Source organism: Cynocephalus volans, chromosome 14, assembly GCF_027409185.1.
Source record: "Cynocephalus volans isolate mCynVol1 chromosome 14, mCynVol1.pri, whole genome shotgun sequence".
NCBI lineage: Eukaryota > Metazoa > Chordata > Mammalia > Dermoptera > Cynocephalidae > Cynocephalus > Cynocephalus volans.
The window spans coordinates 75,745,730-75,817,818 of record NC_084473.1 but is presented as its reverse complement, the minus strand read 5'-3'; the positions used below and the strand labels follow the sequence as shown (position 1 = coordinate 75,817,818).

The 72,089-nt window shown below is 38.5% G+C and overlaps 2 protein-coding genes across 3 annotated transcripts; both read left to right on the top strand.

The window, feature by feature from the left end:
* The first annotated feature begins 42,150 nt into the window (after nucleotides 1–42,150).
* LOC134363153 (regenerating islet-derived protein 3-gamma-like) lies at nucleotides 42,151–44,342 on the top strand. 2 transcript variants are annotated; one of them, XM_063078718.1, is made up of 5 exons: nucleotides 42,151–42,226; nucleotides 42,783–42,901; nucleotides 43,104–43,241; nucleotides 43,867–43,993; nucleotides 44,275–44,342. In XM_063078718.1, the coding sequence occupies exons 1-5, from the start codon at nucleotides 42,151–42,153 to the stop codon at nucleotides 44,340–44,342; spliced, it is 528 nt and encodes a 175-aa protein (XP_062934788.1). The 2 variants fall into 2 exon arrangements, with proteins under 2 accessions (XP_062934788.1, XP_062934789.1); XM_063078719.1 differs by lacking the exon at nucleotides 43,104–43,241.
* An 11,032-nt stretch (nucleotides 44,343–55,374) lies between these two features.
* LOC134362572 (lithostathine-1-alpha-like) lies at nucleotides 55,375–70,513 on the top strand. The gene is given in 6 exon segments (XM_063077792.1): nucleotides 55,375–55,565; nucleotides 68,916–69,033; nucleotides 69,321–69,372; nucleotides 69,375–69,451; nucleotides 70,143–70,242; nucleotides 70,446–70,513. Coding segments are annotated over 6 exon segments (606 nt in total).
* Nucleotides 70,514–72,089: the final 1,576 nt, after the last annotated feature.

Genomic DNA, 72,089 nt, shown 5'->3' with positions numbered 1-72,089 from the left:
TGAAATTATGACTCATACTGATATAAATATAAACGTGTGTTAACGATTATTTTTTACTCATTTAATGAGAGAACTAGGCAGATGCTATTAGCAGTTCACAGCAAAAAGTTAAAGAGAACAAACATATATGGAGTAAAGAAATTAAATTTCACATGGAGGCAAACCTGGTTTTCCCACCAGAGGGAAGGAAGATAGTCAAAACTCTACTGATCAAGACAGACTTTGCATGTCTTTCAACTTATAAAAAGTCATAAAACAGCTTAAAGATAACAAAAGTCTAGAATCCGATAACCCAGAAAGATGTGCCATGTGTAGACAATGCATAGTTTTCCATGAAAATCCAGCCTTTTCTATGTTAGTATCCTTTATGGATTTTTATTGTTAGTTCAAATCTACCTAATTGTATTATCATGCATTCCTTGTATCTCCTTCCTATCCACATGAGTATCACTGCCCAACCCCTTGATGAGGGTTTTCCTACCACATATCTCCATCTAACCATCTGGGCTCTGTCAAAGAAGAAAACAAGATTAATATAAGGTCACTCATTCCTGATGAACCTATATTTCTACTTCTCTGCAGCCGTAAATTAAACTTTAAATAATTTATTGTCACAGCCCAGGTTTCAATGGAAAATCATGACAGCTTACTCATAGACATACTGAGAAGGAAAAATGAAGAGGTCCCTGGACTGGAACCAGATACACCTACTAATACAGGAAAAAAAAAACTAAAAAAAAAAAAAAAAAATGTGTGACTTGACTGACAGCCAAGATTCAGCTGGGAGAGTAAAAGAAGTATCCACTGGGAACAGCGATTACACAAAGCTCAGCCCTAATCACACAGCCAGTTTGCCACAGTCTTGAATTCAAATGCTGTCCTAATTCCAAGTATATCTACTTCCCAACTTATCTCTTACATTTCTTTTCCTTTTTAAAATTTCAAACGTAATATCCTCCATACAAACAGGAATATGCTTAGCTGAAAAATTCATTCTAATGATTAGATCAGCCTGTATCTAGCAAATATATCCTTTCCCATGTAGTGAAATGTACATCATTGCCTGCTAAGAGCCCATTGTTTGAGAATCTTGACACGTTTAAAAAATCCAAACATCATTCTCATCAATCGTAGAGCTGGTCTATTTACCACTTGTAAAAGACAAAATGCACTAGATAATTAAGGAAATGGTTTTAATCAGGCTATTGCAATAGGAAAAGTGTTCATTAATGATGAACATTTAAAATAAAAAGAAAGGGGCCTGGAGATTTATAGATGCAGGTAGACAAGGCAGTCACCCACATCATCTGCAAGTCTACAAAGTCAGAAGAAAGAATGGAGAATGGTCTCATCTTGGGATACATGAGGGCAGAGAAGTCTTTGTGGTTAGCCATTTTCTGGAACACAGAAGTGTGTGGGATTTTTAAACTAAGATGTTTTCTGAGCCCACAAGGCTTAGGTAAAGTTCAGCATCTTTGCCACTTAAATCTTTCTCTCTACCCCAAATCCCAAAGGAAAACCTCCCAAAACATTGCAGTTCTTCAGTGTCCTGTGGAAGACATCATGGCCCAAATGTGTCTTCCTCAGCCCCTTCTGATAGTCTCATTTATCCCCAATACGTCATCAGAAGTGGGTGATGACCAGCAAATTTGACAGATGAGAGCAGGTTTTCTGTCACAGACTGGATGCATTTCCCAAATGGCCATCCCAGGTCTACACGGAGCTGCTTCTTTCTAAGCAGCCCTCAATCACCATAGCTTGTTCTTCATGTTCTAGGCCAGAAACCACTTTCTTCACAAATGTTCATGCTTAGCTTTCTGCCGTATTGTTCCATTCTATTCTAGAAATATGTGGGGATTTTTTTGTGGAGGTGATAACCTAAGTGATGGTAATTTAGGTTGCAATTCAAATGAGGGCCAGCTGTGGTCCCAATTTCTTAGAGACTCTCATATTCCCATTCTGTTTAATGCCAAGGCAAATTTTCTTGCAATTCCCCAAAAGTAGAGTAGATAGGGGTTCATTTCTGGTTCTCCCTTACCTTAAGGGGTATCCCTTTGGGGTGCCATCTTTAAAGAGGTAGTGATCTACTGCTACACTACACCTTAGGTGACACCTGGGCTTTAAAATGCATATTCTGCTTTCGTGAATTCTCTAGTCACACTGAAAGAAGTGTTCAAAACTGATACTCAGTTTTGCCTGTTTTGCAGATGTCCCCAGGATAAAAGTGGCTTTAGTGCTCAGGTTTCAGATTTCACTTACACTTTGTCATAAAAATTTCTTAACATTTTCTTATCTATTTGATGCATTTAGGAAGATGTTTTGAATAGGATATCTGGCATTTTAGTTGTTTTCCATCAAGGAACTGGCCCCAAAAATGTACTATGTCACATTATTAGAAGTGGACCTTCCAAGGGAGGAGATGTGGAACCCACACTGACCTCAGGATACTTTTGGTCGCTAAGAAGAGAAAACACAACTCATAATAGCTTATACAATAACTGACTACATAACTGAAAGATCTAGGGATTAGGATGGACCTCAGGAGTAGTTTGATCGGGGCTGATTTTGCTCTTTTTTTAGTGTGTTGTCTTCATTTTCCAGTTGGCTTTATAAGAAGAATGCTAAAAGTAACTGGTACTACATTATCCTTGCTCACAGTTTTAGGGAAATGCGGGCTTCTTCCAACAAATGCTGAACTTACTGCTGTATTCAATTACTGTAGTTCATTTAGGTCATTTAGGATCCTTCTGAAGCTGGGGACGTATCATAACAAAGTTGCTAAACAAAAAAAAGGAATAAACGAATATTCAGGAGATAATCAAAATGGCAGAGAAAGAAGGGAGAAAAGTAGGGAAGCTTTAGAGGCTTGAAGTGTGAGATAAGAAAGCCTAATGATCAAAAGGCACATAAAGAGGACACTGGGACTGATAAAGATTGACCTCACAATTTTGCTGAAAACTAGCTCTATTTATCTTCATCTGTATATGGAAAAGCCATTGCAATAAAATGTATTGACCATGTAACTCCAAATCACAGAACCCTGCTTCTTAGGATATTTAAAGGTACTTGTAAGGTTCTCTTTTTTTTCCTTCTTAAAACATTACATTAAATAAACTTTTTTCTTTAATTGCCGAATTCACACTCAGTACTGGGTGCTTTTCAGGTCCTAGCACATGTCTAGGCACTTTCTGGGTGAGGGATCCAGTTCTAAAGTGATTGATTCTAGAAATTTTTATAAAATACACAAACGTTTGGTAATTGAATGAACAAAGAAGCAAGAAAGCATTGGTAAAGGAGACTCATCATTCTTATTACCGTCTTAATAATTTAAACATTGCTTTTTAAAGGAAATTTAAAACATTCTACTGGTTTTCACGATCTTGGGATCCTTAAAAGGCAAGAACATGTGCCCTTGAAGTCTAATGAGAGAAAAACAGGAACGGGCTTGGCATTCAAAACCATGTGCAGTGGATATAGTGAGAGACCTCAGACAAATCACTTCATCTCCCTGAGCCAGTTTTCATCTCCAAAATGATCAATGTGTTTTTAATGTCAAAAATGAGATTATGTTTGGCTTTTTAGGGTGTGTGGAATTGTATCAGGGCAACATTTTCACTGGCAAGTATGTTCCATTTCACTGTACCTTTTCTCTATGAATCTCCACCAAGCAATGGGAAAAAAATGGTTTCATAATCAATAAATGTTGCCATGGGAAACGGGAACCTATGCTTCGTGAGCATCCATCTGGGTTTTATCATCAGTTTAGACTTTCCTGTTGAAAAGTGAATTATTGTAATGAGCTCTTATATGTGCAGTCAAGCTGAAGAAATGGGAACAGCATGCTGGTTAACTGGAGAATTCTCTGTACATTAACAATCTTGTTTATGGCTATTCTCTGAGGTTTTCAGGGCCTAAATATTTCATTGTCTCTCAAAGGGGCTGTTCTAGTTATCTATTGCTAAGTAACAAACTTCTGCAATCTTAATAGCATAAAAGAACAACGGTTGTTTATTATTGTTATCTTTCACAGCTCTGGGTTTTGAGCAGGCTTAGTTAGGTGGTTCTTGCTTGGAATCTGAGTCATTTTGAAGCTTTTTCTCTCATGTCCTCAGAATGATGTCAGAGGTAGGGTCTAGGGGGTCTGATCGTTGGCCTCAACACATCCTGTCTGCTTACCAGGTTCTTGACTTTGCCACAGGAAAGAATTTAAGAACAGAGTCACAGTAGAAAATGAGAACAGGTTCAATATAATGATTTTATAGACAGAGTGTGGCATAGTTCCAGAGACTGAGCAGGACCCACACCAAGTTTAACATAAAAGTAAGAAATACATACTTAAAGTTCAGTATGGAGTGCAGGCTGGCTCAGTTTGGTACAAAAAGACAGAAATACATACTTCACAGGCAGAGTGTGGGTTGGCCCCAGGAGAGTGACCAACAGCCCTGCCTTCTGTGGAGATTCAGCTTGCATATATTTTGCTATCTAATGAATATAAAATTAAGGGGGTGGTCTTGCACATTCTCAGTTGGTCTCCTTCTGGAGCATGTTCATTGATCAAATGCTATCACAAGCACTAGGCATATTCAAGAATATTCTGTGCTCTCTGGCACGTCTAGTGGAAGATAATTTAACTATCAGGGTTATATAACCCTTCTGTACTGAGCAGGCCCAGCCAGTTGGTTTGCATATGCCAGCCCTTTGTGGTCTCATCTTCTTGAAATAGGTCTGTCAACAGTAGCTTTCTTCTAGAGGAGGACCCAGGGGAGGGGCCTGAGACCCTTGGGAGTGGCTTGAAACTCAGAGGCATATCCTGAAAACTGAGCCCAGGGAAACCAAACAACTTCTATATCAAAACGATTCAAATATCTGCAGGCTGGAACAGTTGGGATGCCTCAGGAATCTCTCCACATGGTCTCTCCAACATGGCATCTTCAGGGTAACCTACTCCTTACATGGAAGTCTTCACCTGCAAAAGCACATGTCCTGAGATAGCCTTGGAAAGGCCATATGGCCTTCTAAGACCCACCTAGCATTGTAAGTCAGCAATGCCACTTCCTTTGCATCCTATTTTTTAGAAGAATTGAGTCATTGAACACCATATTCAAGAGAAGGTAATAAACTCCACTTCCTGATGGCTGGTGCTATAGTTTGAATGTTTTTGTCCTCTCCAAAATTCATGGGTTGGAAACCTAATCTCCAATGCAACAATATAGGGAGGTGGGGCCTAATGGGAGCCTCTGCCCTCATGAATAGATAATGCTGTTAATCTATTAACCTTGCAGGATCCCTTTCTGCTCTTCCATCATTTGAAAATGCAGCATTCAAGGCACCATCTTAGGAGCAGGATGCCATCCTCACCAGACAACTGAACCTGCCTGTGCCTTGATCTTGGACTTCCCAGCCTCCAGAACCCCAGAACCATGAGAAATAAATTTCTGCCATTAATAAATTACCCAGTCTCATGTATTATGTTGCAGCAACACAAAAAAGACTAAGACAGCTGGAATATCAAATAATTATGTCTTAAAATCCTCAGAAAGACTCATCATCATGAGAAATTCATTCCTTCGACTCTGTCAGGCTTTTTAAGAGTCTCATATCCGAAGCAAAATCATCACCGGAAGAAGGAGAAACTTCATCCAAGATCACTTCCTTATTTAACTAGGAATTAACATACAAATATGTGAATATTAAGCACCAGGCACATTAGAAGGAAAAAGAGTCCCCATGGAGGGGGAGAGGGAAGACTTACTGGAGCATACCAAAGGGAATAACTTGGCTGGTTCAGAAACAGCTGCTGAAAGGCAAAATGAATAGATTGTCATCGTGGCATTCCTGAGTCCCAGCTTCTACTGTGCCACAAGCCCTCAGTGTGACTTTGGTTGACAGGTCACTGGAACCTCTGTGTCCTCATTTGTAAAATGCAATATTGAACTAAATAATTTCCAAGATCCTTTCAGACTCTGACATTTTGCAATCTCATTATTATTCCTTTAAATGTTGAAACATTTACTTAATAGGCAAGAAATTAAAAGTCTTAACCGTTGGCTATAAATATCACCTGTGTCAACCTTTAATGGGTTGAGATTAGTCACTGATGATGAAAGACACCACAGTCAGGATGTCAGGTGAGGTGACAGTTGCTTCTACTTGAGGTGACAATGGGAAGAGACAGCTGGCATATTTTATATAATTCAGATGAGACAGAAAAGGACAAATGACCCCTGTGGGCCTTCAGTGGAAAAAAGTGCTCTAAAAACATCATACTGGTGTCCTTTGATGTTCAAATACTGCCTCCCAGTTTGATCCTAGTGAAGGCAAAAGTATAATTTAAGAGCACTGGTTGGTGCTCTGACTAGCAAAGGGAGGCCCCAAAGCCCTGATGACCAATTGTTCAACAGTGTGTGCCCATTAAGGAATCTTTGGATAAGGTAAGTGTAGAAAAAAAATTGTACTTCATTCAAAAATTATGCACTGTCTCTAGGACACCCTTCTGGGCAGTCTGGTTCCAGAGCCTGTTCATTGTTTTTGAGTTATTTTACGCTTCTTTTAAAATTGCAGGTAATTGATGGATATGTCAACTCTTTCTTGCCTAGCAGAGGCAGAGTTTCAGTGGACTTCCCTCCCCTTGTTGGAAAAGTTTTGCCTCCATTTGCAATTTGATTTCTTTATGTTTTCACTTTTCAATGTTTCCTTTGAATCAGTTCCCTTGTATCATATGCATTAAATAAAATCTTTAACATATGTTTATTTTTACATTTGAACAAGAGTCATGGCTGCGATTTTCTGAAAATTACCTTTTAAGGAAAGGTTAGACCTGGACTTCGTTTAAAATAATGATTGGAGAGATTTAAACTGCTCTCCAATAGAAATGATCAGAGTTTTGGAGACTGGAGGACTGGAAACTTTCAAAGGGGAGAAAACAATCAAGCAACCCCAGAGCTGTGGGAAGAAGTGAGAGAACCCAAACCACACGTCACCTGTGGAGGTGGGGAAGGGAGTAGAGTGCAAGTGGGAAGGAGGGCTGAGAAGGAAGTGGACATGTGTGAAATCGTACAGGGAAGAGGAAATTAAAGAACTTTAAAGACACTCAGGTCTACTGTTACACTGTGTTGATCTGTGTTTGCTTTGCTTCAAGAGGATCCTGGTCTGTCCCTCAAAGTTTTGGGAATAAGAGACTGTACCCAAAGCTTTGCATTCATAACACTTTGGGGGATGAAATAGGGAGATGTTCTATTCCCTGTCAGGACCAATGTGAGGACAGTGGCTGGGCTGTGTGACAGAAGGAATGCAGGTTGCAGTAAAGAAAAAACTCCAGAAAACCCCAAGCCCTGCCACCTCCAAAACTTATAAAAATATTGAGGAGGCTTTATCTAGAACAGGGGATGCAACTTTGAACTACTCTACTATAACATTAAGGAAAATGGTGGCCTCAGAAATATGGAAGATGTGTTGATGTCAAGACAGCTGAAATTTAAGTTACAGGAAAAGGAGCTTATGTTTCCAATATGGTACTTCAGACAAACTTTCCTATAATGATAACTAGAAGGTGTGGGGAAATTATTTTTCAATATATGCTTGAGAGTATTAAATTGCTGAAAGAATTGTGAAGAATGACTGAGCCAAGATCCCAGACATGTTGTAATACAGAGAGGTGGGTGTGGTGTTGGGACCTCTTTAGCCCTGGGGGCACCGGATGATTCCAGAAAAGGAATGAGAGCAGCACATGTGACAGCCTTCCAGAACTGGGGTGTCAAAAACTAGAGTAAAACTCTCATGCTTTAGGTTGGACCCCAAAGTGTTATGTGCCAGGACCCAGAATAAACTGGAAGATAACTAGCACTCATGTCGCAGCCTGGCTTCCAGTCACTGGGAGGCCCAGAAAAGTTCAATATTTGAAACTGGTTTACAGAGATCATATTGTTGGTGGCCCCAGGCATCTGGTAGAAAAAACAAAATTATCTTTGGAGGAAGATAATTATCCTAAACCACAAGTATTTCTATAGCTAATTTTTATGATAAAGTTTCTTAGCAAAATAGCCGAAGAAGGAGACTTCCTTAATCTGATAAATGGTATCTACAAAAATGAAACGAAAACAACAAAAAAAGCTTACAGCACAATTATACTAAATGTTATAAGGTGGTTATCAGTTATGAATTTAATTATTTGCTGCTTAATTTGACAGGGGTTTTTTGGTCTTATGTAACTGAAAGTCTGGAAGCAGGTAGTTGTTGGCCTTGGTTCAGTGGCTTGAAGAAGTCAGGACTGGTGCCTCTGTGATTCTTGTAGGAGGGTAGGATCACATAGTGATTAGGAATGCAGATCTGCTACTAGACAGCCTTGGTTAAAATCCTGACTCCACTATTTCTTAGCCATATGACTTTGGACAAGCCATGTCACTCTTCCTTTTCGTTTGTAAAATAATGGAAATAATACCTACCCCTAGTATAATTGCAATGACTGTAAGGGCCAATATACGAAAAGTACTTAAGATAATACTTTGCACATAGTAAGTGCTATGTAAACATTAGCTATTGCTGTTGGCTGAATTGTGTCTATCCCAAATTAATATGTTGAAGTCTGAACCCCAATGTGATGGTATGTGGAAGTGGGGCCTTTGGGAGATAAGTAGATTTAGAAAAGTCCATGCAAGTAGGGTCCTCATGATGGGATTAATGCCCTTTTAAGAAGAGACCAGAGTATGTTCTCTCTCTTTCTCTGTCTCTGTCTCTGTCTCTGTCTCTATCTCTCTTTGCTATGTAAGGACACAAGGAGGAGGCCTCAGTCTACGAGCCAGAAAAGGGCCCTCATCAGGAACCAAATCAGCCGGCACCTTGATTATGGACTCTCCAGTCTCCAGAACTATGAGAAATACGTATCTGTTGTTTAAACCACACAGCTTATGGTATTTTGTTACTGCAGACCAAGCTGACTAATACGACCAAGATTAATACTGTATTTCTTTTATGTTGGTTATTCTATGGCCACAAAATGGTTGCTGAACTCCAGTAATTGCATCTATATTCCAGTACAAAAAGGGGAAAAGGAAAAGGAAAAAGGACTATACCAGTTGCCAATAACTGGGTTTTTGTTTTTTGTTTTCGAATCAGGAAAGCAAATGCTTTCCTAAGAATCTTAGATAAAAATTTTTCATTCACATTTTTTTGAGCAAAACTCAGGCCAATCCTGAACCAATAACTGGCCAGATGAATAATGATTTATCATTAGCTCATTTTGTGGGGTCAGCAGTAGGGAACTCTGCATTTACCTAAACAAGTCAAGGTTCTATTTGAGGAGAAAAACATGGAGGGGCAGATGACAATGTCTGCCTTATGTGCTGTATGTCTGTCTTTGCCCTGTGGGGGAAATTTGTGCTTCCGTGAAAAACTATGCACTGTCTAGAGCATTCTCTTCCTGGTTATCCGATAACAGTGCAGAATGATTCTTGTCTACTGACATGTAAATGAATTCTGCACATTGGCAGATTCTCTCTCTGAGAACGTGTTTGCTTCCGATTGCATACTCGTTTCAATATTTCTGAAACATAAATTTGTCTATTATTTAGATTCACCTTTGAATTGATTGTAACATCTTGCCAGTTTTTTTGTTAATGAATTAAACAAAAGTCTTCAATATGTTAAGCTTTTTATATCTGTGCGAGTCATGATTTTACTTTTTCTTGAAAATTATATTTTTATAATTTAGAGAAAACTCTAAATCTCTTAAATGCTATAGTTGACTTGTTGACTTGTTTGTTTGCTTTTAATCTTGGTGCCTTGAGTTGAATGTCCCCCCAAAACTTAATCCTCACTATAACTCTTGAGAGTGGAAAATCCCATTATGGTAATTGAAACATGAGGCCTTGAAGAGGTGATAAATTGTAAGACCTTGACACAGTGAATGAATTAAAAATGGTGGTCATGAGTGTGGTTTGGAGGGCTTTAAAAGGAAAGTGAATGAGGAGGTTAGTGTCTGTCTCTGCTCTAACATTTTTGCAATGTGATACCCTGCCATCATTGTCACCACCACCAAGACCTTCACCAGCTGTGTTGCCTGGACTTTGGACTTCCCAGCTTCAGAAACTTTAAGCAAAACATTTTGTTTTCTTTATTAAATGCCAGTTCCATGTATTTGTTATAAGCAACAGAAACAGACTAATACACTTGGCTACCAACACTATCTCTAAAACATATTAGTAGCTCAACTAATAGTTGATAAATGAAAGGATGGAGGGATGGAATGAATGGATGGATAGATGAATGATACCAGTTAACTAAAAAGCAAAAGAGCTCTATTGTAGAATTATTATTCATTAAACTACTATACTTGATGGGGATATCTGTTGAGTATACAATTTCTTTGCTTCTTTAGATTTGTTATCTGCAAGTAATGTCTTACTGTATAACCTCCTCTAAAAGAGCCACTCTTCAAATAATTAATACGAGCTTATTTTCTGAGATTTTTTTGTGACTTTTGTTTATGAAATAGTTTATGAATCAGATTCCCAGAGGGAAGTTAATGTACTATATAGAAAGAATAAGATTTTCTGTTGTTATTTAGATTAACTTTCTTTTTATTAGAAAAGCAATTCATGCTTATTTTAACCAAATATTTAAAAATGTGTATGGGGAAATTTAATAATATCTGTTCCAAGTCAGTAACACTCAGGTTAGCAGGGTTAAAAATTTGGTGCATATCCTTCCATGTTTTTTTCTAGAGAACGGAGCTAGGATTTGGATTAAAAATTCTATGCCCCCATTTTTTAGCTGTGTAGTCTTCATGAGATTGTTTAACATATCTGATCCCAGTCTCCTTGTCTGTGAAATAAAGACAGAACCTACCTGGCAAGGTTAATGCAAGGATTATGTAAGACGATGTATGTAAACCACATGATCCAGTGTCTAGTTCACCATGGATGATCAAGAAAAATTAATCTTTAGCAACATAAAACATGCAATGACACTAAAATTCTTCATGGCCACAAACAGCCTCTTTCCTTTAGATCTTTTTAGATTTATAATTATCATTTTAACTGTAGAGAGATTGAACATGCAGATGGACAATGGACACACCATACATGATGATAGAACTCCAACCCACAACCTCAGCAGCAGTGTTGGAGTGAGCAGGACTGAAGCCATGTTGGGACCTAAAGCTGCCTGGGCTATGGAGGGTGGGGAGGATTTTAAAAAGGATAGTTTTTTCCTTTCCACTCTTTTTTCCCATCCTCTGACTTTCTTATCTTGCTCGCTAAGTAGGAAAACATGGCTGAGAAACTAATTACTTCTTTGCAAAGCTAACAGTTCTTTCTTTGAGACTTGTTGAGTTTTGAGAAATGATCAAGGCCAAATGACTGAAGCTGACCTTGAGCACCAGCCAAGTACATCAGTGCAAATCAAAATCTCACAGGGTCCTGAGATAACAGCTAAAATGAGAGCAGACACCAGATGAGGCCTTGGCAAGACCTTGCACCTGACCCATACAAACAGACTCCTTGTAACTCACATCTCCTGCTCTCCTGTTTTTCACCTCCCACATTCCATTCCCTCAACCACTCCTTTAAAAACCTCTCAGTAAATGTAAGTCTTTGAGATGGGATAGCCTACTATCTCCTTCAGCTGAATGCATCTGCTTTTCTAACACCAACCATTTGACTTGGAGGTTTTTTTAAAATTTCCTTTTCAGGAGGATGGGCAGCCAGACCTGAGTCCAGTAACAGCAGCAAACAGTGAAAGCCAAACCTCAGCCTCTGCAGGACTGTCTCAGAACAGTTGGAACTTGTCAGTGACCGACAGCTTCCCTATATTGTGCCAGTTTCTAATGGAGGATCAACCAGAGAAAGCCAATTATACTCTTCTAACTAATCACATTAGATACTTCTCTTCTTGTTAGCTTCCTCCAGCTTCCCCTTACCAGCAGCCTTCTAAATCTTCCTTTTTGACTATCAAACTTTCCCTCCCAGGCTGACTGCCTTTGAAGATCTGCCAAATGCAAGTGATGGTAGATGACTCTCCTGTGTTGACCCGAAAAGAAACTGAGGCCAAATACAAAGATTTATTGAGCCAATATGATGATTGCAACTGGGGAGACACATGGTCAGGTCGCCCTGAAAAATGTATTCCAAAGAGGGCCAGGGGAGGTTAGCATTTTATAATCACAGGCAGGGAAAGAAATCAAAGGATAGAGATAGAAGGACAGCCCTCTCAATCACTACATCAGTCTTTCTATTGGTTGTACATGATGTATAGATGTTGGGATTGTTATTAAGTTACAGTCTATATGCTGGGTTCTAGGATAAGGTTTACAGGAAGCATTTTAGGTTATTTTATGGCTTTCTGGTGCCATTATGGCTGCTTTTATGTAAAATGGTCTTACGGTAACATTTTTCAGGACAAGGAGATATGATTACTGACTTATTTCAGATCTCCCAAGGTGCTGTAATTTAGATGACCTGGACAGAGAAAATTCTTTTGGTCATCACTTGCTAGAGCAAGCTCTGAATAAATAGTCTCTATCTGTTATAATTTGGATGGCCTTTATTTTCACGCAGTGCATTATCTCTGAATGTGGGAGTACAGGAAAAAGAGATAACAATGTGATTTCCAGCACTTTGTATGTTTCAAGGTATAAGGAATGATCACAAAAAAATTTCCTGGGGGCTGGTATTCACAAGAAAATGAGAAAATCAGACTCAGAGAAGAGGAAGCAAACCTTGCAACAATATAGGAAAGAGTCTGGAAAAGAGGGATGCTGATGGCACCAAGGTAAATTAGACCATTTTACTCCCTAGCTTTACAAATACAAACAAAATCATAAGAGATGCTGAGGAGAGAGAAAGAAGTATGCATCTCTAAACAATAATTCTGTAAAACAAAAAAGAAAATAGCTGATTGCATAAATCCTTGACCCTGAGACAGAACAGGGCTGGGCCTGTGGACCAAACTGACTCCATTTTCCCTGGAGAGGATATTTCATTACTTTTCTACACCTTAGTCATGAGAATCCTAGGGTGTATGATTACACATGGCCTGCCATGATAAAATAAACAGATTAGGGGGGAACAGATATTCAATGAGTTGCAAAACCCCTCCCCAAGGCTTGTTTCCTATAATTGTAAAAATTAAGTTGCAGATTAACCTGAAGATTCCTTTAGGAATTCCTGCACTCAGAAAGCTTCACTACAATGATCCTCCTAGGGTGATAATCATGAGCACCATCACCATGAATGAGCGTGCACCCATGACACAATGAGGAAGAACAGAATGGACCACCTCCACAGGTGCACAATGATGATGCTGGCCTGTGCCTCTTAACCTCTTTCCCTATAAAGGACCTTGATTGGCTCCTTTCAAGGGGCTAGTTTTCCTGTAGTTACCCCCCTTATGCATAAGTCTATCTCCTCTTTTAACAAAGCATTGCTTGCTATTTCTATGACTTTGGGGCCCAAGAGCCTAATTTGTTAACAACCCCAAGCTATCTCTAGAAGTACTTTTCTGGCCTTTGCTGAGAGGGTAGAATTTCAGCTTCCCACAGTGTAACAAATTTGCTTTGCAGAAAGGCGAAATAAGCTGGCACACAAGGTAAAACATTTTTGAAAAAATTCAGCGAAATTTTAACAAAGCTCCTAGTGTTATTCAGTTTTTTTATTCATGGACCCAAGCAGAACGATTAAGTATGAGCCGCTTCCAGGCAATCCTATGAAATAGATACTGTTCAAAGATAATTTTAAGACAAAGGCAAAATTAGAGTCTCATACTGATTGAACACGTTAAAGATTTAATTTGACTCATATGATAGGAGAGAACCAGGTAGAAGTTATAACTGACTTAAAAGAAAAGTCAAAGCAGCACAGAGTTTTATGGCTAAAAGAAATGTTGAGGTGAATTGCAAATGGGACAAAACTGGTTTTTCCATGTGCAGGGTGGGGGTGGGGTAGGGAACAATTCAAATTACTACTTGATAGAAATATATATATATACATATATATATATATATATATATATACACACACACATATATATAAAATGCTATATATATCCATTACCTACGACTTCAATGAACAGGGCTATAATCTGATAACCCAGAGGGTGTGCTATAGACCGTGCAGTTTTCTACTAAGAAAAAAAATTTACAATACATAATTTTAAATAAGTGAAATTTACAAGGTTATTAGAGGCAAAAATCCAATGATCCCTGAAAAGACATAAAATAACATGAGGTTGGCTTCAGTCTATTTCAGGGCTGCTGACCTTGGAGTAATTGTGGGGGAAAAAGGTGAAAATATCTAAGAACTACAAATTCTAACATGTCAGGTAAAAAGGCCTAAGGGGACCGCATTGTGAACTCCAGATCCATAAAACTGAGTGCCACCCCCCTTGGCTCCCCATCTCTGTATCCCTGCCCCAATCTTTTATATTTGAGGCTCTAGAACTTTCCTTCAGTGATATTTATTGTTCACCTTCATATACTGGGCCTTATTTTCTGTGTTGAGGATTCAGAGATAATAAAACTTACTTCTTCCTCAGGTAATATTAGCCACCTCTATATGTCTCATTCAGAGATGTGTGGCAAAAAAATTCGAAGGGAGATTAACTTATCGAGATCCCTGGGTTGGGAAGGTGCTTCAGAGACCTGCTAGTACTATAATGTCCAACTTTCATTCTTCGGATTCTGTGGGTGTAGCAATGTTTGTTTCCCGGATCTGAAGCAAACAGCACAAATCATGAATTCTGCAAGCAAGGTTAATAAAGACAGAACTGAGAAGGGTCAAGTTACTTGTAGAGGGGGGCAGGGGGTGAGATTATAACAGCTTTGTTCTTATTAAAGACTAATCAGCCAAAGACCACCAGAGACAATCTTTTAGTTGGACAAAGTCAGATTTAATGACTCAATGCAGAGATGGAGCACACACCAAAGGAACTGTATGCTGCTGGCCAAGAGGGAGGAGGAATGCATCTTTTATAAGGTTTGGGTTTTTGTTGAAGTATTCTGAGGAGGGTCATGTTTCTGCATTAAGTGCCATTTCTGTGGTATGATTAGAAGCAGCAGCAATTGACTAGGGATTTGGTGCTGCCATGATGTGAAAGAGACTTAGCAATTGCGCATCCCCAGCAATAGTTAGACATAGCAGAGGATCGAGAGGCATCGTTGGTAAGAAAGCAGTAGTGACTCAAAGATGGGGTTATTTTGGCATTAAAGACTTCTCAGAATTGCACTGAGACTGCTTAAAATAGAGCTACCTGAATACCTGAATGCACAGCAATTCGTAGTTTCTTCCCCATGGTGGCAATTCTAAACAGCAGGGCTCGAATCCTAACAAATAGAGCTTTCACAGAGTGTTGGTGGAGGTTGTTGAGTTGTCAAAAGGGAACCATAACCTCCTGAGAAACTATGAAACAAAAAAAGCAGCATTCCATATTTCACTGCAAAACACTATCCTCTCCTATCTCTAAAATGGTTATGGTTTCATAAGTAAATTGAACATTTTTGTCAGATACTTTGAATTTTGTGGAAGGTGAAAAGTGATATAGCCTGTCCTGGTGGTTAACAGCAGACAGCTGAGAAACCACTAACATCACGTCACTATAGCTACAGGTTTGCTCTTGGAAATAGAAATGTATGATAAATGTCTTAAAATGTATTTGCTGACCTCCACTTCTTTTAGGGGGCTGAGTGTGTCCAGCCAGGGAGAAGATCAATAGCCTTGGATAGGCCAGTTGGGTCTGGGTTTTCAGGAATGAGCAAAACCACATTCACCCAAGGTAGCCTGAAATGAGATGATATAAGATGACATTCTCAAGTCTCTTTCAGTCACCTGTCTTCTCAGGAGATGAGGAGCATGATCTAGAGGCATCTTCTTGTAGACCCTTGAATGACTGTGCTGGAGACCTGTGTCTCAGCTCTCTTACACACCTAGCTTGTCCTCCACCAACAACAGTTTTATTCATGGCAGCTCAGAAATGCTTTCAGTCTGTTCATATCTGTGCTTAGAAATATCAGCAGAACAAACACCAACCATGTCGTCGTCCTTTGAAGTTGTTAGCCTTGTGAAGGATGAAAATTTGCACCAAAAATTGCTTTTAGTTTTTCCATCTTATTTACTTAAAAATTTTTCTAATTGAAAAATATTGATGGTACATATTTATGGGGTACAGAGTTATATCTCAATACATGTATACAATGTATAATGATCAAATCAGGGTAAATTTTTTTTGCTTCTTTGTGATGAGAACATCTGAGCTCCTCTCTTCTAGCCATTTGAGAACATACAATAAGTTATTGTTAATTATAGATGCCTAGCACTACTGTATGGCACTAGAACCTATTTTTCTTGTCCAGCTATAATTTCATGTCCATTAACTAACCTCTCACTATCCCTCTGTCCCTCCCCTTCCCAGCCTCTGGGATCCACAATTCTACTCTCTACTTCTAAAAGTTCAACTTACTTTTTTTTTTTTTTTAGCTCCCACATGTGTGAGAACATGTGAAATTTATCTTTCTCTGCTTGACTTATTTCACTTAACATAATGTCTTACAGGCTTATCCATGTTGCTACAAATGACAGGATTTCATTCTTTTTTATGGCTGAGTAGCATTCCAGTGTGTGTGTGTGTGTGTGTGTGTGTGTGTGTGTGTGTGTGTGTGTGTGTGTGTGTATAAAATGTTTTCTTTATCCATTCATCTGCCAATGGACACCCAGTTTGATTCCATATCTTGGCTATGTGAATAGTGCTGCAATAAACATGGGAATGCAGATATCTATTTGGTATGCTAACTTCCTTTCCTTTGGATAAATACCCAGCAGTGGGGTTGCTGGATTATGTGTTAGTTCTATTTTTAGTTTTTGGAGAAACCTCCATACAGTTTTTCATAATGGCTATGCTAATTTACATTCCCACCAACAGTGCATATTTTCCTTTCTTGACATCCTTACCAACAATTTTTTTTTTTTTTTGTCTTTTTGATAATGGCCATTCTAACTGGGGTGAGATGATATCTTATTGTGGTTTTGATTTGCATTTCCCTGATGATTAGTGATGTTGAGCATTTTTTCATGTACCTGTTGGCCATTTCTATGTCTTTTGAGAAATGTCTATTCATCACCAACAATTTTTATTCATGTCTCTGAATATATAACATTCAAGCCCAGCATAAAGAACAGGATATCTGATATAGAAAAATAATACCTAAAAAGTTACTATAATATATATGAAAGTAAATATTAGAAATAAGAAAATATTAATAAGAAAATATTACTCATGTAATTACCATAATAATAAAAGTTACAACAGCATGCACTATGTGTGAGGCATTGTCCTAAGCAATTTGTGTGTATTAACTAATTTAATCCTCAGAACTATTCTGTGAAGTCAGTACTATTATTATCCCCTTTGGCACATGAAATTGAGGCCTAGAATATAATTTCCATTAATGAGTGAAATGCCTTTTAATAGAGAAGAAGATTTTTACTAATAGGACATATCTCATGCTCATTGTACAGTGTCATATTGCTTTTAGAGTAATAAAATATCTTTGCTACCTGAGGCTACATTTACCCAATTACTTCTCTCCACAATGACTAGAGATGTCCTATTCAAAATGAGGGTCGTAAAATGGAAGGTAAAGAGCAATTGTAAAGAGCACTATAAATAAACTGAAACAAACAGACAAAAAACCCCTAAAATTTCCACCTCAAAAATAAAAAATTGAAATGTAGCTAAGAAATAAAACATGATAAGCATGGATAAACCTCACAAAAATAATATTGAAAGGAAAAATCAAGTTGCAAAGTATAGCCACATGGAAGGGGAAGTGAATGGATGGGATCAGATAGGGGTAAATAGAGGATTCAACAATAATGTTAATGTTCTATTTCTTTTTTTTTTAAATTTTATTTTATTTTGTCAATATACAATGTGGTTGATTATTGTGGCCAATTACCAAAGCCTCCCTCCCTCCTCCCTCTCCCCACCCAACAATGTCCTTTCTGTCTGCTTGTCCTATCAACTTCAAAGAATTGTAATTGTTGTGTCTTCTTTTTTTTTATAGCAGAGTAGTATTCCATTGTGTAGATATACCACATTTTCCGTATCTACTCATCTGATGATGGACATTTGGGCTGGCTCCAACTCTTGGCTATTGTAAAGAGTGCTGCGATGAACATTGGGGAACAGGTATACCTTCGACTTGATGGTTTCCATTCCTCTGCATATATTCCCAGCAGTGGGATAGCTGGGTCGTACGGTAGATCTATCTGCAATTGTTTGAGGAACCTCCATACCGTTTTCCATAGAGGCTGCACCATTTTGCAGTCCCACCAACAATGTATGAGAGCTCCTTTTTCTCCACAACCTCGCCAGCATTTATCATTCACAGTCTTTTGGATATTAGCCATCCTAACTGGGGTGAGCTGGTATCTCAGTGTGGTTTTGATTTGTATTTCCTGAATGCTGAGTGATGTTGAGCATTTTCTCATATGTTTGTTGGCCATTTGTATATCTTCCTTTGAGAAATGCCTATTTAGTTTTTTTGCCCATTTTTTAATTGGGTTACTTGTTTTTTTGTTGTAAAGTGGTTTCAGTTACTTGTATATTCTGGATATTAATCCTTTGTCAGATGCATATCTTGCAAATATTTTCTCCCACTCTGTTGGTTGTCTTTTAACTCTGTTAATTGTTTCTTTTGCTGTGCAGAAGCTTTTTAGTTTGATATAATCCCATTTGTTTATTTTTCCTTTAGTTGCCTATGCTTTGGGGGTCATACTCATGAAGTCTGTGTCTAGTCCTACTTCATGAAGTTTTTCTCCTATGTTTCCTTTAAGAAGTTTTATTGTTTCAGGGTGTATATTTAATTCTTTAATCCATTTTGAGTTGATTTTAGTATATGGTGAGAGGTATGGGTCTAGTTTCATTCTCCTGCATGTGGATATTAAGGTATCTCGGCACTATTTGCTGAAGAGTCAGTCTCTTCCCCAGTGTATAGGCTTGGTGCTTTTGTCAAAGATCAGATGGCTGTAGGTGTGTGGGTTGATTTCTGGATTCTCTATTCTATTCCATTGATCAGTGTGTCTGTTTTTATGCCAGTACCATGCTGTTTTGGTTATTATAGCTTTGTAGTATAGTTTAAAGTCAGGTAGTGTTATGCCTCCAGGTTTTTCTTTTTTTTTTCCTTCTCAGAATTGTTTTGGCTATGTGTGTTCTTTTGTTATTCCATATAAATGTCTGGATAGTTTTTTCCATTTCTGAGAAAAATGTCATTAGAATTGGAATGTCAAGGATGCCCACTCTCACCACTCCTATTCAACATAGTGTTGGAAGTACTAGCCAGAGCAATCTGAGAAGAGAAGGAAATAAATTGCATCCAGATTGGAAAAGATGAAGTCAAACTGTCCCTCTTTGCAGATGACATGAACCTATATATCAAACAGCTAAAAGCCTCTACAAAAAAACTCTTGGAGTTGATAAATGATTTCAGCAAAGTTGCAGAATACAAAATCAACACACAAAAATCAGTAGCATTTCTATTCTCCAATAGTGAACATGCAGAAAGGGAAATCAAGAAAGCTTGCCCATTTACAATAGTCACACCCCCCAAAAAAAATAAATAAAAAAACTTAGGAATTGAATTAACCACAGATGTGAAAAATCTCTATAATGAGAAGTACAAACCACTGCTGAGAGAAATTAAAGAGTATACAAGAAGATGGAAAGATATCCCATGCTCTTGGATTGGAAGAATCAACATTGTGAAAATGTCCATACTACCTAAAGTGATATACAGATTCAATGCAATCCCCATCAAAATTCCAATCACATTTTTCTCTTAATGTTCTATTTCTTTAATTGCACAGATTTCAAATTATCATTCTTCCTGATATATATATATATAACTAATTATCATTCTTCTTTATATATATATATACACACACACACACACACAAATGTTTCCTAAACTATTTTGAAAATCAAAAACAATAACAACTTCAAAGAAAATATATTATATTTATCACCTAATTTTATTCAAGAGGAAAAAAGGATGGGAAATAAGCCTCTGAGGCTCACAGAAAAATAAAAAATACAACATTTGTCATTCACTAGCTAATTTAAAAGTACCTCTTGTTCCAGGTAGAGAAAAATTTGGTCTAATAGTCATATGGTTATGCACATCTGTTTTTACCTTTTACCCAGATAATTTGCATATCATCTTATATAGGACTATTTCAAAAATTTCCAACTTAAACTAAGAGCAATGTCATCTGAAAATATATTCAATACTTGGTTATGCACTTCAGAGTTTGAACTGTAAGTGAAAAATGTAGTTGAATTTTCCATGTTAGTTGATCTGTACCCAAATAATCATGGCTTGATGTAGTTTATTTGCTTTCAAATGAAAAAGTCTCATTTAGTGAAATGAGGGACATCCTGGGTTAAAAAGATAATGTTCCAGGGCTACTTTTTAAAAAATTTACTTTTTATTTTTAATTGATGCATAATAATTATACATATTTATGAGGTGTAGTGCAATGTTTTAAATACGTGTATACAATGTGCTAATTCTTCTCAAACTATTCCAAAAATTGAAGTAGAAGGAATTCTTTCAAACTCATTCAACAAGGCTAGCATTACCCTGATAAAAAACCAGATGAGGCACAACAGAAAAAGAAGACTACAGAATAATATCCCTGATGAACATAGATGCAAAAACGCTCACCAAAATACTAGTAAAGTGAATCCAACAGCACATCAAAAAGATTATTCACTATGACCAAGTGGGATTTATCCCAGGGATTCAAGGATGGTTCAACATCCCTTCCTGATAAAATCGCAAATTAGGTATAGAAGAAACATACATCAACACAGTAAAGGCCACATATAAAACCCATAGCCAACATCATACTGAATGGAGAAAAGGTGAAAGCTTTCCCTCTAAAATCTGGTCCAGGAATACTTTGTGCTGGGCACTGGACCTGAGCTGAATTCATAAGCATATGATGTGCAGCACATTGCATTTCCATTTCTCACTCAGTGTGTGGCTAGGTTTAGGGCACTTGCTTGTGGTAGTCATTACAACATTAGTCTGTGACTAAGGTACAGGGTGAATCTCTTAACAGTGCTATGTCACTATCCTTTCAGTGAGGGAAATGCAAGGATTACTCAGAGCCCAGATACTTGAAAGCAACAAGAGGCCCAGAGGGACTACACCAAGCTAACTCCCATAAGAAAGGAGAGAGTATGTGCAGCCCCGAGCTCAGCTTGTCTTGTCTTTTATTGTAATATCAAGACCTTGGCCATGTAACAAGCTGAGTATAGTATCAAAAGAAGTACAGAAAGGAGTTTGTGAATAGCACAGAAAATGATCTCAGTGTTCCCTACTAATGAATCAGAACATCTTTGCTGTTTCCAGTGTGTGCTGTTTTCAGCACGTAATGTTCTGATTCTGTGCAGTTAAGGCTTTTGCCCTTTGTGTACTCCCTGTTCTAAACAGGCCCCTCTGTTCCCACATGGCAGGGGTTTGTATGAAATAAAATTAGTAACGACGTTGAGGCTGAGGAACAGAGCCCTACAACGTCAATAACAGTTGGTTGTCTTGTTCTTATTACCCCTTGAAGAAGTCAGACTAAGACAGATTATGTGCCATTACACTGGATATATGAAGACTCATTGTTTGTAAATTATTTGTTCAAAATGAAATTTAGCTGATATCATTGAGATGCTTCCCTAAAGAGAGTTGGAGACTAACTCTGTTCTGAATACTTAAAGTGCTCATACCAACTGTGAGTGTGTAATACCATTTGCAGCTCATTTACTGCCCAGTCCCAAACTCTTCTTCCTCATCTACCCCAGAGATAAACCCTGGGCTTCAGCAGCCATGTTTGTAATTCTTGACTCTGACAAGTTGTAACTGGATCAAAATTTACCAGGCCATCATCCAGGCAGTTTCAATGTGACTGTGTTTGGCCTTGTATATAAAAAAAGCAGAAAAAGCCAGTCTGCAAAGAGCAAGAAAGCCTAACCAGCTGAGAGAGAGACAGGTAGAGACACGGATTATATGGCGCCATGAAGACATTCCAGTTTCTGTATCAGTAATCTTCCGTTAGACTCCCCTCTAGCTCATAAAAGTGTTTTTCTCTTACTTGCAACAAAAATTCCTATTGAAGTTGACTGAGGTCCATAACAGAGAATTCAGGGAACCTACAATTTTCTAGTACAGGTACTCATCTATGGCTCACTGTCCCATCAGTGGTAACCTATTTTCCCACTTTGACACACAGTTGGTGTGAATGTTCTCTTCCTCTTTAGTCAGGACCACTAAGCCAAACAGTAGACTAAGACATTTAGCTACTATTTGAAAGTCTTTCTAAACTGTATGAGTCTGTTTTCCAGCCTTAGAAAGTCCAAGCTCATGACGATTATTGAAAAGGAAGGGTAACATTTATTAGACACCCATCAAATTCAAGCATGGTGATCACGAGTGTAGCTAAGGGCACAAAGGATTGAAGTCCAAGTAGAAAATGGTCATCGTATGGGGCTAAGGATTAAGCAGTATTGGAATTCAAGGTGTCCAAGCAACTGGGAATTGAAAGAGTAAAATCTCAGAGAGGGGGAAACTCCAGGGAAGTGAGCCTCAGAGTCTGCCTTCAATCTCCCCTCAAGGCATTTGCGATCTTCTAAATCGAAAAGGTGATTAATACTGATAGGACTAAGCAGAAGACAGTAAGTAGAATGTAGACTAGATAATTTGAACAATGTATTACCAGCGTGGCTTAATTGACCTATTGAGAACATCACAACCAATAATTGCAAAACACTAGTTCATTGTAAGTGCACAGGATTTACATTTTACAATACTAGACTACAGGCTGTTTACCATATGGCCCAGCCCAGCAAATAGAACTCCCTCTTTGGGCAGAAATCAAAAGCTAATACTCTATTTTATTCAGTCTAGGATGTCTTCCATTAAAAGATACACCATTGATACACTGTGGGAAAAAATAAGCACTATTTAATGTACATTTTAAAATCCTAATAGATAATAACACACATATATCTATATAATTATGTATCATTTTCTTCTTCATTAACCAGCTTTGTATTTAAGCATCTTTTAAATCTTTTTTGAACTCAGCAATTATGATAACACTACAGTGATATACTGCTTTTTATAAACTATTTATGACCTTTATCTATTAAGTTCTTTTAAGTCTGAGGCTTGTTGAAGAACTAGGTTTTTATCTGCATTTAATATTTGGTTAAACTTGTTTTATTTTTTAGTTCGTAATAAGTTATATCTCCTGATATTTGACCAAAGATTTTGACAGAAAAAGGGCCTGTGTTTGAGTTACAGACATTTATGAACCATTAACCAATCACAATAATCTTTCCTACTTGAGATTTTTGAAAATTCTTTGTTCTAATCCAAGATATTTAGCAGTTCATACTGCCTTTGATTATTAGCAGGCAACCTTCTGTGAAATTATAAATTTTTTGCTACAATGATTCTAGTGTAATCTTTGGACACATTTTAAGTGACAATTAAAGATGCATAACAAGCTGAAAATGTGCTACAAATGTGTGTGACTCAATAGGATTGAATAGAAAGCTCTCACATATGGTTAAGTTTGTACATGTGCAGCCAATGATATTAGGTCATAGCTCTTTGCCAAATTTCTTTTGCTATTAGTTATATAATACATTTTAAATTCATAAACCTAAAAATAAGTGTCTTAGAATAAAGAACATATAAAAATAGAGTGTTAATCTTTTTCTGTTGATCCTTCTGCCAGTGAACTATGGACAGATATATATCAGATACAGATTTAAACATTTCTAGGTTCTCTGGACATAATGCCACATATAGACATCCCCATTCCACCTTTATTTTTATGAGGCAGGCATCTCTTATTTCCTATTTTTGTCACTTCCTCTTTCCTTTGATATGGCTCCTGTAATGATTGTTTGTAGAATGCATGAATGAATGGATAGATGGATGAATTTATGTCTCTACTTTTTTCTTACTTTTGCTACTCTTCAAAATGTTTTGTATTCATGTTTACAAAAAGAAAAGTATCTTTTCCTTCGTTAGATACTATCAAATGTAGAGTGCCTGTTTTAAGCAGAGAACTTATTTCAGGTCACCTCATCACTGATAAAACCCCAGGCACCTAGCCCTAGTCTAATCAGCTGCAGAATGGTAAGATACTGTGGTATAAAGTGTGTAGTCTTAAATAATAATCTACCTAGAGCAGCTTTGCTAAAAATTTGGCTGTATAACTAGGAAGCACTTTTGGGTTTCCTGCCTTGACAAACAGATGTAGCCTTTTGTGTGCTGTCTTATACAGAATATATCTGACAGTGGTTTATTGATTTATACACACACTTGCACAAACAGAACATATTCATTCGCTAACCATTTCTTCACTAACAGACATTGCCGATTTCACCCTCCATTCCCCTTTTCCCAAACAGGAGAAAAGAAACTCATAAAAGCACAATCCAACATTCCCACGTGCTTGGTTTTCTTGATGGGAATAACAATGACCATAACTAACATTTATTAAGTATTCTTCTGTGTCAGACATTGTGACACTAATATTTGAGGTACCCATGAATTATGGCAGTACTTAATTAAGTTTTGGATTTCATGACCTGGATATAAGAGGCTGTCTTAGGGTTGCTAATCCTATATTTTACTGAAAACAAAAGAAAGCAAAACAAAATAAAACTTACTGTTTATTCTGATTATTATCCATAAATACAAGGCATTCTGTTATCCCCAAATATATAAAAAACATAAACAGGTGAAAATTTTAATTGAGCTTTACATTTAGCTTTTATAAAGAGTCACCAGATTTCTTATTTTTCTCTTCTTGGTGCAGCCAGTAGAGATTCAAGATGGGCTAGCATAAAGTGCATTGTACAAGCATTTTAGAGCTGCTGTTGCATAACACTCAAGATTTGCAGAGGTGGAAAGAAGACCTTCATTGATTTAAATCAGATCAGTAGCCACTTTTTCCTAACTTGGCCGATTGTGGCTTCCCTCATCATAAGAGGACGAAGTGTTAGAAGATATGATATGACAGCCGTTAGGCTGAAGTTCTTTTGCTCTGAAAAAAAATTGCTCATAATGAAGAAATGGCACTGGTGCCTACAGGCTGTGCATGTTCACTTGTAGATGAGGCTCCAATTATTTCAGATACAACAGATACTTGTTATTTCTAGCTACCTTCTCACAAATTTTCTTTGTATCGGTTTTTCCTCTCCCCCCTTGAAAACAGATCTCATTGTGTTAAACTCTAAGGCAGCCATTGAATTCAATGTTATCCCATGAACCTGTATTTATCCCCTGTATTTATTGGTGTGTTAGTCTGTTTCTGTTGCTTATACCAGAATATCTAAAACTGGGTAATTTATAAAGAAATTAATTTATTTCTTGCAGTTGGAAGCTGGGAAGTCTGTGGTCTAGGGGGCACCTCTAGTGAAGGCCTTGTTTTTGGTGGTGAATCTCTATAGCAACACAAGCTACCACATGGCGAGGAATGGCACAAGCAAGAGAGAAATAGCTTTCTCACTAGATCTCCTTATGAAGCCATCAGAACCATGCCCATTACTCCGTGAATGAATCAATCCATTCACAAGGGCACAGTCCTCACAATCTACTCACCTCTTAAAGACTCCACCTGTCAAATATCATAATTGGATTTCCTACCCTCTTAACACTGTTAAAATAGAGATTAAGATTTCAATATATGAAATTTGGGGGGCAGACTTGACTCATAGCAGTTGGCAATTCTTTGTTTTAGCACAACTGTCATCAGTAACTTCCTGCCAAGGGCTGATATAAACCATGGTACCAGAGCATGCTAAACAAGAAAGAAGGGAGAAGTAAGGTATGGTAATCTCTGCAATTGTAGACCATTTCTCTGTGGAGTGAGTGGCTCATATGGCCAGATAAGAATATGAGAGACAACACAAAATAGTTCTAAATAGCATCACTCACTTGCCAGGTGTAACACTCCTTGAATCCGAACAAGATGAGTGGGCACTTTTATAAGTTCAGAGCAGAGGAAATTGATGGCAAAGGATGAAGAATTGCATTGGAGCTACTAAACTTACATCAAGATAAAGTAAGAAAAATTCAAAACTCAGGATGCTACTGCTGAAAAACTGAGTTGACAGGAAAGATAGAGATGGTCAGAGACAGCCAGCATCTGAGGAAGGCTTGGTATCCTGGTTAACCAGAGAGAAAGAGTGACAGGAAACCCCTACATAGCCAGAACTCGCAGAGAAAGGGACCAGACTCACATAACCTGCTCTGCTGTCCCTCCCAACTTGAACAGGGCTGCAGAAGCTAAACCTGGATAAGCTGCAAACTGCTATGACTGCTGGAACATGGGAGTCTAAGAAATCTCAGGTTGCTTGGGCCTAAGAAAATAGAAGACTTGCAGATTTCTGCATTTCTAACAGATGCATTTTGTCATATTCTCACATTTCTGAATTCAGAAAGAATATTATTATTACATACTTCTTTATGGAAATATCATTACTATTCAATGGTGGATTGTACCATCAATTGCTTTTTATAATGATGACACATTGGGGTAGAAGAAATAATATTTCAAAACTTCTGAAGAATGCTCTAATTGTCCCTTGGGCTGAGATCTCATTGTTTCCAGGACTAAGTGCAGCAGTCTCAAGAAAGAATTAGTATAACTTCAACAGAGAGAGAGTTAGGGACATGCAAAGTTGGCAAAGATTTCTATGACCCCTCCTTTTTGGCAAAAAGTATAATTGGCAGTGATTTTTTTTGGGGGGGGGTTATTTATATCAGAACAGTTTTGTCTTTTGTGTTTTATGTTTTTTAGAGAAATATTGACACCTCTGCTCAAATTAATAAATGCCCTTTTCAAAAAACTCTCTTGGCAAAAATTTAAAAAAAAAAAATGGCTGTTGTTTATTTAACTCCCCTTGCCAAAAGCCACTCAACTGAATAAATGAAAGCCTAAAAGAGTATGTAAAATCTATCTTTAATCAACCTGCCACAGGACTATATGAAAACCTTTATCAGATATATGAAATTTGGATCAAATCAAAGACAGACATATGTGGAGGGCGCTTGACATTTGGAGCACAGAGCAGAGGTATTAATATAAAATTAAAGATAGGAAAATGCCCCAAAACAACTTTTTTTGAAATGATGAGGATGGGGAGAGATACATTTGAAGCATATATGAAAGCACGGAAAATAATGTAATAAGCCACGTGTCAATCACCCAGTTTAACAATGTTCAGCTATAAATGGAGCATGCAGAGAAGATTTAGAGATATACTGGATGATTGGTAGCATGTCAGTCCTTACAAAAAATTAGCTCGGCTTCTATGTTTTTATTTATTTAAACAATACTGTAAACGAAATTACTATCACTAGAGCCATTTGGGTTTCTTCACTTGTAAAAGGTCCTAAGTGATACAAGATGAAGCAGGGCAGAGAATACTGGATAAAAATGAGCTCAGGTTTGCAGTTTCAGATGAAAGTCAATTGAGATGAGTTAATATCTATGCAACAAAAAGTTTGGGAGCTGAAGGGATTTCACAGTCACTCATTTCCTAAAAAAAGTAACTTGTTCTTCTCAAAGCCAGGGAAAGAATGAACTCTGAGGTAGCCCCACACTTCTAATCAAAGGAGCACACGCAGCTCTCAGGCAGATGGCATTTCAAATTGGGCAAGAGCTAAGACAGAGCTTACCCAAATTAGACTTACCAGCTGCCAGCTGCTCGTTTTGCCAGTTCACTCTAGATACCGCTGCCACCTCCCACGCCTGAGCAATGCAAGATCTACAGAGATTATGAACCACCCATATACAGGCTTTCAATTCATGCACTAAACAGAAAATGAAGAGTATCCAGGGAAACAGACAGGAATTGAGTATAATCCTCCAGTATTTTTCTAGGGCAAAACTAATGATATGGATATAACTTCTATTAAAGACGAATAAAAACGATAGGCAATCTAAGCTTGAATCTCTGTAGATACATTAGGTCAAAAGGACATAGACATTAGAAGCGGAAATCAAACACAGAATTCATGTTGGAATCCAATAAACAGAAGAAAACTTTTGCAAATATTTCTTTGTATTCTCAAATGAGTAAGATGCTATCAATGAAAAGAAAGGAGTATTGAAGATAGAAGATGTTGGAAAAACATGAGGAAAAATTTATGATGATGGTGATTTTTTTTTTCTTTAAGTTCATTTATCTAGCTTTAAGCCTTCCTTGGTAGACTCAAAGTGTTCTCTGTCTCTTTCTGTCTCTCTCTGTCTCTGTCTCTCTCTCTCTCCTCGATCATGGTAAACCCAGAAAGTTCTGTATTCAGATAGTCCTTTATTTTGAAGTTTTATTTTTATTATTTCTTGACTAATTTTTATGTTCTTTTTCTTCTGTTTTCTTCTTCAGTTGTACAAATTATAAGTCATCTGGTCTATAGTCTGCATTACATATGTTTCATCTTCTTATTAAAAAATAAAAGAAAAAACAAAATGTATCACAGAATCAAAACTAAGGAAGCACTAAGGAGTACACCTGAGTTGAAAAAGAAGCAAAATCAATAACTTTGAGGATAGGCTTAAGAAATGCTCAAAATTCCACTGAGAAAAATTAAAAAGGTAAATAATTCAGTAAATAAAATAAAATAAAATAAAAGACTTTCTGGATTCAGATAAATGATCAGATATTCTGCAAAGAATGGAAAAGTTAAGTTATTCCCACTCTATTCTATAAAAAATATATTCCAGAAGACAATGGATCCACTTACAGAAAAAGCTGAAGGGGAATGTCTGCTTCCACAGAATTTTATAACCAGCCAAGATACTATTTTTATATTAAAATAACAGAAGTAAAGACTTAATATTTGTAGTGTCCTAAACTCTAAAAAATAAACTTAAATAAATCAATTGTTTTTATTTAATTAACTGAAGTTCATATTTTGTTCAGATTTTCTTAGTTTTTACTAATGACTCATTCTGTTGCGTTCACACACATTCCTGACCCACAAAACTGTGATATAACAAGTATTTGTTTCCTTAAGTTTCTAGCTTTGGGTGCAATTTATGACACAGCAGTAGACAACTACATTCATGTGCCTACAAATCAGGTAGTGTGATTCTTCCACCCTATTTGTACTCTTTCCTAAATGTTAATTTACCTAATCTCATCCCCTTGTATTTTCATTGTATGTTTTCAATTGATTCAATAAACTGCATAATTTGAGCTTCTTAATTTTCTTTGTGAGGCTTTCTGTTCTATGACTTCTGAGTTGCGGACTTATAGGCTACCAGTGCATCGAGACAGTTTCCCAATGCAACGGCATTGTTATCAATTATGGCTGCCACAGCTCTCACAAAGTCTTCCTATTGGGAGGTAAGGACATATAAATGGTTTTCCAGAAGCTGCAAAGCTGGTTAGTTAGGAGGGACTTGTCATTTTTACAGAGACTAAACACTAGAGAAATCAAATCTTGGAAATAATCTGAAGATTTTACTAAATTTTCAAAATTCATTTAGAACTCTGTCCTAGACATAAACAGAAATTGATATCAGTACTAGCCACAAATTGATCCACAAACATGTTTCTAGATCTATAGATTGACCCTTGACCTCTCTTTTCAGACCAATCCCTAATTTTGTATTCTTTCTAAACCTCTAGCCATAGGAACAGACTGACGCTTAATGCAATAACCTGCTTTATAAATATATGTAGCCTACTCTTATTGCATTAGGGTAGCCACAACTCAGTAGCCACATCTAAGTTTTTGTCCTTGGTTAGTACAAAAATGGGAGAAAACATATCAGAAAACAGCTCAGGTAGCATTCATGTGAAAAAATAAATCATCAACTCAAATTAACAAGTAGTTATTAAAGATGTTCTATATGGTAGGCTCCGCCCTAGGTGCTATGAAAATTAAAAATAGAGTAAGACTCAGTTCTTTCAAAAATGTGGAAACACATTTATTCATGAATGATATGGTCACAGTAGTTCATCATGAGAAGGACATGGTGGCACAGATGATGGAATGAGGCAGAGGAAGGTGAGGATGTTGATGACTAAGCTGGCAGGACAGATGCTAAGGTGTGTGACGCCTACACCATATCACGTCACGTAAGAAAATTTTACTTCTTACATCATTTTTCTATAGCTTCCATAACAACCATGCATTTAGTGAATACCTTTTGTTATCTCATGGTTCTGGAGGTAGGAAGTCCAGGCATAGCAAGACTCAGCTGTGTCTCTACTCCAGTTTCACAAGGCTGAAACCAACATCTCGTAAGGTTGTATTCCCTTCTGTAGGCTCTGAGGGTGAATCTGCTGCCAATTCAGGTTGTTAGGGGAATTCAGTTCTTTGTGGCAGTGGGACTAAGGTCCTTCCCTGATGTGTTGCTGGCTGTAGGCTAGAGGCTGTTCTCAGCTTCACATTCCTTAGCTCATGCCCTCCTTCCTTAATTTTCACAGACAGCAATGATGAGGAGCAAGTCCTTTTCACACTTAAAATCTCTCTGTCCTCCCCTGTGGCTTCATCTCTCCTGTTTTCTTCTTCTGCCACATCTCACTGACTGACTTTTCTGCTTTCCTCTTCTGCTTTTAAGGGCTCATGTGATTATATTGGGTCCACCCAGATGATTGAAGATAACCATCCTATTTTAAAGTCAGATGATTAGTAACTTTAATTATATCTGCAAAGTTCCTTTATAGCAGTACCTAGATTAGTGTTAGATTGAATACCATGGGACAGAAATTAGAATTTTTCTGACCACAATGTTCAACAGAGCTCCTGCACTGAATAAATGTTGATTTGTTTCTTTAATATGAAGGCTGTAAATCACAGATTCTCTCACAGCTTGAGGCTTGTAGAAAGTGGGATAAAATGATCAGAATTGCTGATCACTTAACAATGTAAAGGCTGAAATGATTTTGCTGTTTAAATATCTGCTCCATTTGGAGTCAGCAATTACAGATGTAGACTGTGTGGTTAAACAACAACAAAAAATCAATACATTCCTGGAGATATGATAAGTTAGAAGGGTCATAAATTGCATGCATGGCTTATGAGAAATGGATGGAGAGACTTGCCCAGTATATTGACTATTGTGTCTTTGAAATGTAGGCACCAATTATGATGAGCCCTTGTGCAGAAGAAGCCAGCTTTATGAGTGTGACTGGTGAGAAGGGGTACAAGCTTTTACTGAACTTTGACTTGGGGCCAGAAATAAATGAATCAGTTTCACACTGATAATGTCTTTTGGCTTTACGTGTGAGCAGAGTAGGTGGCTCTATACCTCCCTGTGCTTTCCAGATTGACAGAGTCAAGGGAGATGAGGAGGGGACGAGGCCCGGAGCTGGGGTGGGTGGGTGATCAACTAGCTCAGCTGGCCAAGGATGGCTACTCCTCTCATGAGGCCAGGCTGTCACGGGCATCTACGAGTGGAAGAAACAGAGATGTACATTCTTTTGGCTGTTGGAAAGACACTCCTTGATTTTTCTGATTTTTATATCATTTCCTATTTGAATGATTCACACCAGGGCTTCATTAGTGTGAAAGGATAGCTGGCTAACTTCTCTTTTATGAGATTTCAGCTTGGAAACGTTTGCCATGGTTTTAGATCAGGGAAAACTGGGTGCAGAATTTTTCCCTTTAGAGCCTTAAACAAAATGGACAATTGTGTTTTCAAACATAATTGTGGTTTTAAAAAGTCTTTGGGCTCACTTATTTGTCTTCATTATACAACAGGGCCATGCCTCTAGCCACCTTCATTTTAAAGAGAGAATGGGAGCATTTCCCGGGGAAGGAGGAAGCAGCCCTGGAGGAAGGATTGCATTGTTAAAATCTACTAGATGCCTCAGTACTCTGAGTCTCACTTTTCTCATCAAAAATTAAAAAAAACAAAAAGATGAGAGGGGTGGTTTTAAATAAATTAAAAGAAAAATCTGGGGCTGGTAACTACTGTCTAGGAAACTGACCATAAATATAACCATGCCTAAAAAGGGAATACCACCTGTAAAAAGGCTCAACCCCTTAAAATAGTTACTTTTAACTTTTGGATATACAGTACATTCCCATAGTTCAAAAAATTATGTACAATCATCCATATACCTATGTGTGTATACACATGTTCATAAAAAGTTTTTCTACTTCTGGCCCGTCTTCTTGGATTCTCACCATCATCTCCATATTTGAATGTAGCCACATTTATTAATGTCTTGTTTATCCTCGAAAAGTTTCTTCGTGCATGCAAAAGCAAAGATTAATATATTTGATCTCACTTTTACACGAAATATAATGTACTCTCTTTTTACCTTTTTTCAGTAATAATCACATCTTAAATTTTTTCTCATCAATACATGAGGAGCTTCCACATTGTTTTTTATAGTTACATAGTATAGACCCTCAATGCCTTCTCTGCATTTCAGAAAAACAAAGTAAAACAAAACAAAATTTTAAATTGCTCTGTATTTCACTCCTACATATATCCAAGAATAGGGTGTATAGGACATTCACTACAAGATATGCATAAGATTGCTCCTAGCAGTGCCATTCACAAAGTCAAATACTGAAAATCACCCAAATGTCCAGCAACAGTTGAAAGGAAAAGTAAATTGCAGTATACTCATGTCATGTGATACCACACAGCAAATAGAATGAACAACCTACAATTACACAAAACAATTTGGACGTATCACACAAATGCAAAGTTGATTGAGAGAAGCCAACACAGACAGTTCATATTTTATGATTCCATTTATGTCAAGTGCAGAAAGAAGCCAACCTTATTTAGGTATTTGAAGTCAGAGCTCTGTGAAAGAAAGAACAGGTGGCTCTTCTGCGATGCTGGCAATGTACTACTTCTAATCTAATGCACTGATGCATTCAGTTATTGAAAATTCATTAAACTTTGTATTGACTATTTTTGGTATATTATTTCTGCTACACTTTAATAAAAAGTTTAAAAAAATTAAAAAGTAAAGGCATCGAAAGCAAAGTATTTTTATTACTGACTTGGTGAATATTTTAGTTTTCTATTGCTTGCTGAGAAAATTACCTGAAGCTTCGACACCTAAAACAGCACCCATTTATTATCTCATAATTCTGTAGGTTAGATGAGCAGGTACAACATGGATCTTGGGTTCTCTGCTCCAGTCTCACTAGGCAAAACTTGATCGTCTCCTTTGCAATGGCTCTAGAGGAGAACCCACTTTCAAGCTCATTCAGGTTATTGGAAAAATTCTGCTTCTTGACTTTGTAAGGTGGTTTCCATTTTGGCTGTCAGCCTCCCTCAGCTTCTCAAGGATACCTGTGTTTCTTTTTGTCTTCTCCATCTTTAAGCCAGCAAAAGCCTCCTCTGTCCTTTTCTCTTCTGCCATATCTCTTTCTCTTCTCCTCTGACTTCCTCTTCTTCCAGCCAGAGGCAATTATCTATTTTTAATGGTTTATGTAATTAATTAGATTGGTTCCACCTAGAAAATAAATGTCTCACCATCTCAATGTCCATAATGTTAATTACATCTATAAAGTTTTTTTTGTCATGTAACTCAGTATACATAGCCTAATGTAATGCCGTATAACTCCAAAACTCATAGGCTCCAGGACTTAGGAATATAAAGATACATGGACATCATAGAGTGGCTATTACTCTACCAACCTCAGCAATGCAATCTCACCCTGTCTGAATTGGACTGACCTGACCCAAAGTGAAGATACTTATGGTCTTTACATATAGCACTTAATGTGATTTGTCAGACATATTTCTGCAGAATGTTGATGCAATTGATAGGGAGGTGCTCTCCCAGACTCTTCTGGAAGTGTCATGTAACATACTGTTATTATATTATATAAAATGGTAATATTATCTATCATAAGTATTATCAAAGGTAATACGATAACATCACCTTTTAATCCAAAAATTCCGAATTCTAAAACACATCTGGTTCAGAGATTTTGGACCTGTGTTTCATTGAATGGAAATACCATATTTGTTCTTCTCCTTTGATGCATATTCTTGTTATTTTAATTCTTCTTCAGTTACTAATAATCCTATAATGAGCAACTTTGGACATACTTAATTTTGCATGTATGTAATTGTATCTGTAGAATAAGTATCAAGAAGTAAAACTCTAGGGTCAAAGGAACACGCATTTTTAATTTTAATAAATATGGCCAAATTGCCCTATGTGGAAGATGCATGACACCCATTTTTCTTCATTCCCTTCATGTATGAAGTTTCTGCTTCCCCACAGTCCTGCTCACACAGTTTGTCATCAAACTTCTAGATCTTTGCCAGTCTGATAGATGCAGTGAAGGTTTATTTTTATTAATAACCTTTATTTTTTGAGTTGTTTTAGGTATCCAGAAAATTTGAACAGAAAGTGGAGAGAGCTCCCATATGGTTCAGAGTAGTTTTAATTTGCAATTATTTTATTTTACATTAGCATATTTATGACAGGTTGATTATGATTTTGTAGGTTTAAAATAAAATTACTTTTTTTTTTTTTTTTTTTTTTACTATGAACTGTCTGTTCATATTCTCTGCAGTTTTTTTTCCTCCTCTATTGAGCTGTTGGTCTTTCAAAATCAATTTCTAGAAAATCATTATATATTAGGTATTTTTTGGCATTAGTTAAAATGCTTGTTCCTAGTATTTTGGACTTTACTCACTTCATTAAATGTTTTGCATTACAGTAGTGTTTTATTTTTATGTAAAAGAGGCTATTAATTTTTTTATAGTTCATGGGTTTAAAGTCACATTTTCCAAGGCCTTTTGTAGAATCCTTACATGTGTGAATTATGAATCTAAGTTCCAAATCTGACCATATAACTTTAACCATAACAATATCCAAAAGCTGTTTATGTCTCAGTGAAAGCCTTTCTATCCTATATGGATTAACATAGTAAGAGTTTTTAATCATTATATTCATAAATTCTACAGCCAGAAAGATGGAGATACCAGAGGAAAGCATGTTCCAATTATAGAAGGACACTTCAAACAGTTCATGAAAAAATTGAATTAAAAGACAATATGAATCTTTCCATCAATTTTTTGAAGACACTTCATATATAGGAATAGCATTTTAGGATTTATTAAGTATTAAAGTCATCAAGCTAGAAGGTATTTGTTCACATTATAGAGGTGCATCTGTCACTGTACTCATATTCACTAGAAAGATGTTTTTGTCCCGATGCAGAGAACCCATTCAGATGAGATCCCTTGTTTCAGATCCAATTTTCAGTCTTCTCATAAGCAGCAGCCATAGAGACACAAAAAACACCCATACTAAGAAAGTAAAGTGGAGAGAAATGTATGCTTCGGAGCTTTCTTGATGCTATAAAACTTATGGAAATATTGGAGAATCTTCATGTGCCACAAGACAGGAGAAAGGGAACAATGGAGGAAATATTGGAAAGAATTAGCAGCTGTTGAAAGTGGGGAATAAAAGAATTAATAGGTTAGAAGGAAAAAAATAATCCTGGGGAATTAACATATATTATATTGGGGTGGAAGGAGGAAAAGATGGTATAAAATCTAGGGGAATTGACACATATCTTAAAGAATGAGACATCATGGGAGAGAGGAGGGAAGAAAACCTTGAAACTGAATTGATCTGGAATTTGAGACTGACATTAGACATGTACCTATGCCTGAATGTTGGACCAGGGCCCCGGTCATGAACCCGAAACAGACCTAAGACATGTATACTGGAACTGGGCTATTTTATTAGTCTGTTTTTGTGTTACTTATAATGAAATAAATGGAACTGGGTGATTTATAAAGGAAACAAAATTTATTGCTTACAGATTTGGAGGCTAGGAAGTCCAAAGTCCAAGGAACACATCTGGTGAGAGTCGTGGTGGTGGGCCTTACTTTGCAAGATGGTGGAAACAGAGAGCAAAGAGAGAGAGCAGAGAAAGAAACTAACCTCCTCATTCACTCTCCTTTTAAAACCCTCAGAACCACACCCCTGAATATCATTTTTAATCCATTCACTACGGCATGGTCCTACAATCTAATCACCTCTTCTTGGCTCCACCTTTTAATACCATAATAGGATTTCCACCCTCTTAACAGTCACAGTGGGGGCCAAGTTTCTAATATATAAAACTCGGGGGACACAATTCAAGCTTCAGAGAGTTGTGGTGGGACATAATTCAATCCAGTACACCTATGGACATGGACTATGAACCTGTCCTGAATATGGACATTGAAATTGGACGTTGGACCTTTTACCTTTACCTTGAGCTGTGATTTCAAACTTGGACCTTAGACCAAGACCTGCATCTTAGACTTTGACCTATGCCTTCACTTTGGGCCTTCACCTGAACTTATCACCTGACTATTGGAACTGGACATAACAACTAAAACTTGAACCTGTATTTGTCCAGAACCTTGAACCTGGCCTTATTCATGCTCCATGGTCATGGACTTGGGCTTTAATTCTTGACACTGGACATAGACATCTAATATTAGATGTCATGTAATCTCAGCTTGTTTTCTCTCTGTTAAGACCAGATCCTTCTGTTTTATGCTCTCAAAATCCTTATACTTATCCTTCAGAGCTCTTACCATATTGTAATTAATTAATTAAAGTGTGTTATTATTTGATTAACTTCTTTTTTATTTTCTATATGCCAGATATCAACAAACTAGTCAGTGGGACAGATTTGGCCCATTGACTCTTTTTATATGGTCCATGAGCTAAGGATAATTTTTATGTTTTTAAATGGTTGGAAAATAATCAAAAGAAGAGCAATATTTTGTTGCACATAAAAATTACATGGAATTTGAATTCCAGTGTCCATAATTGATGTTTGTCTAGAACACATACATGTCCATTAATTTATTTATTGTCTACGGCTTTTCATGCTGCAGTGGCAGAGTTGAGTATTTATGACAGAGATGATACAGCCCACAGAGCTCAAACTCTTTATTAACTGGCTCTTTACAGAAAAAGTTTGAGTAGGAGCTTAAAAAACAAACAAATAAGGGAAGAAAGAAAGAAGTAGCAATCACAATAATTTGTTGAACTCTCAAAAGGAGAGGACAGAACTGAGGCCACCAGACGTGGGAAAGGGGGCTGGGAAGGATAATAGTGAGAAATTGGTAAATGGCCACATGAAATGATTACATTGTACAGTGTTGAATATACTAATTTTTCTGATTTGAGCATCACATATTACACACAGGTATTGATATTCAATGCTGTACCCCACAGATATGTCCACTCAATTGTTTCAATAAAATAAAGAAAAATCTAGTCCAAAAAAAAAAAAAAAAGGCAGATTGTTGTTAACCCTCCTCTTACATAGTGAAAATAGAGAACATATTTGCCATTATTAGCACCTTATTCAGGTTTCAGAGATATTAAAACATGACAAATTATACATGTTAAAATCAACAAGATATGGTAAAATTCCACCAGTAGAAGAATGGATACATCTTTTTGAAATACTTATATGAATAAATACAACACAGTAGCTTAAATCAGTAAATCAGAACTATTCATCTCAATGTAGATAGATTTTAAAACCTAAGTTGAATGAACAAAAACATTTCAAAATGTTACATAAAAGATGATACACGTATGTAAGTATAAAATGATGAACTCATACCACATTTTAAAATGATTAAACACCTAAATTGTAAAAACTAATCAGAAAATTCATAATAGAGAAGAATGGGTAAAAGTGGGACTACGCAATGATGGTGATGGACTGCTACTATATTATTTCTTTATTTCTTCTTTTTATGTTTTCTTTTTAATTTTTTTTTAAAGTGGAGATATGAATATATATCTTCAGATATATATTTATAGCCAGGTATGGTCATAGTTTATTCTATAAGGTGAGTGCCAACATGTTTGTTAAATGTTTTCTGTAACATAATAATAATTTATAATTAAAAAAAGCAACATGGCTATGGAAGTATTTCTTATTTTTAAATTTTTATTTGCTATCAAAAGAAATGTGAACTCTGGAAGTGCAGTTTAAATTCTCAGTTAAGAGTATGACCAACAAGCTGTTTGAGTATGCAATAATTGATGTTAATGAGTCAGAAACATAATCTTAGTTTTTTTTTTCCAAATGAACATTTTGTATTATGACTAGCTTATTCTAAAGAAAAAAATAAATAACAAGCAATAGACTTCATAAAATGCCTAATAGATCTATTAGAAGACTTAATGTTGTATACAATAGGGAATTGTTCTAAGATCAATGTGAGAGTTTGAGACCAAATAAAAACTGACAAAATTTTCTGATGAAAACTATTGCCCTCAACAACTTCATGGGTCATTAAATAGTTACTGTTCATTACTAACACATGACTGGCCAAATTCCAGCAACAAGGGTTATCAGTTTTCCAGTTATTTCATAACTCCCCTCATCAGCCTCAGAGGCTTTGAGGTTTTGTTACTTTGCCTTATTTTACAAGGTATACAGAATCCCATTTCATCTCTTTCTCATTTCTTCTGATAAGCTTAGGATAAGATGAAAGGACCTAGATGTGTCCTGGACATCTGGTTCATATATCTCAAAGGGGTATGCTTTATTGATCAATTCTAGTAAAATACATATCAAGGCTATTTTTGACATGGACCCTGCTGAACCGTCTTGCAGGAACTCTCCACATTTTGCCCTCTTTGAAACAAACATGCTGAACTCCTCCTAAAAAGTGATCATTTCCCCCTTGTACTAATTCTAGGAATACGATGGCTTAATGCAAACATTATTCGATTCAGAACATAATAGAGATAAAAAGTATGAGCTGGACATAATACCTTTCAGCAAAAGAAACTTCTTAAAACTCAACTCTGATTACTCCAAGAGTAAGGATTATTTTTATACCACTGAGAAGTGGATTGCAAATAACCCAAAACTAGCTTAATAAATACAGCATTTGAATAAACTTTTCAGTGTCTGGTTAATAAGGATTGTTAGGAAGAACAATTACAAGTAAAAGAAAAACACTCCACTTTAGTTAAGTTTGGTGAGCAGTCATATGAAACAAAAGTCTTATATTACAGTTAGAGATATTATAAACATCAAGGTTTATTATAAATGTCACATTATTTTAATTAAAAACAAAATAAAACTGAGTTTAAACTCTCATGGGAAGACCTAAACTTAACTGCATTATTTCTGGTAACGAGGCAGATTTGGGAAGATAGTACACCAAGCACAGCTTGAAAAGGACAAGACAGATTATGGAAATCTGGAAACCCGCCTCCATCTTTGCAGATTCCAGGATCTTCTTTGATGCGGCCTGAAGCAGACTGCCTTAGAGGTAATGAAAGAATCACAGGTTTTCCACTCTCAAAACCATTTAAGTGCTTCTTTGAAAGGTGTAGTCTGATGACTTGATCATTCTTAACTCTTAAGATATGGCTAGAAAGGGTGAGGGGGATGGGCTATAGGGAGTAATTGGGTAATGGACACAAAAATTAATTACGATTTGTAATGATGAGCATGCTTATAATATTGATTTGATCATCACATACTGTACCCAAATACTGACAGTCAACTCTGTACTCCATAAATATGTATAAATAAAAAAATATGATTTTTTTTTCTGGTGAGACACAGAATATTGATTATCCCATTGTGTTTCCTTGTTTTTATTTATTTTTTACATAGTCATATTTATATCAGGTAGACCAACTGTGAAACACTTCAGATATTTTATTATTTATTTATAATACTTTAACATATTATTTGAATTTGTAAAATTTATTTTTAATGTGTATAAGTATATATGATTTTATGTAATAAATATTGCACTATTATGCTATTTCTAGTTTATGACAATGGTGGGAAAACTACATAAGTGTTGTTGAATGGGAACATATGAGTTAAATCGTAAGTTTCTCTTCAGAAAATTTTAAACATACGGAAAAGTTGAAAGTATGCAAAGCCTTATATCTTTCACTAAGATCCACTAATTGTTATCATTTAAAAATGTTTACTTTCTTTTTCTCTCTCCAACTCTCTCTCTCACACGCACTTTTTCTTGAATAATCTGAAAGTTGTAGACATATTTCACTTCTAAATACTTTATCATAAATAGGAAAATTGTAAGAAAAATTTCTATTTAACTATAATAACATCATCAAGAGAAAAAAAATTTAAATTCTAGATTTAAAATCAGTCCACCTTTATGTTCCCCAAGTTCCCCAAGTGTCCCTCAAATGAATTACCTTATTAACCAAAACCCAGTTGAAGATTACTTGCTAGATTTGGTTTTTATATCTCTTTAAATTCTTTTCACCTAAAACCATTTCTCTGCTCTAAAATATTAGATTTTTTTCAGAATTTGAGACACTCCATTCTAAAATTTGTGATTGCTATTATTCACTTGTTCTCAAATAATTCTTTTAATCTAGCAAGATTACTTTCCAGATCATCTTAACTTTCATATTTGCATGACATATTTTTTAAACTTTAAAAACTTCCACTGAGCTCTCACTATAGTAATGGCTTTGCATTTACATACCTTTTATAAATACTGTGAAAAAATTCTTTATTTCTTTTTACCAAAAGATTCTTTTGGCTGTATTTCTTATTAGGTCAATGGGAGGTTCTATTGATTTGTGGGTGCTGAGGACATGAGTTGATTATGAGTTTAATTGTATAACCTCATCAAAAATCCCTACTATAGACAGCAGCACACAAGCTGGCCTATAACAATAATAGTGTGAGTCAGGTCTGTCAAAATTTCCAGCCTAGCTTTTCCCTGCACTGGCCAAACTGAACCCGAACCACAGTGTTATTATAAGCCACATAGCAGTCGGCTGTGATGTGCCAAATTGCCAGCTCAGCAGTGACCTGATTGAAGGAACTTTTCTCAGTACACCCACATGGAGGTGGCCATCCTCCCAGTAAAAATATAATGAAAATGGCTTTTCATCTACAGCCAAATGACAGTCCTACAAGGGAGCTCATGAGCAGCCTAAAACTAGTAAGCATCTAGAGGAAGGAGGTCTGACTTGTATGCAATTTCACACAAAGCCTGCTCTGATCCTTCTTTAACCTTTATTCATTCTTCCTTCAGCCTGGCATCATCTGACTATAGTCTTTTTGCTTCATGTTCGCTCATGCCTCTTAGTCTATTGCATTATTACTATGCTTCAGGAAGCCTCCATCCCTGAGAAGATCCACAAGGCAAATCCATTTATTTAATCTTTTTTAAGATCGTGGCTCATCTATTCATTAGTGGAATTATTCTGAATTTTCTTCAAAACTAGCTACCATGTCTAACCAACAACCATGAGCCATCACTCCTACTCTTAGTTTTAGTTTCTTCTATGACCACAACTGTCTGTGATACTTATAATTCTTGTAACTCACCTCCACTTAAAGCACAGAATTAATTAAACCTATTAGACAAGGTAGAAATAAACATATGTTTGTCTACAAAAACGAGTTTTTGAGAGATCAACCAGAACTCCTTCTTTGGATGTTTACCTTAAGAAGTTTAGTAACACATTTTATGCCATAGGACCCTGACAAGGAGGAGGAAGAGGAAAGAACAAAATTCACCCATTTCTGGGAATAGTGCTTTCTTACTAATGGGAAAAAGACAATATCTGTGGCAATTCCCAGCCTTTGCCGGGAAGAGTCTCCTCCCCATGGCATAATTCTCCTTGAAGCAATGCCAAGCCCTTCTTATGACACCTGTCCTGCCTACAAATTCCTGTTATTTATTAATTTTAATGCTCCTCCCTCAGATTCTCTTACAAAAGCCCAGTCTGTCCTGATCCAACAAACCATCTGAGAGCTCTGCAAAACAGGTACCTGGGAGCTGCTAGAAGATGAGATTGATGGCAGGGGTTTTATGTCACATATTGGAAGGGAAGGTATAGGAAGACTCCCATCCTCAGAGAACAAAGGAGCTCTGACACTCAGCAAAGGCTGCCCCGGGAGGTTTCAGGGATATTAGGGTATACAGATTACCCAACTGAATCCTGAGCTGTAGAAGGGGATGGATGTGGTCAAACTCAACTTATTTCTAGGAGACTAGACAAAGGAGACAACAAGTGGCAGTGGGGTCTCTGCATGTCCTCTCTGTCCACACCTGATTTGGTAATCTCTGCTGACCTCCTCAAGGCACAGACACGATGCTGCCCCCCATGGCCCTCACCAGCGTGTCCTGGGTTTTGCTCTCCTGCCTGATGCTTCTCTCTCAGGTCCAAGGTGAGACTTTTGCCTCTAGCACTGGGTCCCCTGTGAATGTGCTGAGCCGAGAAGGGGAGGAAGGGCCCTGTGTGCTGCACGTGGTGTGGTGTGGTGTCTCCCCACACAGGGGAACTGCCTGCCTCTCCTGCATCATCACTCATGCCTTCCGGTTAACCAGGGGTGGGAGGCAGCACAGTGGTCCATTCACAATGGGGTGAGATGGCTTCCCCCTTTGTCAGGGGATTGGTTGAAGAGGGAAAGTGTGAAGGTCCAGTCATGACATGTGGGGAGGCAGAACGATTGGAGGAAACAGCATGAGACAGTCAGCCCAGAGTGCAGGGAGTGTTGGACTGTTGAGTAAGGGGGAAGGGTAAAAAGAAAGGAGATCCCCACCTACTAGGGCTGTTTCAAGATGAAGAATTGTCAGAACTGTGAGCAAAGGTGAGACGTAGTTATTAGTGTCATCTTACACCCCAAGGACAGGCCTCCTGGACATGCCTCAGGGCCACCTCCCCACCCCAATTCCAACTCTTCATTTCTCCCCATCCTTCTCCTTTGTCTCCTCCCCACCCAGGTAAAGACGCCCAGAAGGAACTGCCCTCTGCACAGATCAGCTGTCCCAAAGGCTCCAAGGCCTACGCTTCCCACTGCTATGCCTTGTTCACGACACCAAAATCTTGGGTGGATGCAGATGTACGTGGTTATATGTGGGGTTGGGTTGATAGGGGAAAGTGTATGTGGTCTCAGAGGGAGGAAGGCTGAATTCTAGAAAGTTTCTTGCAAAGGGAAATAAACACCCTAAACTCTCACACAACCCCCTTCTCACCTATCTCTGCCTTGCCCCTCCCTCAGTGAGGTCGCAGACCCCCTCTCGTTTTCTCACTCCCCCTCACAGCTTGCTTGCCAGAAGCGGCCCTCAGGACACCTCGTGTCTGTGCTCAGTGGGGCTGAGGCATCCTTCGTGTCCGCCCTGGTCAAGAACACTGTGAACACCTACTCCTATATCTGGATTGGGCTCCATGACCCCACGCAGGTGCGATTATATCCTCTTCTCTCTGTTACCTCTCAAGTGGCTATTGTCACCCAGGCCCGCTCCCTACCCCTGGTACCTGCTAGGGAGTACCCCATGGAGCAGTGGAGCTCAGATTGTGGGAGACATTTGAGGGAAAGTGAAGTCCTTGAGGCCAGCTGAAAAGCCGAGTTCTGTGGAGATCTCTGGTCTTCAGTGAAGTTAATCTGCCTCTTGACAAGCTCTTTATACAATTCTCACATGAGGTCCTTTAATTTAGTTCTCTGAGCATCATGATTCTTGAGCATTCTATTCTGAAGGAATCCTAAATGAAGATAAGATCCATATAGAATAGACATTGCCTTTGAGAGTCAGAGGCTAATGACAAATCACCATCAATTAGTTTTTGGCAGGTAATATATTACTTTGAGTGTTTCCACCAGTATTTGCTTGTTGGCTTTGGGATTTGTTAATAAGAGCAAGGAGTTAGAAAGAGCTTCCCAGTGGAGAGGGCTCTGGAGCAGCATCTGCGAGAGCAGAACAAATTCCATGAGGCTGGGGAGGGAATCAGGTGGTACAGCTAAGGGGATCATGCAAGGACAGCTCTAATGACTGCTCCCTTCACCTGACTGCATCCTCTACTTAACAGGGCAACGAGCCTGATGGAGGCGGGTGGGAGTGGAGTAGCACTGATGTGCTGAATTACTTTGCCTGGGAGAGAAATCCCTCCACTGTCACAAACCCCAGCCACTGTGGCAGCCTTTCGAGAAGCTCAGGTACAAAACAGAGGAGCCACCTCTTTTCAGCCTTTTCTACCCCTCCTCCCTATTCATGGGTTTGACCTTCAGGGAATCTTCCTGAGTTAAGAAATGCACTATTGGTGCATCTTCTTCCATCTCCTCTCATTTCTCCCTTATTTGAGTCTCCTTCCCCTAGAGTGGGACTCTGGTAAAGATGAGAGGGGGGCTTTAAGCCCTGGGCCAGAACTTGGGATGCCCCTTCTTTGGGTTCACAAGCTCCTCTAGTACCACTCCTGTCACCTCTTTTGTGTCTGCAGGATTTTTGAAGTGGAAAGATTATAACTGTGATGTGAGTTTACCCTATGTGTGCAAGTTCAAGGACTAGGGTAGGTGGAAATTTGCATGAGTTTGGTGTGCAGCTCATCATGGACGTGGGACCAAGTGTGAAGACTCACCCTGGAAGGGAATATTCTCCCCATACCTCTGAACCTGACCACCTCATTCTGATCTTCCCTCCTATTTTCTCCACCCCATCCTCATTTTAGGCCCTTCTGTGTGTTCCATGGCCTGAGATCTCAGAGGACAATAATAAAAATTTTAGTCTTCATTTACCTGTCTTGTTTGCTTCAGTATCAAAGCCAAAATCTCAGAGGAAATGATTTATAGAGCAACTTTGTGGGACTTGCCTCTGCCTCATTTCTCTCAGGTCTCTAGGAAAAATGACTTAATATGAATCCTTACCACCATATTCTGATGAAGGTATAGGTCCTGCCTATGTAGGATTTGGGTTGTGGGCAGAATACATTGGTCCTGACACACTCACTGCCCACACATTCTCGCAGCACAACTCATTGAGGGTGTGACACAAGCAGCCTTAGGAGGCTTTGAAGATGCTGTTTGGAACAGCACTTTTCAGAGTGAGACATCAGCAAGGTGGCAGGATGGGGCTTTTCAGCACTTGTTCCCTCACAGAAACTTCTATTTAAACAAATTGCCCTAAATACAAATACCAGGTAACCAATTACAGCATCTGGGTGTAGCAAGAAATACAAAAAGATACTTTGCCATCGACCCCGACACTGGGCCTGCCCCAGTAAAACACAGTGCCAGGCAGGCCCCCATGGCTCCAGACTCCAGGCTAGTACCTTTTGAATGAGACTCCAGGACTGCCCCCATATCAGGCCAGACCACACTGCCCCAGGTTCCAGGAATCCCCCCATAGATCCAAGCCCCAGGCCAATCGCTATGAACCCAGGCTCCCATAAGGCCCAGAGGCCTCAATCTTCTGGCACACCCTAGCACCAGATAACCCCCCACATTTCTAGACACTAGGTCGGTACCCACAGACTGAGCCTCCAAACCTGCCTCAAGGCTAGGTTAGCCCTTGAAGCCCCAGGATCCAAGTGAGTTTCACAGACTCAGCATCTAGGCCTAACCCACCACCATGGAGGTCCCTGCAGTCTTAGACACCAGGCCTGCCCACATGGTTCCAGCTTTTAGGCATAGCCCAGCTCCAGTTCAGCCCCCACAGCCTCAGAATTGCCATCACCCACAGCCCAAGCCTTTAGACAAGCCACCATGAACACAGGCTTTTGGGCATGCTTCTATGTATCCAGCCTCCATATCCACCTCAGAGCCAAGTTGGCCCCCATGACCCCAGGCTTCAGGCCAGCCCCCACAGGCCTAGACTTTAGGCCAGCACCTGCACAACCAGCATTCATACCAGACTTGACAAGCCACGGAGCTAGGCCCTATGGCTCCAGGCACCAGGCCAGTACCTATAGACACAGCATCCAGGTCAGCCCTCACAGACCTAGAACTCTGGCCTGCTCCCATGGACTTAGGCTCCAGGTCAGCTCTCACAGACCTAGGACTCTGGCCTGCTCCCATGGACTTAGGCTCCAAGTCCACCCTAGCCAGGCCTGCCCTCACAGTCCCAGTTTCCATGCCTACCCCAGTAGACCCAGTCAATAGGTTTACCCCAGTGTACCCTGGCACCAGGCCCAACACTGTGGACCCAGGTACAGGTACCAGGCCAGGCTGCAAAGGACTCCAAAGTCAAGCATGCTCACAGACCACACAAGATGGCTTGCCCAGAATCTCTGAACAGGCTGAAGCCAGTCTTTAAAGACTGGAATAAGTGTTTACTTGTTCAAAAGCTCATACACCAACACATTGCCAGAAGATGATGAATAGAGAAACATGATATCACCAAGGGAACAAATAGATCACCGGTAACTAACCTGAAAGAAATGGAGTTTATAAACCACCTGACAAACAATTCAAAATAATCATTTCAAAAATACACTATGATGTACAACAGAATACAAATAGACTATTAAATAAAAAAAGGAAAATAATACATGGACAAAGTTAGACATTTAACAAAGAATCGAAACCATAAAAAATAACAAAACAGAAATTCTGGAGCTAAAGAATGCAATGACTGAAGTAAAACATTGCATAAAAAGCTTCAACAACAGTCTTGATCAAGCAGAAGAAAGAATCAGTGAACACAAAGTCATAGGAAAACATGCACACCCAAAGGATAAAAATGAGTGAAGAAAGGCTATGGGAATTATGAAACACCATCAAAGAAACAATATACACATTATTGGTGTTTAAGAAGGAGCAGAGACAGAAAAAGGTGTAGAAATCTTATATAGGGAAATAGTGATGAAAAACTTCCCAACTCTGGAAAGGAAAATATACATCCAGATTCCTGAAGTTCAAAGAACTCCAAATAGATGAAATATTAAAAGTTCTTTACCAAAACACATGATGATCAAATTCTCAAAAGTCAAAGAAACAAATGAATTTTGGAAACAGCAAGAGAAAAGTAACATGTCACATACAGGAAATATTTATAATATTATCAGTGGATTTCTCAGCAGAGGCATTGAAGGTCAAGAGAGAGTGGGATAATACACACAAAGTACTAAATAAAAAGCAAATCAAAAACAGAAAAACTGCCAAGCAAGAGTACTACACCCAGCAAGACTGTCCTCCAGAAATGAAGAAAAGATAAGGACTTTAGACCAATAAAAGCTGAGGAAGTTCATCACCTCTAGATCTGCCTTACAAAATTGTTAAAGGGACCTCTTCTAGCTGAACAAAAAGGATGACAAAGACCATGAAATCATCTCAATAGATAGAGAAAAAGCATTTGACAAAATTCAACATCCTTTTATAATTAAAAACTTTAAGCAATTAGGTATGGAAGGAATGTACCTTAGCACAGTAAGGGCCATATATGACAAGCTTACGGCTAACATCATTCTCAGTGGTGAAAAGGTAAAAGTTTTACCTCCAATGTTAGTAACAAGACAAGGATTCCCATGCTTGCCACTTCTCTTCTATACAGTACTGGATGTTCTAAGCAGAGTAATCGGGCAAGAGAAAAAAAATAAAAGCACTCAAACTGGAAAGCAAGAAGTTAACATGGCTTATTTTGTAAACATGATCTTACACACAGAAAAGCCTAAATACTCCACCAAAAAACTGTTAGAACTAATAAATGAAAGCAGAAGTTTCTGTTTATAAAATCAACATATAAAAATCAGTAATGTTTTTATACACTAACAACTCTAAAAAATAAATCAAATCCCACTTTCAATAGCTAAAAAAATTACTTAGGAATAAGTTTAACCAGGGAGATAGAAGACCAGTGCAATGGTAAGTATAAAACACTGATAAAGGAAATTGAAAAAGACACAAATAAATGCAAAAATTTCCCATTTTCATTGATTGGTTGAAACAATATTATTATAGTGTCAATACTACCCTAAGTTATCTGCAGATTCAGTACAATTCCTATCAAATTTTTAATGATATTTTTCATAGAAGTAGAAAAACAATCCAAAAATTTGGATGAAACCACAAAAGACCCCCAAAATTCAAAGCAGTTCTAGGCAAAAGGACCAAAGCTAGAGGCATTATACTACCTGTTTTTGAAATATACTACAAAACTACAGTAATTAAAATAGCATGGTACTGGCATAAAAGTAGACACATTGACTTGTGAAAGAGTATACAGAGCCCAGAAATAAATCCATGCATTTATGGTCAACGGATTTTTGACAAAGATGCCAAGCATAAATAAAGGTAAAAGGATAGTCTCTCCAATAAATGGTATTGGGAAAACTGCATATCTATATGCAGAAGAATAAAATTAGATCCTTATCTAACACCATACACAAAAATCAACTCAAAATAGATTAAAGACTTGAATGTATGAACTGAAACTGTAAAACTGCTATAAGAAAACATGGGGGAAAACTCCATGACAGTGGTCCAGGCAATGTTGATTTTTGGATGTGATCCCCAAAGCACAGGCAACAAAGCAAAAGTAGACAAATAATATTATATCAAAATAAAAACTCCAGACAGCAAAGGGAACACTTATCAGAGTGAAGAGACAACCTATGGAATAGGAGAAAATATTTGCAAACCATAGATCAGATAAGTGATGGATATCCAAACTATATAAGAAACTTAAACAACCAATAACAAAAAACCAAATAATACCAAATAATCTATTTTTAAAATGGGCAAAGAACCTGAACAGACATTTTTCAAAAGAAAATACAAGTGCACAAACATATATTTAAAAAAGCCTAGCATCATTAATGATTAGAAAAATGCAAATTAAAACCACAATGTGATATCACCTCACACCTGTTAAAATGGCTACTATCAAAAAAGGTGAAAGATAGCAATCGTTAGTGAGGATGTGGAGAAGGGAATTCTTGTACAGTGTTGGTGGGAATGTAAATTAGTTTAGCCACTTTGGAAAATGATGTGGAGGTTCTTCAAAAATTAAAAATACAACTACCATATAAGCCAGTAATCCCACTGCTGAGTATATACCCAAATGAAATTAAATCAGTATGTCAAAGAGATTTCTGCATTTGCATGCTCATTACAGAATTATTCGTTCATACCAGTCAAAATATGGAATCAAACTAAGTGTCCATAAAAAGATGCATGGTATATAAACACATTTTAATTATCTGGTATATATACACAATAGAATGCTATTCACCTTTAAGAAGAAGAAAATCCCTCATTTGTGACAATATGGATGAAACTAGAGGACATTGTGTTAAGTGAAATAATCTAGGCACAGAGAGACAAATACAGCATGACCTCACTTCTATGTGAAATCTATAAAAGTAAAACTGATAAAAGCAGAAAGTAGTCCATGGTTACCATGGACTGGGGTGGGGGATACTGAGGGGATATTGGTCAAATGATACAAAATTTTACTTAAATAAGAGGAATAAATCTGAGAGATCTATTGTACATGTTGAGCATAGTTAATAACAACGTTTCATGTACCTGGAAATTGCTAGATGGGTCAATTTTAAGTGTTCTCACCACAAAAAAATTATAACTATGTGAGGTAATGCATACGTAATTAGTTTGATTTAGCCATTCCACAATGTATAGGTGTTGCAAAAGATCATGTTGTACACTATATATATATACACACACACTTTTTTGTTAATTAGTAGAATAATTAAATAAACAGTACTTATCAAACTTGTATGGATGAAGAAATAGCTTTTTGTTTTTAAATTTCAAATTCATTGTAAGAATATCTCTAAAGTACATTAAAAATGAATAAATAAAAATGAATGAATAAAACGTAATCCTAATGCAAGCCTATTTTTATTACTTTTGACAGACATGAATGTAGTCTGTCAAGTTGCTATGAAGTTTTCTAATATCTTCCGATTTCTGTACTTGCCTCATCATGGTCAGCTAGCAAACTGAATATCAGCACGGGTATACGACATTATGTGTAGTCCCATCCCTAGAATGCACTTGCAAGAAAGAACCCCCATAGATCCTTCGTTTGGGGGCCTTAAAACATATTCTGGCCTCAGGACTACAGTTGGGATGACTTTAATGTCTAGGTGAATATCTATTAATATATTTTAATGAATAAAAAGTTTATAAACGATGCTCTTTCAAAGAAACTCCCCATACCCGAGAGAAGACAAAACAGACTTTCCATGAATCTATATACTTTAAGACTACCATTTTGCTTTCACCTCGTTGTTACCTCTCGACAGTTACCCATTTCCATTGTTTAAAAAAAAAAAAAAGTCCAGTTCCCTAATATGAAAAAGAAGTTATCATATGAGATTATTGACAAAAGTATCCATATGTGCCTCAAACACTGCAACATTGCACTGCAAGTGTCTTCCTTCTCAAATAAATAGGTGAGATAAATGGACAGTGTCTATTTTATAAAAATTCATGTTAAATTTCTTTAACCCTTTCCAAGATGTACTGTCTTGACTAAAAGACCACTTAGCATTTTTTTTTATTTATTTTATTTTTTAATTTTTTAATTTTTTAATTTTTTTATTTTTTTTAATTTTTATTTTGTCGATATACATTGTGGCTGATTGTTGCTCCCCATCACCAAAACCTCCCTCCCTTCTCCCTCCCCCCCTCACCACTTAGCATTTTTGGTGGAAACATTTTTCCATCAGTTTAAATAAACTTGTCATTGAATAATGCCACAGGACTTGATTTCCTGCCTTAGTGAAAGTAATAAATGGGATAGAAAAGCCCATATCAATTGTTCTTGTGCTAGCTGCTCTTTTTAAAAAAAATATTCAATTGACAAATACAGTATGTATACATTCAAGGTGTACAACATGATGATTTGATATACATATACATTGTATAATAATTACCACAATCTAATTAAAACATCTATCACCACCTAGGCAAAAGACATGGATGAAAGAAATTGAAAAAGACAAATATAAGGAAAGATATTCTAAGTTCATGAATTGGAAGAATTAATATTATTAAAATGTTCACAAGTCCTTTGCACAAGAGCTACTTTAAGACTGGTCCCTACCTGTCAGCGTGGGTTTGCCATCTTGGGACATGGTAAGTATATGCCATCCCATGTCCCTAGCCTTTATTATACTCTCTGTTATAGTACTTGCTACAGGATTAGCCAGTGCTGCCCCAAAGGACTGTAACATTATAGGAAGATTTCTCCTGGCACTCCTTTACTTCCTATTAGTAGGATGCTTCTTAGCAATTTCATTGTGGCAATGTACCCTTCAAATGTACCCTCTCTAACCCTTTGCATCTCTCCCATGGTTTTACTCCTATTTCAATGCTCCCCCTTACCTGGAATATGGAGGTTCCAGGTCCGCAGGGATGATGCAGTCCTCAATGAATCAGACTGGTCCCCAAGTGACTCATCTGTCTCCCACTTTGTGAGAAACTTTTTGTGGCCACCCCCTCCCCGTTGATGTGGCCTGCAATGTTTCCACAAATGTCTCTTCACTTTCCTCTGATCTCACCTCAGTGGGGACTGTCAGCATTATGCAGGGCCTGCCCACACTCTGCCTCACTAACACCACCAAATGCTGCCACTCACTTACCCCCTTCTCATCCATGCCCTAAAACCGGAATATATTTCCTTTGTAAAACTGCGTATCCTGCTGTCTGCCCCCTAACATGATTTCTTGCATATTTGTTTGGCTTGTCCCCCACACCACATCACCATCCAGACAGATGGAGGGATGGAGATGGGACTGGGACTAACTTCAGAACCCCCTCAGGAAGTGCCCCCCACTCCTGTAGGGCACCAATTGTACCTTTTTTAATTGGGGCAGGGGTCCTTCCTGCAGCTGGGGCTGACATAGTGGACCTTGCTTCTGCCTCTCAATTCTATCAAAAACTCTCAGAAGAACTAAGTATAGATAGCATCTCCTCCTTCCAGTAACAGCTCACCTCACTCTCAATAGTTGCTTTACAGAACCGTTGGGACCTTGACTTCCTTACAGCTGAGAAGGGAGGTACCTGCGTCTTCTTGGGGGAGGAATGCTGTTATTACATAAATGAGTCTGGGGTGATCCAAAACAACTTAAACCATTTAAAAGCAAGCATTGATTGCCAATGCAAAGGGTTACAAAATACAAACACACCTTGGGGGTGGCCCCAGTCACTGAACCCTTGGATAACCTGGCTTATGCCCGTACTAGGACACCTAACTGTGCTGGAACTCAGCCTACTTTTTGGTCCCTGTCTCTTTTGCTGTTTCTCTAATTTCTTGCAGGAATGAATGCAGGCTTTCACCAATCAAAAGTTCACCAAATTGCTCCTGCGAGGAGGATATCAGCCCCTCAGAATCAGCGACCCTTCCCCAGAAGAATACAGCCTCCCCACACGAAAACAATACCCTGCCACCTAATTCTTTTACCTGCCAACATAAATATTTATTTTTTTCATATCTCCACCCATCTCCAGCAGGAAGTAGCTTCAGAAGAATGAGAACTTCGCCCCTTTTCTCTTCTCCGTATACTTAAAAGGCGAGATTGATAGGTTCTGAACATAAATGGTGACATTTTAGGCAAGGCCGAGCAGAAAATGGCCCCAACCCCTCCCCCCTTCCCTTTTTGAGAAACCTCATGATTTTTGAGAAACAGAAACCCTTTTGCTTCTGCAAGGGTGCAATTCTCCACCCTGGTCACATAGCTTCCACATTAGCACAATGCCCCTCCTTGATTGTATGAGCCAGCCTTTGGTGCCCTATATAAGCTCTCCCCCCCCCCAAGCCTGGTGCTGTCCTCTATTTTGAGTGCAGCCCAGCAGATTCTTTTCCTTTAATAAAGCTTGATCAGTACTCGGCATTTCGGCTGACTTTTTTTACTCTGAAGCTCCACAGGCTAAATGGTTGACCCTGGGAGGGATTGTTGGGACTGTGGACAGGACCTTGGATTTCAAGAAAGATGTTGAGGCACTCAGCAGCTCTTCAGCTAAAATGGGAAACCATGGTTGGAGACATTGGGGGCTTCAAGTGGAACCCTGCAATCACAGGAGAAGCAGTGGGGTGTTCTGTAATTTCTCAGCTGGAGTTGGTGATGCTGGCTGGGGTTGCTGGGGCTACTGTTGAGATTTTAAAGTCCCAAGAGTGGTGCTGGGGTGATCTGCAGCTGCTCAGCTGGAGTGGGCCACTATGTGAGAGGACATTGGAACCATAAATGGGAGCCTGTACCCTTAAGATATATGCTGGGATGCTGTGCAACTTCTCAGTTGGAGTGGGCCACTCCTCATGGGGACACCAAAGTTATTAGTGAGAGCCTACACCCTTAGGAGAGACACAGAATTGCTCTGAAGCTCCTTAGCTGGAGTGGTCCACTCTGGATATGATCACTGGGTCATGTGTGGGACCATTAGCCCCCAAAGAAACATTGGGGTACTCTGCAGCTTCACTGAAGTGTGCCACTCTAGGTGAAGGCACTGGGGTTGTGGGTGGCACCCTGAATCCCCAAGAGAAACACTGGGTCACTCTTCAGCTCCTCAGCTAGAGCAGGCTACCCCAGGCAAGGTTTCTGGGGTCACAGGTGGGTCCCTACACCCCCAAGAGAGAAGTTGGACTCCTCTCTAGCTGGGGTGGGTGGTCCTGGATGGGCTCACTGGAGCTAGAGGCAAGACTCTGTGCCCCTGGGAGAAACACACAGGAGCACCACAGCTTCCCAGCTGGAGTGGGTGAATCTGGGTGGGTTCATTGGAGCTGCAGCAGGGCTCTCTTGACAGAAGATGTGTACAGGTGCTCCACCGAAAGACAGCAGGTCTTCTGGTGATGGCAGGAGGTTCCAGTTGATTGTCTCTCTAGATCGGGAAATTGTGAGCACTGGCTTCCTCTGCCTTGGGGTTGGCCTCTGCAATGCACTGGACTGCTTGTCCCCAGGGGTGCAGGGCACCACATGAGCTTGAGTACTGTAGTCTCGTGGTGATGAGAGGGCCTTAGAGGTACGGAGATGCCAGGGCCATTGTACCCTAAGGCAAAATGCACTCTGGTGTTGTCTCTGATACCAAAATAATGATGTGCCACAGCTGCCCTGGACTCGGGATGAGAGGGATCAGCATGAACTCCTTCTCTGGAATAATGCAGTTGCATGGGCTCCAAGCAACTCCTAACACTGAGATCGCAGCCTGCAAGGGCCATGCAGCTCTCTTGTACCTTGGATTGCAGGCTGTGGTGGCACCACAGACTTCGGAGGATTCCTCTTGCTTACCTTTTCCCTGCAGCAGAGTCTTTCTTATGAGCTGATCTCTGTTGGGTGCTGCACTTATCTTTCTATGGGGCCATTTCAAGTTTTTCAACCTTAGAGGATCTTCTTCATCCTTTTGTTGAATTCCAGTGTTTTCTTCCCAATGCAATGTTCAATGTGTGACTATTGTGACTATCCATTTATTTTTTTGAACTGTCTTTGTGTCGGAGGCAAGAGCTGGCATCTATAGTCAGCCATCTTGAACCTGCCCCCTCACCCCATATATTCTGTCATTCTATAAGTCGTCTTTTTACTTTCTTGTGTCCTTTTAAACACAAAAATGTAAAATTTTGGTGTTTAGCAATGTATCTATGTCTCTATATATTTTCTTATGTCACTTTTTTGATGTCATAATTAAGAAACCATTTTCCAAATCAAGGTAGCAGAGTGTCACTTATGTGTTTTCTTCTAAGTTTTAGATAGTTTTAGTTTTTAAATTTAAGTGAACATTCTATTTTGAAATAATTTCTATAATACAATGTAAGAAATGGTACCAAATGCATTCTGTAGTATAGAGCTATCCAGTTTTCCAGCATGATTTGCTGAAGAATATACTTCACCATTGAATTTCTATGACATAATTATCAAAAAACAGCTAAGTATAAGTAAAAGAGATTATCTCTGAAATTGGTTTCTATATCACTGATATCTATGTTTACCATGGAGTCAGTTTCACACAATCCTGATTAGGATAGATTTGTTGTAAGTTTGAAATTTGGAAGTCTAAGTCCTTCTCTCCTGGGATGTCCCACACCCTTTCCTTATTCCAACAAACAATATTTGTTCTGAATTTGACACAGAGCACCATAAATGCCCACAACCTTCGCAATTCAGCATACCATTGACTGTTCATTATTTTTTAAATTATATTTACTATAACAACAGCTTCCCAAATGCCTGCAACAGATTCTGTTTCACTAGTCTCTTTTTCTATGTACTCGGCAAAGGATTCTCTTACAACACAGTAATGCTAGAAGTTGACAAAATGAGTTTATTCATAATGCTAAGGAAATTTATGAAATTCAGGCTAGATCTTTTCTCTGTAACTTCCTACATAAACTTCAATACCCCATATTTTATAGAATCCATATGGAAGTTTCCTTTACAGGAAAATGTTAGAAGCTGATGTTTGACGAGTTAGATCTATGACCTCTCTTTTCCTCTGAAACTGGATGCTTAGGAGATGAAAGAGGCTGCAGATTGAATTTTGGGGTCATGGAGACCATTCCAGACATTGAAGTGCCTAGTGCCATTCTACTTAATCAGGGAGGCCACAAAGTGGCCCTCAGCCTGGGTAAGCACTGACACCAGGTAGCCCAAATGCATGTTCTGGCAGAAGAGCTGCAGGGGGAGGAAAATGAAGCACTCGGTGGAAGAGAAAGTTGTGAGGGATATGCTAGGGGCTCCCAGGGAATGTGGCAGAAAGAGGACAGAACAGACAACATGCCTGATGATGCTGTCACTGAGCACCAGCCACCCTGTGCTGGGAACATGCAGAAAGATGGGACAAAGTAGAGGGAAAGTTTTGGTGCAGTGATGGAACATACAGGAGATGAGATTTGTCTCACGGAGGCCACTAAGGATGCTGGAAAGTGGCAGCTGCCTCTGATTTCATGGGCCTCCCTTCCCTACACTGCTGTTTTCCCTCACATCTGCATTGATCCAGACCTCATGGTCTTTGTCAAAGTAGTAGCAATGGGAGCCATAGGCAATGGTACCTTCTGGGCAGCTGATCAGGGCAGAGGCAGCTCTGTCTTGGCCTCCTTGCCTGGGAAAGGGGGATGATTAAAGGAGACTCATAGGGCAGGGCACAGGCTGCAAGGTGAGGTAGGAGTGTTGATCGTTCTTCCTCGGAACGTAAGGATACAGTATAGTCCTGGGTGACTGCTCCCGTCTGCCCTTCTGCGTCTTTGCTCTTCTCTTTCAGGTTTCTTTGCTCAAGACAACACCACACAATTAATAGGGTAATGTGTCCCCATTTTCCCCTGTTCTCTGAGGCTCTGGCCTTTTATATCTTGTAGGACTCAGGCTTCTGTGTTTTCAACCGCATCTTGGCTTTCCCTGCACACAACCTCTCCTCAGTTCTCTATCCTATCAGTGACCCTCTATGTATCAACCTCCCATACCTGCCATCACATCTCTCTCTATATATTTTTTTAATTTAATTTTTTAAAAAATTTTATTTTGTTGATATACAATGTGGTTGATTATTGTGGCCCATTACCGAAAACTCCCTCCCTCCTCCCTCTCCTCCCTCCCACCCAATAATATCCTTTCTGTTTGCTTGTCGTATCAACTTCAAGGAACTGTAGTTGTTACATTTTCTTCTCCCCGCCCCATTTTTGTGTGTGTGTGTGTGTGTGTGTGTGTGTGTAAATTTATTTATTTATTTTTAGCTCCCACCGATAAGTGAGAACATGTGGTATTTCTCTTTCTGTGCCTGACTTGTTTCACTTAATATAATTCTCTCAAGGTCCATCCATGTTGTTGCAAATGGCAGTATTTCATTCATTTTTATAGCTGAGTAGTATTCCATTGTGTAGATATACCACATTTTCCGTATCCACTCAGCATTTATCATTCAGAGTCTTTTGGATTTTAGCCATCCTAACTGGGGTGAGATGGTGTCTCAGTGTAGTTTTGATTTGCATTTCCCGGATGCTGAGTGATGTTGAGCATTTTTTCATGTGTCTGTTGGCCATCACATCTATATTTAATCAGGTGAACTAACCCCAACTGCAGTGGTCACAGACAAAGAGTAATTTTAAATTCCATCTCAAATTCTCCGATGAGGTGAGAGTGTACTCTTATTTTAATGAGATTATAGCAGCAATAACCATCACTGAACTACACTGAACAACCACTGATTTTTGACTCTGCCTTTTCCCCAGATCACCAATAGGCCCAGGGCAAAGTGTAAGCGTGAGGGCTGGTGTGTGGGGAAAGGGCTTTGCAGCAAGAACTCACTTTGGCTCAAAGACAAGAGGATCAAGCAGGACATCAGCATCTAACACGAGTTGGCTGGAGCCATACTAAGCAGCAGAAAATCTCTTGCTTAAAGAGCAAATCAATCATCTCTGTAGGAGAACACAGGCAAGAGGGTCTGAGAGGAGGTGAGCAGAGCACCTGCTGCCTTCCTTTCAGCCTCCTCTCCCTGAATTCCTGAGAGCAAGAAGGCTCTCTGAGATACCCACACCCTCAAATAACTTTTCTTGAGAGTTTCAGGATTATATAGACCCAGTCATCTAAATGCAAATTTCACTGCTGCTGAGGCTCCTTTATTGCTGGAATTTATTTGGCAGAAAATCACCCTTTATTTTCCCTAAGATGTTAAGAGAGGAGCCCATGATAGAGATGCCCTGCTCCTGTAATGCACACTTAACATCTTGGCTGGGTCTGAGCTGGTTTGTCAGGCCAGGCAGTCAGTGGTAGGGCCTTTATAACAGGGACGGAGAGAAGGGCCACAGCATTTAACAAAGGGGAGGAGGAAGGAGTGAGAATCTCTTACAGAAAGAGATTCTGGCATCAGGAAGTGCCTCTTCCTGGTACAACCTGGGAGCAGTCACAGATGCAGTCCCCTTCACATCAACACATTGGTAACCTTCAAAATTCAAGGACATCTTTGCCTTTCCCAGCAGCGACCAGATGTCCAGTTCCCATGGCACTTAGCTGCCCATGGCCTAGCTGACTAGGGGGGAGTAGAGAGATGAGTAGACCTTCTTTCTACTCCCTGTAATTATGGAGCCCTCTACTTGGTGTTAGACATGAGTATGAGTGGTGGAGGATTTCCCTGAGTTGAAATGATAAAGTATAATTTGCTAGTGGTTTTAGGTGGTGCCTTTGTTCCTTTTCAGGCTCAGTAATCTCTCAAGACCCACACTAGAAGGCAAGTGTTAGTAATTCCATAAATTAAGTCCAACAAGATTTGAGCTAACATGTCATAGATGTTCTCAAGTCCAACCAGGCGGCAGCCGTTGGGTGTTGATGCCTAAGGAAGCTCAATGGAGCTGGATACATAATTAAGCTTCATTGATGTTTTTGGTATGAGGTCATCTGTTGCTGTGAATTCAAAGGTGGTTGGTGAAACTGAATACTTAACAGAATCACTATGGAATAACCATTTTGAGTCCAGGGAAGAAAAAATAAAAAAAATTAGAAATAAAGAAACTAACATAAATGTTCACAGAAAGAGAGATGGGTACATCAGTTGGGATAAATGGATAAACAAAATATAATAAATGCTAAGTAGATGTTACATTAAATAAGCTAGATTCCTATATATCAGCATAGACTGGTTTTAATAATATAATGTTGAGGACAAAAAGTCCATTGCCAGAAGTTATAAACTGATTCATAAAATATATACAGTCTTTTAAAAAACACAGATTAATATTGTATACTAGTTGTTGATAAATTTGCATATAGTTTAAAAATAAAAATGTAAGACTATGCGGAAAAATTTATTATAGTGTTTTTCTGGAGAATTTACAATGAGTTTTTTTTTTTGTAAAAAATAAGATTTTAAACAAACTGACAAAATTAACATTGTTTATTTTCACTGGCAGGTTCATAATTGTTTGTTAAATTAGTCCAATTTATGTAGAGATTTACTAAAAATAGTTATGTTTTCTTAAAAGCTTATCACCATGGAAAGATGTCTCTTTTTTATGTGTATTTAAATAAGAGATCAGTCATATTCTTCAGAGTTACAAAGATTGTAGTAGAGAGGATTCCAGGATACTTGGCACAATGTCAGGTTTATCTCACCAAAAATAAACAAGTAATTTCTAGGTATAAAAGATCTAATACTTTGAAAATGTAATAAAATACATTGCAGTTACCACAATATGAAAAAGAGATTAAAAACAAAAAACAATTGACACAGTTCTCCCATAAAAATCTTTATTACCTCCAATAGCTGTATACCCTTTGAGATAGTTACCCTTATAGCAGATATATGGCTGGCCAAATTTCACATGCAATGTAATAAAATTCAGTACTTTTACTGGCAACCACTTTGATTCTGATGTGACTTCTTGATTTTCAGGGAAGCCCAGTTTCCCATCCCTTCAAAGTTTATCCTTTAGTCCTCAGGACCCTGACGGTCTTGCCCTCTGACCTAAATTTACAAGGTCCCAGAAGCTCATTTCAGGTCTTTCCTGTAATAGTTCCTCTGGAAGTGTTCTGATAGACAGAAAGCAGTCTCGAACACCTAGTGTTAATGTGTCTCCAAGTAGGGCAATTTCTTGATAAGCCTGTGATAAGGCTTAAGAAGTTTCAAAGCAATAGCTGATGTTTGATGCTTTTAGCCATTTTCCAGTAGCTGTTACCTGCTTTTCACCCTTGTAATAGAGATTTTAGATTTATAATACAGAGATTATCTTTCTCTCGTAGTCCTTGACAGGCATGTAAATAACAACTTAACTTCAAAAATTAGACTAGAGAGGAAAGGAGCTGAAGAAGTATGAGATGGATCAAAAACTTTTTCTGGTCTGCTTATGCTCTGCAGATATCAGGAAAACTACAAGAAACCTACATAAAAATCAGCCTTTTTTTTTTTTTTTTTTTTTTTGCTTCAAAGGAAAGCTCTAGTTTATTAAACACATACTTCTATTGCATGCTCTATGTGCCAGGCGCTATTCTAAATGCTTAACAAATAAAAACCCATTTAATACCATGCTGACCTAATAAAAATAGATGCTGTTATGAACCATATTTTAACAGATAAAAAAACTGAAAGTCAGAGAAGTCATAAATGACTTATCCCAAAACAAAAGCTACTAGGTATGGAGCTAGCTTCAAACACAACAGATTTCTTTTAGGGCTATTTTATTAGCGTAAAGGAACTTGCTAATTAAGTTTTTTCTATTTAGTTATCTCTACATTCAACCCATCCAGTTTTCTGAGACTTGACTGGCTTAAATAAATAACCACCCATTGTTTATGGTCATGGCCAAAGGCCCCATAAGAAGAGCTTAAAATGTAAATAAATGTAAGACACCAAATACCTAATCTTTAACCACAATTTAATTTGCCTTTTACATATACCAGAATCACAAGTGTGTGTGTGTGTGTGTGTGTGTGTGTGTGTGTGTGTGTGTGTGTGTACTACGGGGAAATTGTTTTTTAGAGCCCTCATGTCCTAATCACCATTTAAAGTTCTCACCTCTTAATATTTTTATATGGGAATTAAATTTCAACGTGAATATTGGAGGGGACAATCATTCAAACGGTAGCATTTGGCATAGTTTGGATATATTCGTTCCCCCAAAGCTGATGTTGAAATCTGATTCCTAAAGTGGCCGTGGTGGGAAATGTTTGGATCTTGGGGGCAAAACCCTCTTGAATAGATTAACTCCCTTCTGTGTGTGGGAGGAGGGTAGCGAGTGAGTTCTTGCTCTGAGTTCCCATGAGAGCTGGTTGTAAAAAGGAGCCTGGCACCTCCACTCTCTCTTGCTTCCTCAATTACCATGTGATCTCTTGCACACACAGGCTGCCTGCTGCTTACTGCCATGAGTAGAAGCAGCCTGAGGCTCATGTCAGATGCAGTTGCCCCAGAATCAAGAGCCAAATAAACCTCTTTTCTTTATAAATTACCCAGTCTCAGGTATTCTGGGATAGCAACACAAAAATGGAGTAAGAGAATTCCACCTGCCTTCCGAAAACTTACATCCTTCTCACATACAAAATATATTTATTACATCCCCATAGCCCCAAAAGTCTTAACTTCTTCTAGCATCATCTTTAAAGTCTGAGGTCCAGAATGTCATCTAAATATCATCAAAATCAGATATGTGTGGGACTATAAGTATAACTCATTTTGAAGCAGATTTTCCTTTAGCTATGAATCTGTGAAATTGAACAAGTTATTGCTTCCAAAATACAATGGTGGGATTGGTATAGGATAGGCATTCAAATGCCAAAAGGGAGCAATAGAAAAGAAAGAGGGGAATAACAGCTCCTACATAAGTAAAAAAAACCCGACAGGGCAAACAACATTAAATCATGAGGTTTGAGAATAATCTTTGGCTCCAATCCCACCTTCCTTGCTGGGGCAGGGGTTGGGCTTCCACAGCTTTGTTGGGCATAGTCCACATCTCAGTTCTCACAGGTTTTGTGTCTGCAGCTCTCTGCAGCTGGTATTTCACATTTGTGGCTCTACAGTTCTGGAGTCTTGGGGGTGACCCAGCTATCATAATTCTCCTATGCTTGCCCCAGTGGAGACTATCTGCCGTGGCCCCACCACTGATCGATTGATTCTCTGTCTGGGCTCTGAGGCTCTCTGAGGCTTCCTTTGACATCTAAGTAGAGGCACCCATGCCTCCACAGCTTGTGCAGTCTTCAAGCCTGCAGAATTAGCACCATGTGGACATCACCTAGGCTAAAAGCCTGTACCTTACAGAGTGGCGGCCAGAGCCACACCTGATCCCCTTTGAAATGCACCTGGGATGGCCAAAGAATGCTGGTCCAGAATGCCAGCAACAAAAACTTGAGGTGGCCCTGAACAGTGAGCCCCAAGGCTCCATGGGCCCCCAAAACCCTTCTTTGACAGAGTTTTGTCTCCTAGGCCTTGTTATTCCGGGCCTGTGATGGAAGGGAAAGCTCCTATAATCTTCAAAATTCCTTTGGGGTCATTCTTCCACTGTCTTGATGAATAGTAGCTGGCTGCCTTCTATCTATACTAATCTTGTCAAACTGTGGCTAGACACCTTTGGATTTCTCTTCTGAACAAGTCTTTTTCTTTTTTTATAATATGGAGAAGCTGAATATTTTCCAAATCTTTATATTATGTTTCCCTTTTTATTATGTTTTGTCTTTAATTGTTTCTTTCCTCTTGTATTTTACTACAGGCAATTAAAATAAGCCAGGCAGCATGCTCAATACTTTGCTCAATACTCTTTTACAAATATCCTAGTTTATTAATCTTAAGTTCTGCCTTCTACAAACCACTGAGAAATGTGTAAAATACAGCCAAGTCCATTACCACACTGTAATGACCATATTACACATTGTAATGTCTAAGTTCATTACCACATTGCAATTTCTTTATTGTCCAATACTATGTTCCTCATTTCCACCTGGGACCTCATCAGTATTACCTCCACCAACCAAATTTCTGCCAACATTCTTTTCACAACCACTTAAGTTTTCTCCAAGATAATTTAGGTTTTGCCTACAGCTCTCTTCTTCTGAGTCTTCACCAGAATAGCCCTTATGTTCTGTTCCTGGTGATCTATTCTTTTTCCAGCCTGCTCCTTCAAACTCTTTCAGCCTCTACCCACTTGCAAATCCACTTTCACATTCTCAGATTTTTGTTACAGTATCAACTTCACTTCTGGTACCAATTTCTCTCTTAGTTGTTTTTTTTTTTTTTTTTTTTTTGTGCCACTATAATAGCATATCTGAGACTAGGTAATTTATAATGAACAGATATTTATTTTCTCATAGTTCTAGAGACTGTGATTTCCAAGACCAAGGCTCTGGCATCTGGCAAAGGCCATCTTGCTGCATCATAACATGAGGGAGGGCAAAGAGGTAAAAGTAGCAAAATGGGGCAAAATTAGCCCTTTATATGACATTAATCCCATGCAGGAGAACACAGCCCTCATGGCTCAATCACTTCTTAATGGTCCCATCTCTTAATACTATTGCAATGTCAATTTAATTTCAGCACGAGTTTTGAAGGGACAAACATTATAGCTTTTCCTGATTCTCTTACTCTATTGGTCCATCTGGGTCCTGTTTAATATTCATCTCCTCAATTTGCACAATGGCTATTTCTTAAATGGTTATCTGGCTACTTATTTGTCTTATTACATAGCCAGACATACATCAAGAGTTCCATTTAGATTTGTCAATTTACTATGCCTTAAGCACATGACTTTTTTCATCTGAGGAAAGGATCTTTTCATATGAGGTAGAATTCAGTCTAGGTTCCCAAATGTCATCACTATTCCTATTTCTCAGATTTTAGAGCAGTTTATATTTCTGCTGACCCTGTGACTAGTGTCAGTGTGTGTTTAGAAATGTCAATGTTGCTTGACAGGTGGTGGCTCTGAAAATAGCTATTCATTTATCTATTTATGTTTTAGAGTTTAGGGACCCTTTAGGCCTGCACAGCAAATTCATACTTATCTTAAGACTCAGAATTTTGGGATCTTTTCTCAAACCAACTTTGGCCTTCCAGCCCATAGGAGAATGGTACACAGCTGACAACAGTCCCTGTCAGAGTGATTCCTTCTTGAATGTCTCAATGAGAGAAATCAAACCTTATCACCAACCTAAGCTAATTAGTTAACTGGACTAGATCCTAGGGGTTAGAGACAGTCTTTTCACAAGACTGAGCGAGACTTTGTTTGGCTGTGATGTATACAAACAGTGGTTAGGACACTTGTGAGATTATAAAGATGCAGAGTAGGAGATGACAATGACTACAGCTTTCATATGGAGACTAGGCTTTGTACGGAAAACATTCACAAAGTACCCACGGAACAAAAAAGTTGCTGAATTCTTCAGAGAAAGGAGAGATCAAAATGGTGAAAGTACCAGGTTGGGCAGTAGACTCGAGATTTACCTCTTTTTTTCTTCCTCCAATGAATAATGGTTACATCACTTAAATTCTCTGAATACCTGTCTTTTTATGAGAGGAAGGGTTAGACAATATGTGATTCCATCTACCCATAACATTCTATACTTTACAGGTACATCAGAATTTTATGACTTTTACAGGGTTGGTGACAAAGCAGACAGGTAAAGAGCCAAGACCCTGCTGTCAAATTCACTGGACCCAAATTGTGGCTGTGGCACTTACTGGGATTACTGTGTGACCTTGGGCAAGTGACTTCACCTTTTTGCGCCTGAGTTTTCATGTCTGCAATAGCTACCTTCTAAGTCAGATTAAAAAGGAGTTAACGTATTTAACACACTTAAAATATTTCTCAGGAAATAAAAATATAATATAAATCTTTGCCCCAATAAGATAACAGAAATATCCTAGAATATGAAAGGCTGTATTTGAAGGTATTTTGTAAGTACATAGAGAATTATAGTTCCAAGTTTAATTGTCAGTATCATGTGCTTAGCAGAAAGCAAACAATTTTAAGAGATGGTTAAGCTGAATTAATCCTCCTCCGCCTCCTCCTCCTCCTCCTCCTCATCGTATATGGAAACAATTCTAAACTGGCATTAGAGTTGATTTATTAATTTGGGGCAGTGAGGCATTAAAGGAGTCCCCAGACTCCTTCGCCTTCTTCCATGAGAATTTCTTTGCACAAGCTCCTTGCAGAGTGTACGCAGTTAGGAAAAAAGGCCTTCTTGGAGAATATGTTGTTAGGAGACAAAGAATGTCTGTTTCTTTTTCCCCACTGCCCGAAGCAGGGATGCTCCACAGCTTGCCTTGCTGCCTTCCTTGTCCCCATGTCCCATGGATTGTCCAGCTCTAGGCTCACACACTGTCTGTCTGTCCTCCCAGGGACTCCCTCACCCCACCCCTCACCATTCCTAGAAGTTCTCTGCTCCTTCCAGGGCTCTTCAGGGCCATGAGAGCTGGGCATCTGGCATCTGCTGAGGAACGGCAAAGCCTACTTTTCATTTGCACAGTTTACCAACCTGTTTGCGGGAAGGGGATCTCATCTGTGGCCACTCCCTGGGTGTACCAGGAGAGGCTCCTCCTGCTGCCAGGATTCCCTTGTGTCAGTGCACTGTGTAGGTGCTCTGAGCTTCTAACCTTGCCCACTCCTTCGAATTTAAGTGGAAGGCTTTCTTTATAGAGGAGGAATCTAGTGAAAATAACTAGAGACTCCATACTCAAATAAATTAAGTAACTAGTGGCTTATAAGACTCTGTTTCTGACTGTTCAAGGATGTGACATTTAGAGGAGGGAGAGATCATGGAGGGCTTTCTGTAACAGTGGGTTCTTTTCTTAACATTTCTGTCTCCTTTATTTCTATGGACAAGTGCTGAGACATGAGGAAGGCAAAGGTTGGGACCTCTATCATTCCAAGTCTCCATCAAAATTTCCAGTTTTATTGTCCCATTTGTTGTGGCCATAAGTGGGACTTGCTCGTGGTAATGAACTCATCTTACCCCAAATACACACACAGATTTTTGGTGCTGGTGTATGTAAAAGACAAATCAAATTGTGGGTAAGGATTGGGTGCTTGGCTTCTTATGGTCTTACTTTTATTCACTTTTTAACCTCTTCTTGTGGAGCCTCTGCCCATGGCCATGGTTAATGGATGCTTATTTATTTAAATAGGTCAGGCCTCAGAAATCTGTTTGAGATGAATGTGCACATGAGTAAGGGAAGTCAGGAAGTTTTTTTTTAGTTTTTTTTTGACTTTAAAGCAAAGATTCTTGGGTTTGAATCTACCTTCACTATACAGGAGCCGTTGATCTTGGTTAAGTTATTTTAGCTCTTCTCTGACCTTCAGTTTCTCCACCTGTTAAATATGGTTCATAATAGCATGTTTATTGCCATGTCACAGAGATGAAATGAATTTCTACTTGAAAAGCATATAGAAGAGTGCCTGACATATAGAACATGTGATAAAAGTGTATGTTTAGTAAACTAGAGTTTTACTTTGAAGCAAAAAAGTCTAAGTTTTAAGTAGGTTTCCTTATATCTGCAGAACACAAGCAGACCAGGGAAAGTCCTCAGTCCATCTCTTACTTCTTTGGCTCCTTTTCTCTCCAGCCTTATTTCTGCAGAAGGAGATAATTTCTCCACAGTAAGTCTCAAGTCTCTATCACAAGGGTAGAAAGCAAGGAATAGCTACTGGAGGATGGAAAACAGAACCAAACATCAGCTATTGCCTTGAAACTTCCTAGGTCTTATTACAGGCTTATCAGGAATTTTTTCCCCACATGGGGACAGATTATCACCAAAGGCCTAGAATACTGTTTTCCATCCATTAGAAGACTTCCAGAGGAAATATGATGGGAAAGAGAATATGATAAAATATGTTGGAAAATGAGCTTCTGGAAATCTGGTAAAACTAGGCCAAAGACAGGACTTTGAAGCTCCTGAGGACAAAAAGAATAATCTTGAAGGAATGAGAAACAGAAAAAGAAAATCATTTGGAACCACAGAGGTTTCCAGTCTAAGCCTTCAATTTTAATACCTTGTATGCAGAATTTGGTTAGCCACAAATGTAAGCAATAAGGGTAACTATCACTGTGGGTATACAGCCATTGGGGCAATAAAAATTTCTATGAGATAACTGTATAGATTATTATTTGTTTTAAGTTTCTACCTCTTTTATATTGTGCTAGCTACAATATATTTTATTATGTATTTTAAAGTGTTAGATTTTTTATGTCTGGAAAATCATTGCTTATTTGAAGTCTTCTTAAGTAATTAAAAACTCTCATATTCAAAAACAAAAAGTCATAAAATGTTGTTTGTTTTAATTTTTAAAAAATAATTTATTGTTCATTTTTTGCAAGATAAATCTGTCATGGTACAAAGTATGTCCTGAAGTCCTCCCTACTGCAACCTTTGGTAACTCTGAGAAATATGACTTATTTATAAACAAACAAACAAACAAACAAACAAACAAACAAACAAATAAATATCTTTCCCTGGTGATAAGCTTTTAAGAAAGTATTTTAGTAAGTACAGAAATAAATCAGATTAATTTAACAAATACAAATGAACCTGCCACTCAGAATAATCAGTGTTAACTTTTGTCATGCTTGTTTAAAAATCTTTAGTTATTATAAAACAAACAAAAAACTTTCTGTAAATTTTTCTGGCAAATACTATGATAAATATTTCTGCATTTTCTTGTATTTCAGATATTTATTTTTGAGACTATATGTGAATTAATCAGTAAATAATATATAACATTAATCTGTATTTTCTACAAGAACATATAAATTTTGTAAAATAGATTGTAACTTCCTGCAACTGACTTTTTGGCATTCAATATTATGTTTCTGAAGCCAGTCTATGCTGCTATGTAGAGATCTAGCTTAACTGATGTGACAGCTGGTTAGTATTTCATTATGTTTTATTTATGCATTTATCCCAATTGATACACCCATCTCTCTTTCTGTGAACATTTAGGTTAGCTTTTTTTTTCTAATTTTTTATTGTGCCTTGGCTTTTCTCCCTTGGATTTAAAATGGTTTTTCCATGGTGATTTCATAAGTATTCAATTTCCCCACCAAACCATCATTGACATTACACTGACAGATAGTTGACCTCACACCAACAAGTTCAATGAAGTCTAACTTCATATTCAGCTACTTTGAGCTTCTTTATGTACCAGCTCCCCAGAGTTCCAACCTGTTTCGACTTGAGAACATCTGTACCATATTAGCTCAGATGTTGCTGGACTTATATAATTAATGAAACTACTAAAACTTGCCTTCTGAAGTAGGTCTTGAGAGGTTACTGACCCTAAAAAGGAACAAAGTCACCACTTAAAGCCACCAGCAAATTATACTTAATCATTTCAACTCAGGGAAATCCTCCACCACTGTTAGAAAGGGCTCCATAAATACAGGGAGTAAAAAGAAGTCTGCTCATCTCTACTCCCTCCTGGCCTACTAAGTGCCATGGGAACTGGGCCCCTCATTGTTGCTGGGAAAAGCAAAGTCCTCCGTGAACTTTGACAGTTCACAGAAGTATTTGAGAGAAGATGACCTCAATTGTGGTTACTCCCAGGTTGTACCAGGAAGAGGCTTTTCCTGATACCAGCATCTCTTTCTGTAAGAGATTCTCACTCCTTCCTCCTCCCCTTTGTTAAATGCTGTGGCCCTTCTCTCAGTCCCAGTTGTAAAGGCCCTACCACTGCCTGGCCTGACTAACCAGCTCAGACCCAGCCAGGACATTAAGTGGTCTCTATCATATGCTGTTCTCCTAACATCTGGGGGAAAATAAAGGGTGATTTTCTGCCAAATAAATTCCAGCAGTAAAGGAGCCTCACCAGCAGTGAAATTTGCATTTGGATTACTGGGTCTATATAATCCTGAAACTTTCAAGAGAAGTATTTGAGGGTATGGGTAAATCAGAGGGCCTTCTTGCTCAGGGATTCAGGGAGAGGAAGCTGAAAGGAAGGCAGCAGGTGCTCTGCTCACCCCTCTCAAAACCCTCTTCCCTGTGTTCTTCTACAGAGATTAATGATTTTCTCCTTAAGCAAGAGATTTCCTGCTGCTCAGTATGGCTCAAGCCAATTAGTGCTTGATGCAGATGTTCTGCCTGGACTTCGTCTCTGAGTGAAAGTGAGCTCTTGCTGCAAAGCCCATTCCCCACACACCAGCCCGCAGGCCTTCACTCCATCCCCAGACCTGTTGGTGCTCTGGGGAAAAGGCAGAGTCAAAATCAGGCATTGTTCAGCGTAGTACAGTGATGATTATTACTGTTCTAATCCCATTAAAATATGAATATATTTTCACTTCATTGGAGAGTTTGAGATGGAATTTAAAATTACTCTTTGTCTATGACCACTGCAGCTGGGGTTAGTTCACCTGATTAAATCTAGATGTGATGGCAAATGTGGGGAAGTTAGTATGCAGAGGGTCACTCACAGGATAGAGAACTGAGAACTTGTATGGATAGAAAGCCAGGACAGGGTAGAAAACGCAGAAGCCTGAGTCCTTCAAGAGGTAAAAGACCAGAGCCCCAGAGAAGAGGGGAAAATGGGGACATATTAGATTAAATATCATGGACATATAAATTGTGTGGTGTTGTCTTGAGCAAAGAAACCTGAAAGAGAAGAGCAAAGATGCAGAAGGGCAGAAGAGAGGAGCCACCCCAAGACTGTACTGTATCCTTAGGTTCTGAGGAAGGACCCTCAATGCTCCTACCTCATCTTCCAACCTGTGCCCTGCTTTCATTGCCTCCCCTTCCCCAGCCAGGAGGCCAAGACAGAGCTGCCCTCTGTCCGGATCAACAGCACAGAATGCACCACTGCCTATGGCTCCCACTGCTACTGCTTTAATGAAGACCGTAAGGCCTGGGTCGATGCAGGTGTGAGTGAAAACAGCAGTGTGGGAAAGGGAGGCCCATGAAGTCAGAGGCAGCTGCCACTTTCAGCATCCTCAGTGGCCTCCATGAGACAAGTCAGATCTCCTGTGAGTTTCATGACTGCCCTGAACCTTTCCCTCTACTTTGTCCCACAGGGTTGCTGGCGCTCAGTGATAGCATCATAAGGAATGTCGTCTATGCTATCCTCTTCCTGCCACATCCCCTGGGAGGACCTAGCATGTCCCTTACATTGCTCTCTTCCACTGAGTGCTTCATTTTCATCCCCCTGCAGCTCTTCTGCCAGAACATGCATTTGGGCTACCTGGTGTCAGTGCTCACCCAGGGTGAGGCAACTTTGTGGCCTCCCTGATTAAGGAGAATGGCACTAGGGACTTCAATGTCTGGATTGGCCTCCATGACCCCTAAAAGTTCAGTCTGCAGCCTCTTTATTTCTCTTAAGGACCAGGTTGCAGAGAAAAAGTAAAGTCATTAAATTGCGTACCTCAAAAATCAGCTTTTATCATTTTCCTATAAAAGCAACCTCCATATGGATCCTATAATATATGGGGTATTGAGATTTATGTAGGTAGTTATAGAAATGCCAGCTGAATTTTGTGAATTTCCTTAACATTCATGAATAAACTCATTTAGTCTATTTCTAGAAAAGCATATTTATGTACTGGCTATAACCCATTTTGTTATTCTCTGTGTTGTAAAAGAATCCTTTGCAGACTATATGGAAAAAGAGATTAGTGAAAGAGAATCTACCACAGGCTTTGGGTACCTAGTGTTACACTAAATAATAATTTAAGAACTAATGAATGGTCAATGGTATGCTGAAGCTGAAGTTTCTGGGCATTTATGGTGCTCCATATAAAATTAAGAACACATCGTTTATTGGAACAGGGGATGGGAGTTGGACATTCCTGGAAAGAAGCAGCTTACAGCAAAAGCAGAAGAAATGAAATTATGTTCATGGGGTCAATGAGGTGTATTCTTGCTGTATGTACGTGTTTGCCTGTTCCTCAGTGTGCACACAGGCCAGGTGTTTCTGTGTCTTTCTGAGTGACCTCTGCCCCTCTTCTGGTCCTTCTCCCTCTAGAACTGCTGCTAGCACTGGAGCAGTAGGTCCCTAGTCTCCTACAGATCTTGGGCCATTGGATCCCCAAGCAGTGTCAACCCTGCCTACTGTGTGAGCCTGACTTCAAACTCAGGTAAGAGGCAGAGAATGCAAACACCTCTTTCCAGCCTCTCCACTTAGCTCTAGAGCTGGACATGGGGACAGGGATAGAGAAAAGATGAACTAATCCTGGAAATGAAAGAGCGTTTTCATTTGTTTCTTGTCCTGAGTCCTAGAGCCAGAAGGGACCATACACTTACTGGTCCTCTTAGTTTGACGATTCTCTTGGGCCCGCAGGATACAAGAAATGGAAGGATGAGGCTTGTGAGGCAATGTTTTCCTTTGTCTACAAGTTCAAAAACTAGAGGCAGCTGGAAGATGGATGTCTAGAGTAGGTCCTGCAATTCCTATAGAGTTCATAATTAAACTGGACAACTCTACAACCCAAACCAAAGCCTCTCTTCCCTGCTGAGTTTGCACTGCTGACCCTCAGTATCTTACCTACTTGTGTCTGTGGAGCCAAGAACAATGAAAATAAACATGATTTTTCCCATTGTACTGTAATCTGCTTATACTTTTTTCAAAGCCAGTGCCAGGGTAATCGCGATGGGAGTGACTGTAACACTCTTGATCTTGTTTTGGCCCCGCCGATTTTTAAAATTCATGCATATCATGCAGGTTGGACTCCAGCGTTTATGAGCATGTGGTGGCCTTGCTTGTGACAAGGTTAAGAAGATAAATATTTCATCTACAATCAAGATATTTGCATGAATCCAGTGTGAGCTACAGATATTATTAGATTGTTGGTCCATGGATGGATGGCTGGATTATTTGGTATTCTGGAGGGATTACACACTTGGGGCCTGATGAGGCCATATCTGTACTCAATTATGCAAGTTGAAGCCATGAATGAAGTGTAATTTAAGGAGAATTTTCAGGTCCAGAGTGCTGAGTGAATTGGTAATGGAATGAGTAGAAGCTTGAGGGCAACAAAGTATGTAAAATGGCACTCTTTTAATGAGCAAATAAATCAATGATAAATTAAGTAAAACATACAGGTGTACTTAATTACCACTTTGAACATCCTGTCTCCAAATAGAAGCAAATTTGGAAGTGCTGAGTAAAGATTAGGACTATCATAATTAATTTTAGGAAGACACAGGTCAGCCCATAACTACAACTGTATAAATAATTCCACTAAATGTGATTTAATAACTCGAGGTCAATTAAAGGCATAGATCGTCAGTCTGGATTAAAACAATAACAACAACAGCAACAATAAAAACAGGCTTCATCTATATGCTGTCTATCAGAGACATGACTTGGATTTAAGGATGCAAAATGTGCAAATAAAGTACTGAACAAGATATATCATGCAAACAACAACAACAACAAAATACGCCCTAAATTGTCTATACTAATATTAGACATATCAGACCTTAATGCAAAAATTGTTACTCAAAAAAGGAATATTTTATATGAATAAAGTGGTTTACCCTTCAGTAAGATGTAGTAATTATACACACACACACACACACACACACACACACACACACACACACACACACACACACACACATAACAAAAGAGACCTAAAATACACAAAGTTAAAACTGACAGAATTGAAAGGAGAAATAAATAATCAAAAATAGTAGTTGGGGACTTCATTATACCACTTTAAGTAATGGATAGAACACTTAGACGATCATCAAGAAAGTGGAACACTTGAAAATATTCTAAATCAACCAGACCAAAGTAACATCTATAGAGTGCTTCACCTAACACCAGCAAAGTACAAATCCTTCTCAAACACACAAGAAACATTTTCTAGGATAAACCATATGTTAGCATTGAACAATTGAAAATGATACCAAGAGAAAAATTTTATTACAATAACATCAAAAAGAATAAAATTTTATCACCTCATTTTTAAAAAGAAGT

Coding starts and splice junctions, on each gene's coding strand:
- LOC134363153 (XM_063078718.1), top strand. CDS start 42,151: ATGCTGCCCCCCATGGCCCTCACCAGCGTGTCCTGGGTTTTGCTCTCC. Junction 42,227..42,782: donor GCTTCTCTCTCAGGTCCAAG/GTGAGACTTTTG, acceptor CTCCCCACCCAG/GTAAAGACGCCCAGAAGGAA. Junction 43,994..44,274: donor CAGCCTTTCGAGAAGCTCAG/GTACAAAACAGA, acceptor TTGTGTCTGCAG/GATTTTTGAAGTGGAAAGAT.